We start from the raw sequence: 59,642 nt of genomic DNA, 5'->3' as shown, positions 1-59,642 counted from the left end.
CCCATCAAACCCACTCATCTAACACCCCGCTCTCTCTGGACCCAACCTGTGGAAACAGCAAGTTTCCTAGGGCTACCGTTAGATGAGCTAGACGAATACGACCGGTAATCTACAATGCACTGACAGGCTTTAGTATTAGTGCTACAACAACAAAAAATTGTTTAGTGATTTGCATATAAACAGTATTAAAGCAGGAAGTTTGCCAATTTTTCAACCAATTGATCATTTCCGTGTATCAAAAAAATAATATTAGCCAGGAGAGATGTGAAATATCTATCATTTCCAAAAAATAGCGCAATTTCAAAAATTTCCTAAACAAATTTCAATTGAAGTAGTAGTAGTATAATAGCCGGTTCCCTTGACTTTCGTTTTGTTACTGGAACGACCCCCATTGAAATCCGGCCAGGTACTGTCACTTCATTCGAAGTTATGGGAGAACAGCTTTTTATTCACACATCGACACCTATTTCGCTCCGAATCCATCCTAACTGCGGTAAAGTTACATTGATGGCAATCGGCAATTCCTCGAAAACTGAACATTAAACCGAATTTGTATGCACTCGTTTTATACACTTGCAGTTACAACATCTAAAAGCAACGATCTAACACTTTATAAATAAAAATCAAAGGTGTCTTGTGAATCCTTAAAAAACGTAAACTCCCTTTATTTGTATCATTTGCAACGATCACCACTTTAATAACAACACAATGCAATATGCATTGGTAAGAACTGTTCGTAGTATCCCTTTTCCATGTTGCATTTACTTAAGTGGAATAAACCTGGAGCTGTGGGTGGCACCAATACCGGGCCTACCGTGCTTGACGGGTTTGTATGTCAGTGAGAACTCTCCCAAATAGTGGCCAATCATTTCAGGCTTAATTTCAACCTAAAATAATATACAAAGTCAATATGTGGTTATATTTTTTGAAAGCATTATCTTAATTACCTGTGTGAAATCTTTGCCGTTGTATACACCAATAATGGAACCGGTCATTTCGGGAACAATGATCATGTTTCTCAAGTGAGTTTTCACAATATCTGGCTTCTCATTTGGGGGAGCTTCTTTCTTGGCTTTGCGCAACTTCTTAATCAAAGCCATTGGTTTACGCTTCAGACCACGATGGAAACGCCTGCGTGCTCGGCTGTGCATCAATTCAACCAACTGGTTGCTATAAGAGATATTAGGGTTTAGAACAATTCCATACAATTCAATCAAAAATAACTTACTTGGGCATGTCCAACAGCTGGTCGAGGTCCACACCACGGTATGTGAACTTTTTGAAGGTACGCTTCTTCTTAAGAGTTTCATCGACCTGCATATAAGGAAACACAATATCAATATTTTGTAGAACAATTTTTACATTGTGGATTGATCATTTAAAATGAAACACTAACGAAGTATATGTCATTAACACATCCAAAATTAAATTTACTCTCACATTTTGTAGAAATTAACACAATTTCTACACGGATGATAAGTATTTTTTAAGATTTTTAGCAAGAAAATTACCTCAGCCATCTTGACTTTTCTGATATACAGAACGGAAAGAAAAAAAGAAGGGAAAGTGCTGCCAAACCCAAAAATATTTTAATTTGTGAATGCAAGTTGGCACGACTGGTATGTGTTATTCCGAATTGACAATTATTCACAATAACTTGACCTGGTACCTGAATTCGCCTTGTTTTCACGCTACCTGGCTTTCAATACCCAACGCGCACACTTGCAAATTGGCATCAAACTTGAATACAATTTTTATTTGCATTTTAGCAGCTTTAACAACTAAGAACACTTTTGACATGCCAGCGAATTAAGTGGTAAGCAACAGCACAAAATAAACTAGTCGAACTGGTATGAGCGGTTTGAGGTAAACGTGTGGTTTAAGGCCCTGCATTTGATTACCATCACTTAACTAAGTTGCTTAAACCACTTAGATCTTTTTAAGAAGGTGACTAGTCCCACCAGTGAGACATTTTGCAAATTTCCCAGGCCGTCAATGAAATAATAGCCAAGATATTTGGCGCTCTCCAGACTGACCGGAAACCTAACAAAGTCTGGTGTTGTGTTGTTGGGTAAACAGGAACAACCTCCTGCATTCCTTATCACATCTTGAATTGATGTGCACTGAGGTCAGTGCCTTGATCGCTGCTTGTCTATTAACAAAAGTTATAAGGTTTGCCGGAGGTAAGTCCATTAGGTTGAATTTTTTACCCCGTCCCACTTGGATCAGGCGCAGATCAGAGAGACGCTCATTATCAGACAGACGCTTCTGGATTTACGGGTGTTGATGATCTGCCTTGAAATTGCTCAGAAAGTAAAGCAAAACTTCTGGTTTCAAAACACAGTAGGACTTGTACCTGTCTTTGGCTGACATCTCCAAACTGGCCTCTCCAACATGGGTGACCCTTCTGCAGTACCGATGCAGTCCGTTGGCCTAGCGCAAACTACCCGACGAAAAGACACGATCCCAGAGGTTCCATATATGATAGAACTCAGAGTGGACACATAGTCTCTCCCAGGTACTGTCCGGACGATAAGCGATCCCCTAATTGGTGCCCTAAGCATATTCCGATCAAAGGTCGGACGGGGTTCTACGCCCTACTGCTTCGGATTGCCCTAGGCATCCCTCCTAGGGACCCCCGCACACGTTGGAGGAGAGAGTTTTCTCTTCAGCTGTTCATGATAATATACCAACCCGAAAGCCGGCTCAGCAGTCGTCTTCGATTCGTTGGAGTGCGTTGTGCGTGGCGAAAAGGCAGTGTGGTCAGCACTATCAGTCCTGGTCCTACCCTTCCTCGAGACTGAAGTTAATTCCGATTAAAATTGTAGTATGGCGGACGGTTGTTAAGCGGATTAGTGGACAGATATTATTGGATAGTTTTGTCAGTAAAAGATAGATCGCAGGACACAAATGCGGGTATTAGCTGCCCTGATACTTAGAAATAATTATTTATTTAAAAAATCTTAAATTACCATTTCTCAAACTGCTCCGAAATATTAAAACGATTAATTTAATTTCGAACGGGTTAGTGCAAACTAGCATTGCATTCACTCCTTCTTGTTCTTCTCTTTAAAAGTTGCATTATTTATCATTCACAATAGATATTAACTGTCGTTTTTCGGCAAAGTTGCCCTCGAAAACTCCCCTAATCCGCTTAAATTATGAGAATTAAGTGTAGGGCGGCCGCCGTACCGAAATATTAGGTGCGTGACTACTATTCGGAATTCACAGAGAGAACGTTGGTTCAAATCTCGGTGAAACATTAACATTAAATTAAGAAAAACATTTTTCTAATAGCGGACGCCCCTCGGCAGGCAATGGCAAACCTCCGAGTGTATTTCTGCCATGAAAAAGCTCCTCATAAAATTATCTGCCGTTCGGAGTCGGCTTGAAACTGTAGGTCCCTCCATTTGTGGAACAACATCAATACGCACACCACAAATTGGAGGAGGAGCTCGGGGAAACACCTAAAAAGGGTGTACGCGCCAAACCGACTTCGAACGGCAGATATTTTTTATGAGGATGATGAAAAATGGGTCCTTTACAATAATCCTGTTCGCAAACGCCAAAGTTTAGATAAAGATGAAACATCAGAACCGACCCCTAGAGATGGCCTTCACCCCAAGAATATTCTCCTGTCTATTTGGTGGGATATGGCCGGTATTGTTTATTGTGAACTTCTGGAACCAAACCAGACGATAACTGCTGATTATTATTCCCGTCAGCTATCAAACCTGAATGAGGCACTTAACCAAAATCGACCATCTTTAGTGAATGGACACAAAGTTTTGTTTCACCACGACAACGCAAGACCTCATACCGCAAGGCAAACAATAGGCAAGCTAAATGAGCGAGGATGGGACCTAATGCCGCATCCACCAAACTCTCCTGATATTGGACCTTGTGATTATCACCTTTTCCGTGGACTTCAATCCCATATGAGTAGCAAGAATTACTCCTCAAAATAATCTATAAAAAGGGATATCGAAGCGTATTTTGGCTCCAAGGACAAACAATTTTTTGAGCAGGGAATTAAAAATTTGTCTAAACGTTGGGAAGACATTGTAAATAATGGAGGAAAATATATTATTGATTAATAAATACTTTAAACATCTTTTTTCTAATTTTAAAACCACCTCTAAAAAACGCACGAACTTATGGACTGACCTGATACTTTAAATTTCTGAAGTCAGTAACTAAAATAAAGCGATTTCAACAACTTTACGACTAGAGACAACAGTTTTTGCATGAACTGTATCTATTTTTATTTCATTGCTTTTTACAATTCCAAAAATAAAGGAAGTTTTCTTACATATATTTTACAACATGAAATATGGTGAATGCCTCACTAGAGTGGCGAATCCTATAGTAGCGGATCTTCAATATCAAGCTTGAAAAAATTAGTTTTAACATTTGCGCCTTGTCATTTCATTAACATTAACTGGCGCGACTTTGCACAAAAAAATGTAAATGCTACAAACAAGCTATGTGGTGAGCTGGTGAGAACGAGTATTGGAAGCAATGGCACCTATTATGAGTTGGATTGGATCTTCGATATTCGCTGGTTGTCGAAGATTGAAAATCGAATGTCAATTTAGTATTATGAGCGGTGCAACCCTGGGTATATTCAATAACGCATTATAATGCGCAACGTATTTTTGCAGTGTTGGCAATGCGTTCAGAAATGCAAATATGGCAGTACTGCAAATGCATCGCGCTCCAAAACACCATTTTTGTATCAAACGTCGCGCATTATTTGCAGGAAAAATTTTAATACTGCCAATCTATCAATTGCAACACTTGTCACATTGGCAGTGCTGCCAGCGCTGCAATTACTGCGCATTTATAATGCGTTTCTGAATATACCCCCTGTCGAAATTCTCGTTATATACCAAGGCGAATTTATTATAGGTGACAGCAACCACATATAAGTAAAACCCTACATGTATTTGTTGTTGCCTTTGGTACAAGCATCAAGTCAAAATACAATACAATACGAATGTAAACATACCAATACATACAAACAAAGCATATCATTTTGACGTAAGCCATATCTACGGCGAAAAATTCAGCTGGGTGAATGCTGTCACCTATAATAAATCCACCTTGTTGTATACCGAATTTAGAGTCGAATACAGGCCCCTATTATGAGTTGGTTGTCGAAGATCGAATGTCAATTTGGTATTATCAGCGGTGCAACCCTGTCGAAATTCTCGTTGTACTATATACCGAATTTAGAGTCGAATGCAATTTTGCTTTCGATTGTGTAGCGTATTGTGGGAAAAATTGTTAAAATGTAAGTTGTTTGCGTTTAATTATTGTTTTATAGTAACAAAATAATAAACATATACTAATTTTGTTAATTTTATGCAGGTCGAAAGTCGTACCAAATAGCAACTAGAAAGACTGGTTGCATTAATGGAAGAGAACCCACAATTCGCAAAAGGGAGTTGCACTAAAGTTCAAGCAGCAAAAAAAATGATGGGAGTTTATAACGGAGCTGAATTGCTTGGGACCACCAGTTTGAACTGTAGCAAAATGGATTAAGGTTAATAATGGTTTTTTTGCGATGTTTGTAGAAATACATTTTTATTCTCACTTGGCAGGTATGGGCTGACATGAAGTCAAAAGCGAAGAAAAAAATGTCGCAAAACAAAGCTGAACTCCGAGCAACACTTAGGGGCCCTAACAAACTTCAGGGATTTTCAAATAGCGAAGAAAAGTATAATCGGTTTACTGCATCTTGATGCCTGCATAAATCCGCCTGGGGTGGAATTTGGCCTGGATACAAGTAGCAGTGACCAGTTCACAGTTTTGTGCCCGTCAAATCCCAGCCTAGAACTTCTGGTCCAAAACTCTGAGGAAAGTGAAGCGGAATTAAATTTAAAGCTTCACGAGGAATCAGCAGGAAAAACGAGGACAAATAAAAAGTCTCAAAAGGCAGAGAGATTGAGGTTAATGGAGTTGCAGACTGATGGCCAAGAACGATTCAATGAAGAAATAATTTCTACCTTGCAATGTGCTGCAGAAACAGCGGAATATACTGTTACACTAATCTTTCATCGTCCGATGAATCGTCGAACCACAACTCCGTTGTACTAATTTTCACAAAAAGTACTTTTTTTAACTTTTAAAAATGTTGTAAACAAAGAATTTCAATACAATCACTTTTATTTTGATTTGCTGTATCAGCTGAGAAAAAATTATCTATTATAAATGCGTCGAGCTATCGAAATTTACAATAGTCCTGTTCTTCCGCGAATGAGCACCATAATACCAAATGAAAATTCGTTCGATCGTGTTGATCGAACTACTGTCGAAGATCGAATGTTGCTCATAATAAGGGTCAATAATGGAAGAAAACGAATCGAAATAGAGAAAGTTTTATGTATTATGTATATTTTTAATTAATTTTGAGTTCGATGCATTTTCTAGCTTATTTAGAAAGTAAATAAACGTACAAATAATATCTAAACATTAATTTAAATTTGTATACATATATATTATAATACTTTATACAACCAAGACAATTCATTGGTTCACAGCCTTTGATTCGTTGTACAAGTAAAAACTTGGAATTTTTTCTGTTGCTTTTTCAACGGTTGAGGGATCATTTACGTTTCATTAAAGCGATCGATCTGCTGCTTTTAATTGGGATTTTTTATTACTAAAAAGTGGACGAGAGAAGAGTTCTTCGAATCGCCTCACCATAATAAAAAAAAAGCATTTTCAACTATTCGCCTTGCTCCCGATGTTATATAATATAAGTGAAAATACTTTGACCTGGTTTTAGCAAGTTAATTTGCATTATAAATCTATCGTCTTCCACCAACACAGATGGTAAGTTAACTTTACGAACTGGTTTTGGCCCATTTATTTGTCATAATAAAGAATTAAAATGCCACAGTCTGAAGTGCGTTCATTATATCCGACGTCAACTTATAATAAAATATATATTTTTATATATGTAAATGATGTGTTGATGGCATCTTAGGCACGGTGCAAAACGAAAACGTTTTGCATTTGATACAATATATGTATGAATATATATCGAGATACTGAGCATTGTGTTTGGATCAATGCGAAAAAAAGCTGAGAGGCTTTTGCGGTTATCACCAATAGACAAATAGCGAAGGGTATAAGCCAAACACTGGCACACCGGGCTAGCTTTTCGAAAATGGGTGTCGGGGTTTTTAATTTCCAAAGCAACAAAAATAAATGACTTAATTCATTACATCAAGCACGATAGTATGACCGTGTTGTAGCGATTATCGTCGCAGTTGTATTTTGGCCGATATGCACCGAGAAAAATTGCCACAACCTGCGATGATACATAATTTAGACCGCTCATAAAATGATTGTGGGAAGTTATCAGTTGTGTACAGATCTACAATGACAAAACCGGCGCAGATTGTGCTATTTGCGACGATAGTGGGATCTAAGCTTTTTTTGCGGAGGACTGCAGAAGTAATAGGACTTTATTGAAGTATGCGCACCATAGCACACATTCCTCTTGCGTATCAGCTGAGAGAAGCTGTCGTACAATGGTATTGCCGTCATTTGGCACAATAGTAAGCGACTCCACATCAGTTTCTTTCACGGGTCGCACAAACTCAAGCAACATAGTGTTGCGACGCGCACATATATCACGAGGCGCAATGGTTACTCTTCGCGTACGACAGGCGTACAGATCAAGCGAGCCGATAGGCGCTTTCTTACTCTCATCATCGGGATACTTCCAATAATTAAGTATGCTCCCATTTAAATAACACCAACGACGATGCCACGCACCAAATCCAGAAATTTCTTCGAACATGGTGAGAAAGCCGCGATGCTCTACCAAAAAAGCTAATTGACAGTTGGCTTTCATGTGTAGCATACCTTCCAATGGACTAAAGCCGAGAACCTGTGCGAAGGCAATACAAACAAAAAAATTATTGTTGAAATAAAAGATTATAAATGTGTAAATCTAGAAATCATACCTGGGTTAGTGTCCAAGACGTGCGATGTATCTCGTGTAGGGAAAAAGTGATACAACCATACTGCACCAAAGCAGGAGTACGAACGGCGTTCGGCCCAGCTGGACTTTGAACGAGTGGCATAACTAAATGATTTTCGCTGCCCTTCTTTTTAGGTGTTTTGATAGCGGACTTTTTATTTCGATTTATATGATATTTCACCTCGTGAGGTAGGACTTCACGTTGGGCGGTCATCCCGTAGATCTCGAGAGTAATCTAAATGTAAGGCATAACAAACAACAATTGTTTAGGAAATAAAAGGAAAAGCAACAAATCGACAAATTAATTAAAATATCGGGGAACATAAAATAAAATAATACCTAAGAGCATTTCGAAATTTCTATATTTAAAAAAAAATTTACCTACAATTTTAAGTTTTTCAATTTTCGAAAAATTACTACTCTGAACAACCCTAACGAATAAATTCGAAAATATCGAATTGCCACTTTGGGCTGTGGGGCAACTTTCGGTTTAGCTGTATTAAACATCTGAGTTCGCCAACCGCTTTAGCGGCTTATTCTTGTCTTGTCTTGTGCAGCATGCATTTTTTTTATATATCAGGACCTAAACCTATCGTAAAACTTTTTTTTTAAGTTGCGGTTTAAAGTAGCTTATTCTTTTTTTGCAATACTGAAATTTTTTTTTAATTTTTCATACTCTGCTGCCGAAGGGAGGAACTTAAATACTTTGGCAAAAAAGGGCATCTAAGGACATGGCTTTGGGCTATAATGAATATCATACCTTAAAATCGGCGTGCACGTTATCCATTTGCAATATATCTGGGAATTTCACTGCTAGCAGACCGGGGAGTGTAGGCATCGTTTTCGTCGCCAAAACATTTTCATCGCATTTAAGTAAACAAACCAAATGATGACCAGCGATGGTATCGCCAGCCAGTTTGCGTATGTAATCTTCACGCAGTGGTATGGTTATCTCCTTAACAGTGAGACGGCCCTTGTCGCGCAACGCACCTAATGGCCTCAAGCACTTCTCTACGCGCAGGCGTTGTACTTCGGCTAAATAGGCTTCACGGCGATGTGCTATAACATAAATTTTTGTTGTAAAAAGTGGCTACTAAACGCTATTTTAACTTACTTGCTACAAGCAAATGTCGCTCGCCCTCGACCGATTCTGTCGAACCGGAAAATTCTATAGTGGCCGCGCACAAGTTCAGTGCTTGGCTGGCTTGTGCAATTATCGTCTGCTGTTTGCCGACTTCATCTAGAAGCTTTTTAATCTTTTCCTGCACTAAATAGCTATCTTCTGACTCAGTTTCTTCGGATGGATTGCCATCAACCACGTACGTTTCATTATGTGTGATGTTTTGGTCGTGCAGCTTTTGCTGCTTGGAATAGTCGATTTGCATAGCTTCACACGCAGCGCTGGCGATTTCGGAGCGTAATACCTTCCGCTCATGCGACACCGTACGCACTGGAGTCGAGTTGGCACTCTTAAAATGAAATTAAGAAATTTTATATTAGTACCTAAAATTGTATATATTAGAAGATCCATCATAAAGTTGAGTGATAATTTTTTTGTACATCGCAGAAATTATTCGTATTATAATAAAATGTTGTTGTTGTTGTTGTAACAGTTTACTAAGCCCTGTTAAGCCGCACAGTCACGTCACCGGTTGCCGTTGACAATCTCATCTGTCGAGTGAGAGAGGTCTTAGATGAATGCGTTTAAGAGGGGTACGTGAATAAGTGGTTAGTGTTATTGTTGTTGTAGCAATTCATCAAGCCCTGCCGGTACGGCGTGGTCACCGGGGATCAACACCCATTTCATCGAACGATGGACTCAAGAAGTATGCTGTTTCAACAGGTCCAAAGCAAAAGGGGTTGTTAGGTGAACGGGTAAAGGGGCATGGGGGCAAATGAATAGGTAGCTAGTGTCCTGTATGGTACCTTTACATGTCGGGCATATGTATGTTGATTATGTCAAAGGCTATTCTGAATGAGTACGAGTTTAACCAACTTCAGCATTCGGGAAAGTAACCCGCGTTTCCCTGCTCGTTTTCTAATAGTTTTATCAGCCAATGCACTTTTGTCGTTGAGGTGAAAGAACACTTAAAAATTTGGTTGGTGTGTCTAAGAAAATTTTCATTTTAGCTGGGGTGCAAAAAATGCGAGTAGAATGGAATAGAATTAAAAGGTTTGCACTTTGACCTAAATGCCTTTTGTATCTTCTATTCGTCACAATAGCACATCAAAGCACAGTTCCCTCATTAAAGCTAAGATGGAACTTGGTAGGCTTACCATATATGCTTTTCTTCTGATCGTACCCGGCTATGATGTCTACTTTGTTTTTTTTTCCATTAGCATCGCATTCGAGAAGATGCATTGGAGTTTCTGGGGGTAGGTGGCCTGTGAGTGTACTACTGGACATTCATTCTCAGGTAGGTTGTTGTTGTTGTTGTATCAGTATCTTCGCCCTGTCAGTGTAGTGTAATTACCGGTCGTCTTCGTCTAGCTCATCTAACGGTAGGCCCAGGAAACTAGCTGTTTCGACGGGTTGGGTCCAGAGGGAGAGAGGTGTTAGATGAGTGGGTTTGATGGGGCATGTGAGAAGGTGGTTAGTGTTGTTGTTGTTGTTGTTGTAGCAGCATAAACATTCCCCATACTTACATACGGGGAGTGCTGCTGAATTGACAGTCCTTGGCCGGATATAAATCCGGGTCGTTTCGGTAACGTAGAACCGACTGTCGTGGTTAGTGTCGTGCGGGATGCCTTCACATGCTGGACATATGTTTAGTATGTCGGGGTCGATTCTGGATAAGTAGGAATTCAACCTGCTAAAGTATCCAGAACGTAATTGTGCCAAGGTTACGCGGGACTCTCGGGGAAGCTGGAGCTCTTCGTCTGCAATAGGTGGTGGTTGGACTCCGATAACGGCATTCGTAAGTCGGGAGCTTAAGAAGGTGGTAAGGGTCTCCCGATGAATGTCGTCTGTACACTCTCTCAGGTAGGCTTCTTAGCTGCTTAAATCTCTTATGGCTATACACTGCCAATAAGTGCGCAAGCTCGGCGTAGCCCATAGCGAGGTGCTAACTCATATCTCGTAGCTTGAACTCTTCTTAGCTTTATCTATGTTGGTCCAAGGCAAGAAAGGGCTAGGGTCAGCCTTCGAGTAAAGGCGGAATAAAATCAACTACTATTTCAAACATTTAAAATCATAAATTATTATATATATTCACATTGTCGCCCTGTTGCCGTCTGTAAAAGCTGATAGTGTGCACCAAAGTGACCGTATTGTCGTCATTCCCACGAGTAACACTCAGCACAGGTTTCCCAGGTTGCGAATTGCAAGTAGCTGCTTTTGAACTCGATGCCGACTCATCATTTTCCTCTGATATAGTTTGATAGCTGGTGTATTTTTTTGGTGTTTTGCAAAAAAAGAAGCTATTGCAGGATGTTGTGGCTTTACTCTGAAACATTCATAAAAATATGTAAGTAATAAATATTCAATATATCCATATTTGTATTTCATATTTACTTCTCTCGACACGTCATCAGCGCTTTCCTTCGTCGTACTATCATCATCGCCGCACTCTTCTAAAGCCTCATCCAAGAAGTCATCAACCCCTCCTGACGCTTCAGAGGAATATACTGAGCTATCAGTGCAGCCATAAAATTCTTTCTTATCAGCATTGCGTACCTCCTGCATATTTCAATTTATTAAGCAAATGCATAACAACAGATCGAAAATAGATTAATAATTAAAAATGCAAGCAGCGGCCAGATCACGCGCTATATTAAGCACACCGATTTAATATTTGTTGCCGTACCCACCTTTACTGGTTTCGGTTGCTGGTCTTGTTGCTGTTGGCGGTGATTCTTTTGTACCACCTGCTTTATCACACGATCCAAATTACCATTGCAAATGGTTATACTGCTGCCGTCTGCTTCCTCTGAATCCATATAACTACAAGTAATAATATATGAGATGAAAAGGAAGAAATGCATGATTTCAATTTAACTATAAATTTATTTGATTAAGTAGAAAATGAATTTAAATTTAAATTTAAGCAGTCTTAAATGAGATTTTCACTAAATTATGTAAAGCTAAGCATTCAATTGGAGTAGTTTTCCACGTCCTGAGTGGTTAAAAAATGTTTTGTAGTGAATGAGTGTTTGTTGGTTATTCAATGCATAGCAGGCAAAGCAAGCAAGTATAACAACGGTCCGCCCACCTTTCATCGTCAATATTACTATGTTGTTGTTGTTGATGCTGTTCAACAAAATCACTATCAGGACGGTCAGTTTCAGCAGTTACTGCAAGCATGCGTGTGTGCTCCTCTGCGACACTGTGCACGTGTATAGTCGCCGTCGTGCAATCATTGTCCCGATCTGAATCAGATTCCAAATCTGATAGTGCGGGATACATTTGATTTCGCAGAGATGCAGCTGTTACAGATTTACGCGAACGCTTGCTTTCATCATCATCAAGAATATCGCTAGCTGAAAAGCGAAAGAGAAAACATGTTCCAATTTAACATTTTAACAAACTTTGATGCTAACTTTTAAGCTTTAAGAAACAAACTACGTCATGCAAATAAAAAACTTTTTTACACACGTGAATGACGTTTTTTTGTCCCGTCCAATATGATTTTGGGTTTTGGTGGAGGCGGTGGTGGTGTGTGTGGATGTCTTGGCGCCGATGTTATATGTTTTGTGCTAGATACCACGTTAGACTGCGTTTGCAGAGTTTCCGACTGTACACTTTGCTCCTCATTTTCGTCGCGTACTTCTTTTTGTTTGTTGAAACGATATGCACGAACTTGCACATCTTCTTGTCGTTGTTTTTGTACTTCGGTTTTAAGTTTGCTTTCAGCCATTGTTGACGTACTCGCTACAAGTGCCGCCACTTTTTCTCGCAATGGATTTTCGCCATTTGGCTTTCTGGGTAATAAAGATGATGAGCTGACATTGTTGCACGCGAGGGCCGCAGTAGCTACTGCAAAAACAAATGAAATTTATGTTTCGATCATGAACTCAAATCAAACTGTTTATATCTCACCTTTTGTACCTAATTCTTTGCCCAATGCAGCTTCTCCCTGTCGAATTTTACTTATACTTGGTGCCATACCGAGAGCAGCTTTTGGCATAAGTGCGCCCCCTTTGTTTCTTTCGAATAATTGCATACGCTCCTTTAGCGACAATTCTGTTGGATCTTTCTGTTGACGATATAATTGCTGAGTGTTACTTGTTTTCTGCTCAAAAGCAGCCGCTCGTCCGGATACTAAGCCAGCCTTAACATTTATCATCTTAAGAGGATGGGCTGCACTACTTTTTTCTTCTACAGCCTTCGAAAATCTACTAGCCAAATTCACTACTTGGGGTTTATTTTCATCAACTTTCAACTCATTATCTAGCTCCTCCATCGCCTGTTTTTCATCCACTTCTGTGTATTCGTATGCAGGTTTTAGGATTGATGACTCACGTCGTTCAAACCCTTGTGCTTCCAATGAATTCATCACTTGGAGATCACATGTCAATTGTTTGGTATTGGTTGACTTTAGTTGTTCTATATCATCAATTGACTGTTTGTCGGCTCCTTCACTTGACACCGGAGACAGTTGCGTGGGAACTTTAACTTTGGTAAGCGTTTCACCTAGAGTGTTCCTACTTGGCAAGGCTGGCTTTTTTGGCGGTATACCGGAAACTTTTCTACTTGGTAAAGCTGGTTTGGGAGGTGGTACTGCACTGACAGGACGTGGGTCGTGATGAGAAACATCATCCTCCCATTGATTGATGGAGCAAGCCAGTTCAGCTAATTTACCGTAACGTTGTTTAACTTTTTTTTCACTGTTTTCGAAAACTTCTTTAATAGGTGAATCCGCACAGAACTGCTCCTCTGTTCGATGTATTGGCGATGAAAGGTCGTGGGGATTCGCATAAAGAGCTCCAAGGCGTTGCAACCGGCTACGTGAGGAATCGCGTATTTTAGCAGTAGGTTCCTCCGTTACTAATTTGAGGCGACTTTGTTCACGGTCAATATCTTTTTCTTCAACATGAATTTGTACCTAGGAAAGGTAAATTGGAATGAATTGGTATTATTTACAACTCCGGAACGTAGTCTCGCTGTAATTTCAATCTTACTTCAACATTTGTATCTGCCAAAATTGACGGTGGACTCTAGATTACACACGTAAACTAGGAAGTGCAGTATATAGCAATACCAGACATTATCTGCCAATGTTTATTTTCATCGCGCGTTTTTTGTTTACTTTCTTGTTATAGAAATATTGCAATATTTATTTATAATATTTAGCAAAATGTCAGGAATACTGAATGAATAATTAGTGATACAAAATATCACTTTTACGGACATACGTTCTTAATAACTTTTGAACAGTTTAAAAGAGTTTCGCTCCGTTTCTGGAATATTAATATGGGAACCAAAACGCTTTGATTGTAACCCATACCGACTACTTTTAATGAGTTTCGGCCTCCGAGCCGCAAACTATTTAATTACCCTTTATATTTGTATGTACCATAAATCAACAATTTCATTCGCAATTTACGAATTGCAAAACTCCTAACTCCAGCCGAATTAACAATAGCTCAAAATAATGGCTGAAGGAGAGTGCTGCCAGACGCAAACAAAACAAATTTAATGCGAGTTAAATCAAAGTAATATATCTACATATAGGAACAGAATTTAGAAGTTTAAAAAAAGGGGGCAATCGGATATACAAAAATGAGGTTAGCATTTCGACCTCACGTCTGTTGTTGTTGTAACTTCTTTAAATTCGACCGACAGTATTTTGAGCCTTCTAGTCATCACAGTAAATCATCCACACGCAGCTCTCTCAATAAACCCAAAATGTAGCGGGGATGTCTGACCCTCTTCTAGCTATAGTAGCACATTCGAGAAGTTATGCCGAAATTTAACACTAAACCTACCGGTACTTTATGTATTCCTATTCCTACCAATGTGGGTCAAATGACCCGTCTTTAAAATATTATATATATTATTAAGATCACATATATTTCTCGGTAAAACAATTAGCAAAAAAAATACATTCGATGTATTTTTTAATAAAAGTCGTGAAGGCAAACGACGATTTAATAATGTTATTTCTAAGAACTTCTGACAAGAAGTTTAAAATGGGTCATTTGACCCGTCCATGGTAGGTTTAGTGTTAAGTGGATTGGTCGCATAAACGACACGAGGAGTTAGTGGATCTTATGACAAAGTAGCTGCTTCATCTGCAATGACCTGTGAGAATGTCCCTGGGCATTCTCAGCCAGTACAGTCCTTAATAAGGACTTCGGCTGGCGTAGCCCTATAGTTTGGTGACAAATTACGTCTCGTATCCTAAGCTCCTCCTTGATGGTATGTTGTCCCATGAAAAAAGTCTCTCTACCCAATATATAAGCTACTTAGTTCCCAGATGTACCCCTATGTCCTGCGACCCATGAGCCGGTCACAATCCATTCCTAGCAACCAGAGGATAAGGGCTCACAATCTCTTAAATATATATATATGGTGTTTATATATATATATTGAAATACAATATTAATTTTAATATAAATAAATATATCTTTATGCTTACACTTCCAGTGAAAATTTGTAAAGAAAATCGCGGCGCTTTTTTTTTATATAAACCAATATTTTACCATAAATAAATGGATATCCCGACAAAATACCGACAGTTCAAATATTAATATCTAAAGAAAATTTGGAATTAAAAAGTCCCTTATTTCGGACCCATTCAAGAGGCAACAACAAGAGTATTTTACAACTGCTGATACAAGGAAAAATCAAAGAGGATATGGTAATTGGCAGGAAACAAATAACTTGGCTTGACAGCATCAAATAGTCGACAGGCCTTAAGTCAATTGGCGAAAAGAACGAATTTAATATCATTTATAGTATGAACTGGCAACTGTATGGCTAAGATCAACATACGTTTGTATGTAATCGCAAACATTCAGTATGTATACGCAGAACAAGAAGAAGATTACCTTCAATTGTGTGTTTATATTGCTGGCTGTTCAGGTATTTGACAGCACTTCTTGTTGAAATAACCAAAAGGATAAATGTTGGTAAATAGTTGAAATCAAATAACGTAAAAACTGTTTATAGGGAGCAAAACGCATCGATTGATACCCATACCGACTGTTTCTTATTAATTTTGGCGTAAACTAGATAGCAATCTCTCTTCACATTCCTATTCTTACCTGTGTAAAAGGATCCATTTTGTTTTTTGAACTTTAACTTATGCACTTTGTTCTGTATGTTAACAATTATATTTTTACTCACTTAAAAAACATTATTTTACTATTATTTATGAATATTTATAACGCTCACTATTATACAATTCTCTTTTACAAAAGTAGGGACGAATTTCTCAAACAATGTGATCGGTGTTTATGAATAAGGATGAATTATTTCCATCGCGGCTTATGAGAATTCACGTTGACAGAATGCGCTAAAGGCTTTTTGAATTTTACAATTCAGCTCTATTCAGCAATAAGCTCGTGGAGATAGGTTTCATTTCCAAGCAAACGCATGATTGCTTGGCAACTAATGCCCTAAACAGAAGTGCAGCGGTCAGCGGTAACTGGATCACGGATGGTGAACAGCTAACACTGACATTTTGTGGTTAGAATAAAACTGATTATGTAGTGAAATCTTTTCGTTTGCTATATTTGTGAGTGCATAGCAAAATGAACAATATTGAAAAACTGGTGTAAATAATCACAATTACGAACTCAATGAACACATTATACACTACATCAGGCTCCTGTTTCTTCATATTTAATTTCATCTTATCCAAATAAATAAAATAAAAACGCAAAACCTCCAAATCGGCTATTTTGCTTGTCTCTGCCGCATTCAAAATATTTATGAAGCTGGCTTACGACGAAATTTGTAAATAAGAAAAACTTTGCTGCCGTGACGCCATGAAGAACCGTCGTCAATGTGTTTATACTATTATTTTGGCTTATTTTTTTTTTTCTTTTTTAGTTTGTTTACTTTCTGTACCGACGTCGTAGTCTATCTATTATTCTGGGGTTTGTCGTTTTTTCTTTCTTTTTCTGTTTTTTTTTTTTTTTTTTTGAATATGAATGCATTGTAAAGGGTCTTTCAAAGTACCTGCCTAGATGATGCTTTAAAATAAAATACAAGAAGTAAAAATTTAGATTCTTCAGGTTTCACTATTTTGACGTGATAACGTCTTATAATTCGATTTAGCCGGCTGCACGCACGAAAAAATGTGTCGTTACCTTGCTCATTAGTGTTACCTTTCTCATTTGTCGTTACCTTGCTCATTGCCGTTACCTTGCTCATTTGTCGTTACCTTGCTCATTGCCGTTACCTTGAATGAACTGCAAGCGAAAGCGCGCAACGAACGACAAAGCAAACAAAGCAAAAGAACGGCAACGTTCGACATCTTGCTCTCTCCTATTTAAGTGAGCGTATATATGTATGTATATGCGCATATGTACATATATAAATTCACGTATTTGTATTTGCATATGCCTTCTTATTGATTATTATTAATTTGATTTACTTCAAGAATTTAAAATAAAACCAAGTTTGTTTATAATACCTGTTGTTTTAATGTTATTATTATTAATTTTTTTATTATATATGAAGGAAAAAATGTATGGTAATATTTACCATATACCTTATAAGATATGTTGTATACTAATATAAGTATATAAACATGCATATACATATACAATTTCGCGCAATTTTCAAAAAGAACAAATCTATATGTAAAGATGCATACAAATCATATGGACATATCAAAATACGAATCTATTCCGTACGCAAGCAAATGTAAGCTAATGTGCTTGAACTGCAAGCGAGAGCGCGGAACGAACGACAAAGAGCACAATCGGCCCCCGCGTTCGGCAACGTTCGACATCTGGCTCTGTCCTACTTGAGTGAGCATATATATGTATGTATATGCGCATATGTAGGTATATAAATTCACATACTTGCATTTGCATATGCCTTCTTCCTGTGTGCATGGTAACGAAACAATTCTCTGCTGAGAATAAACGATGATAGGAAAAATAGGAAATGAAAGGGAGTGTTTCAAGTGTCATGTGTCTTGAGAAAGTCAAATCCATGATGATGCCTCTTAGTGTGTTGACTTATTAACGTCTGATGCACAATCGAAATTGAAGATATCTTTCATGAATTTGATAAATGTTTCGTCATTTTTCACGTTTGTGTAAATGTAACTTGACCTATTCCATTGCAATTCCATTTACCTCTTCCTCTATATCCATACAAAATATCTATCAAACAAATAAAATTAAAATTTTGTTTTGAAAATTGCAACCATTCCATCAATATTTTCTTATGACGTTGCCACGTTAAAATATCGTCAGTAAACCGACTTTACAGACAACCTCTTTTTTTATTCAAATTACGGCTTTTAACAGTTATATGTGAAAAATTACATCATTTAAATGGTTATCAAGAGTACGTTTACAGGTAAAATCCGCGAAAAGTCGATCGATGAACGCCTAATTTTCGAGAACGTGAAGATAATGATGTTGAAAGTTGTTCAGCAACACTTTGCATTACAGCGGCAATAATCTCAGAACGTCCAATTTTTTGTCCTTGCTCTATCGACGACAGAACCAGTTTCTTGAAATTTGTTCATCAACCTTTTAATTTTCGACTCACTTCAACGATTATTTTAACCAAAAAATCACGAATTTTGCGATATGCTCTTAAAGATTGACAATTTTCATAATAAGTTTCAATCATTTTAACGCGTTTTTGTACCGTGTAAGATTGTACATCTGTCTACTTAACAAATGTCAAAGTTACATAAAAAAAGTACCGTCTAGGAATTATTTACTACTGACTTCTCGCTTTGTCCTTTTGATTCAAAATATTTTTGCATTCATATTCTTAAAATTTCACTAGTATAAGTCGCATAAATTTAATTGTATGATTTTATTACTCTACAATTTAATTTACACTCTCAGGTTAAATTTAACCGATGTTCCGCTGGCCGTCGAATGTTCTCGAATGCACTCAACTTCTTACGCAACTAAATTAAAGGCATTTCGGTAATTAAAAGCCTTTTTTATGTTATTAGCCTTCGGAGTGATATAAGCAATTTTGGTTTAATGCATCAATTCACGACTTTTTTCAAGTTAAGCAAATACTTTCATACGACTTACTTAAAGATTTCTAACTTTTTGTCTTCAAGTTGCAGTTGATCAAATCTTGTCCTTAACAAGGTTTGTGAGTGTAAGGATCTTGGAGTAATTTATGAAGAAAAATTCTTAATAAGCATATTTTTTCTTTTTATCTCTCTCTATCTCTTAGCTTCACAGTCAGTGGTGGACCATAACTTCATCAACCATCCTCCTCAAATTCAGTCTCTCTCTTGCCTCATTTCTCCAATTACGAACGTTCATCGCTTTTAAGTCTGCTTGTACGTCATCAATCCATCTCTTTCTTGGTCGGCCTCTCTTTCTTCCTCCAAACGGGCGCAAAGTAGACGCTTATAACTAAACTTAAGGGGTTATACGCAGTTATGACTTTCAAAAAAATCGATTTTTTTATTGCATTTTTGTAATGTACATATATTCAAAAGTATACGCACGAAATTTGAAGTAGATCTAAGCAATACTTTCGGAGTTATACCTAAATATGTAGAGATGCCTGGGCACGTTTTAAGGTAGGTATTGAAACTTTAAACGTGTTTTTTTCAAAACGGCATTTTTCAAGTCGGTGTACACCATATCTCGAAAACGGCTTGTTTGATCGGTCAACCGTTTTAACTCAATCTTTAAAGATACATTTTCTAGTAATTAATCGTTCCTTTTGTAAATCTGATACTTATTTTCCATTTTATAATCAATTTACGGCCAAATTTTAACGTAAAAATCGAAATCATTTCTTTTAAAAGCTGCCATTTTGTGAAAATTCACTATTTTGATTAGCCGAACGATAAATTACTAGATAATCTAATATATTAACAAAATTTGTTTGGTTTTTTGATTTCAGATAATCCAATCCTGAGTTACGATGTACACCGTAAATCGTCTTTTTTTAAAGGAGGTTCCAGAAATCGCCTGCAGCGCGCTCTATAATCAACATTTTCATAAATAAAAAATTTTGTTACGTTCTTGAAGGATGCTTTTATAACCGCCAAAAATTTTCAAATTAAAATATTCTGAAGTTTCTTCAGGATAAATCCTTGACAACCCGTCTTTTATTTGCTTCATAACTGCTTAAGGGGTTATAAGCCTAATAACACAGGCCGACAAAATTTAACCAACATTCAGACCCAGAAACCAGACTATATATTTCCGAAGGTTTATGATGCGCTGAATCCAAATCTGGCCTCAGAATTGCTCTATTAGTTTGATTTTTCGAGATATCCTAACCTAAAAGTGCAAAAAACCCCATTTTTGCCCATATTTGAGGTTATGTAGCCTTGCAGATGTTTTCTGTCACCAAAATTAAAGGATGGCATCTTTAAATACAATCCTTCTTTTTTCAAATGGCGTTTTGTTTGCTCAAATATCATTTTTTTTCGCAGAGATATCGCATTTTGAAATTTTCATGTTTCGAAATTTTCCTACACCTGAAAATCGATTAAGATAACATAGACATGATATATTCGATTACTAATTTTCTTCAATTGAGTCTTATTTTTCTTAAAATTTTGTCTCACACCATAAGTGTGCTGACTCACCACATCCCTACACTATCTAACCTTTGGGTACCGAGTCACACACAGCCCTAACCCCTAGAAACCACCCCTATCATACCGCGAGCAGGCTAACCCACATAACCGCAAGCAGGCTTTCCCACAAACTCCAAATTTACATACTATTAATCCATATATTTCAGGCCCTCAAACCCAAGAAAATTAGTAAGCGACTATATCATGTCTATGTTATCTTAATCGATTTTCAGGTGTAGGAAAATTTCGAAACATGAAAATTTCAAAATGCGATATCTCTGCGAAAAAAAATGATATTTGAGCAAACAAAACGCCATTTGAAAAAAGAAGGATTGTATTTAAAGATGTCATCCTTTAATTTTGGTGAAAGAAAACATCTGCAAGGCTACATAACCTCAAATATGGGCAAAAATGGGGTTTTTTGCACTTTTAGGTTAGGATATCTCGAAAACTCAAACTAATAAATTAATTTTAGTTATCAATCCGAATTTTGCATGGACAGAGAAGCAGATATTAGTTTAAATTATTTCGGATACTTTTCCTTGTAGACTAGTGTAATAAATTGTTAAATCTTAATAAAATTTAACTGCTGACCTGCGAAAATACAACGAGCACTGTCGCTCAGAATAGCGATTCGCTCATTCCGGAGCTTTCTTTCTGAATTGATCTCTGTACATAAACAATTGGCTTACACTTCCGCTTGGAACATCCTGCAAAGCAACTGAGAAACAAATCTGCTAGTAGAATTATAATATACAGGGTGCTTTATTACCAGTCGGTAATTGGCAGAAACTGTTTAAGGTTGCATTATGGGGGTAATTTCGTGATAGAGATCTAAAAGTTGGGGTCCAACTAGAACGCACTAGAAATTACAACCATTTTCATTGTTATCTTGCCTCACTGTGAATGTATGTAGGATTCCGAGTTCAACAGTTATTTATTTCGCAACTTATCGGTCTCTTTAATTCCACAGTTCACAACTTATCATTTATTTATTATACAAACAGTTTACAAACTTATTATTTCTTTAACATACAACGGTTCACAAACTTATTATTTCTTTAGTGCGCGCGCCACTCGCTTGATGGCGGTTCAGCTTACAATGAATATTCTGTCCTGTCGTTCGTATCGTCAACGTCTTCGTTGGGTATGTTCGCGGTACGGTCATTTCGGTCTTTTGTTTCGTTCCCTTGTTATCCGTATTAGTCCGGTCGCACACTGTGCGCTCTGTCTCCTATTGCGTCTATTCGTCGTGTCCGTCATTTCCTACATTCGGCCATCCTGCGCGCTCATTCGGCCCGAATGAGGGATCCCATCTTTTCATGAACTCAGCCACTGTCGTGGTTCGACCTGGGCCTTCGTGATCGCCAATCTTTTCCACAGTGTATCGCCCACGTCTCATCTTCTTCACGATTTTATATGGACCCAGATATTTCGGCTTCAACTTTAGTCCCACTCCATACTGCGTTCGCTTAATGGCTACTAGCTCGTCGATGGCATATTCGGGTTCTGTTCTTCGGTTTGCGTTGTAAGTCCGTCGATTTTCTTCTTGAATAATGACGATGTTCTCCCGGGCTTGACGACGCGCTTCTTCTCTCTCTGCATCCATCTCGTCGATAGCCTCGTTCTCCAGTAATTCTTGCAATTGCGGAATGCCCACGACTCGCATCTCTAGACCTGTCAATATCTTAAACGGCGATGATTTAGTGCTGCGCGCTGGGGTGCTGTTAAGGAATCGTTGAACGCGATTCACCTGTGTATACCATTTTCCAGGATTCTCCAGACACAGCTTTGCTATCATTGGCACCACCACTCGATGTATTCGCTCGACCTGTCCATTCCCGCGTGGCACTCCGGTTGCTATCAGCAGATGTTCGATTTGCTCGCTCTCGCAGTAGCTCTTAAAATGGTTCGAGGTAAAAGCGGAACCTCTGTCCGTGATTATTCGCTTTGGGTTCCCGAAAACTGCGGACTGCCTCTGCAATCGGTCGACGACGGCCTCTGCGTCTGTGTTCCTTGTTGGATAGAGCCAAACAAACTTCGAGAAAGCGTCTATTACTACTAAAATATAATTATATGCCTTTTTAGTAGGTTCCATCGGACCCACATGGTCGATATGAAATGTTCCTAGCGGCTTGTCTTCTTTATTTATCGGGTTCAAGTAGCCCTCCTTTTTCCCAGTCTTGGAATTGGTCACTAAACACTCTACACAACCTTTTACTACTTGGGCAACCTTACTATTGAGTTGTGGTATATAGTATGACCTCTCCACCGCATCTTGCGTCCTCTTAACTGAGAAATGACCTTGCCTATGCGCCACTTTGATGATCTCTTCTTCCATTGCCGACGGTACGACTATGAGCTCCTTCAGTGGGTCTTTATACAAAACGTCGTGTTTTAAATAGAAATCTTCGTAGTCGTCCCTTTCCAGTACCCTACGAGCAGCCCGTATCCAGCCATCCTGTTGTTGTGCCTGCTTTAACCGGTGCCGCAATGAATCTTCTAAAATTAAGCATGAGATCCTGCTCAGAGCGTCAACATGTCGCATCTTCGTGCCGCTACGGTGCTCAATTTCGTAGTTGAAATCCTGTAGAAACATCGCCCAACGTGAAACTCTACCCTTCTTTTCAGGAACTGACACTTGTTCCACTTGACTTGCAGGCCACTTGCTTCTGACCTTTTCAACACCAACCTCAGCTTCTTGATCCCTTCTAGTTCATCCTTCGAGGGAATTATCAGGTCATCCATATAAGCTATCACCGTTCCATTTTGAATCAGATCTTTCAATACCGCAAAGACGAACCTTGAGAAAACTGCGGGGGAATTAGATATTCCAAACGGCACGTATCGGAACTCATATTGACCAGTATGAGTGACGAAAGAGGTATACTTCCTTGAACTTACTTCTACTGGGACATGGAAAAATCCGTTCGCAAGATCCAATGTTGAAAAAACATTAGCTCCTAGCAATTGTTCGATAACATCGTCAATCATCGGCATTGGGAAGTTGTCACGCACGATTTTATCGTTTAATCGACGATAGTCACAACAAAGACGTTTGCTGCCATCTTTCTTGCCGACAAGCACAACTGGCGACGCGTAGTTTGAATTACTGACCTGAATAATGCCTTCCGCTAGCCAATCCGCTACTTGATCATCCACTATCTTCCGGTCTGTATAAGACATACGTCTTGGTCGCTCGTATACTGGATTGTCGTCGGTGAGCAAAATTTTCATCTCCACCGGTGAAATCCTTTCCTTCACAGGCTTGTAGGCCATTATTAAATTCTCCACTGTTTCTGCTTCTGCTTTACCCAGATGCAAGAGATCCGTCCCGTGATGTACGTCTTCCTCCATTTCCTCTATTAGACAAAGATTTCCGAACTCTTCTCTCAACTCTACAATGTTGCTTGCTGGCTCTCGTTCGACAGGCTCCTCTACTACCGCATTACACTCAGGTACCACCCTGTTCTGCGGGTGCACATACTTGACGCTCCCAGCGCCGCTCTGATTGTGATCATCTTCACCTCGCATCTCTGCATGCCTACGTGGACGCTCATCCACCAATGGTTGCGTGTTAGGGCCCTCTCTCAGCTTCCTAGCCGCATCCTTCATACCTGCGTAAAACGCATCTAAATCTTCAGCGATCGAATCACCACTACTTGCACTTGCGCAATTACCAGCCACTGCCTTGCGCACCGCTGCACCGTCATCTGGACTTTCTTCGACTCGCCCTCCTCCCATCACCCCACTGTACTGCTATTGCGTTATCTTCAAATTCTTCTATCCATTGTTCAAATGTAGGCTGTCCTGATCCGTTAAACTTCGTCAGTGAATCTTCAATATCACGAAGGGTAAATGTTGGACGTTCAGCCGTTGGTCTACGCGTATCACGCCTATTTGCTACATCATCATAGTCCGATTCTTCGCCGTCGCTAGCATTCAGGCCGAAATGTACGAATAATCTGTCTCGTAATGTCGCTTTACGTCCGCTTGTGTCCAACCCCAACCCTTCCAACTGTTCCCTCAACCCGTCTACCGTCAATGCTAAAATTTGGTCTCGGTCCATGTCTTACAGAGTTTATTTAATTATTTAGTAATAATAATAATGAACAATTTGGTGTAATAAAATGTAAATAGGAAAATTCGGTTATTAAAAAAAATGTTCGCATGAGTTTGCAACACTAGCGAATCTTCAATTCAGAATTATTTTAAAATTAATTTGCTTAGCGCTTACCAATTCCAAAAAAAATAACGTTCAATAATATAAAATAACGTTCAATATTAGCGGTACCCTTTCCTCCGTTATCGCGTACGCTGCTCTGGCCTCGCCGCTGCTCTGCCAACGTCGGTCACTTGCGCAGTCGCTCTCTGCTACTCCGATCCGTTACCGCTGCTACTCTGGTCTCGCTGCTACTGCCAACGTCGGTCACTTACACAGTCGCTCTCTGCTGCTCCGATCCGTTACCGCTGCTACTCTGGTCTCGCTGCTACTGCAATCGATCCCGTTAACGCACTTGTTAAATTCACTGTGGCCGAAATCTCACTTCTGACACCACTTGTAGGATTCCGAGTTCAACAGTTATTTATTTCGCAACTTATCGGTCTCTTTAATTCCACAGTTCACAACTTATCATTTATTTATTATACAAACAGTTTACAAACTTATTATTTCTTTAACATACAATGGTTCACAAACTTATTATTTCTTTAGTGCGCGCGCCACTCGCTTGATGGCGGTTCAGCTTACAATGAATATTCTGTCCTGTCGTTCGTATCGTCAACGTCTTCGTTGGGTATGTTCGCGGTACGGTCATTTCGGTCTTTTGTTTCGTTCCCTTGTTATCCGTATTAGTCCGGTCGCACACTGTGCGCTCTGTCTCCTATTGCGTCTATTCGTCGTGTCCGTCATTTCCTACATGTATATCTAAAAACAAAAAACTATATATTCTGATATATCAATTTACTCCCGGCAGTTGGTTCTACGTTACCAGAACAACACGGATTTGTACCCGAACAAGGCCTATCACTCCTCCCATACATGTATGAGGAATGTTTATGCTGATACAACAACAACCTAGAAACGCTCGAGTCTCTGTTGCCATTGCAACGCCCCACATATTGGACCGAGTCATCAAAAATTAGGAAGATCGGTTGATGCATTACCAGTGAAGCCGAAACGGCCATTCGATACTTAATGGCATGAATGTAGCTTCAAAATAAATCCAGACTCAATACTTTATTTGTCCTTTACAGCTTCTTCTTTGTCAAGATAACCTAGAAGCTGTCAGCAGTTGTTTTTGTTGTTGTAGCAGCATAAACATTCCCCGTACTTACATACGGGAGTGCCAGTCCTTGGCCGGATATAAATCCGGGTCGTTTCGGTAACGTAGAACCGACTGTCGTGGAAACGTACTGTCAGCAGTATTTTACCTATGTGTAATGAAATGATAACTAATTGGTTACAAAAAAGATTCCTTAACTTAGAATAAATTATAAATAAACATTTTTTTAATAGATAATCAGTCCAGCACAAAGTAACTTTAGTAAATAAGTTTTTCAATTAAACTAAAATAACCTTTTTGAAGTGAAACTTCTTAGGCGTCGATGGACGAGCGAGAATGGCGTTTTGGGCATTTTCGTTCCGCGAGGGAGAAAGAAGATATAACGTAGAGGAAAAGGAAAGAGAGAACTATACCTTATATAAATCTTAGATACACTTTAGGCTATTTTTCCTGAGTTGTTCCTTGTGGTTGCTAATTTTTAGTGAAAAATAACACTGCCTACTTTTTGGCGCTTGTTTGTTGGTGCAAACTTGAAGGAAATATATTTTTGGTGCCTTTGTTGTTGTTGTTGTTTTAACAGCATAGGTAGCCCTGTCTGTGTAAGCATATCATCGGTCGTCTTCGTCTAGCTCATCTAGGGGAAGGCCCAGGAAACATGCTGTTTCGACAGGTTGGGTCCAGAGGAGAGGGGGGTTAGATGAGTCGGTTTGAGGGGGCATGTGAAGAGGTGGTTAGTGTCGTGCGGGGTACCTTCACATGCTGGACATGTGTTTGGTATGTCGGGGTCGATTCTGGATATGTAGGAGTTTAACCTGTTACAGTATCCAGAACGTAATTGTGCCAGTGTTACACGGGTCTCACGGGAAGCTGGAGATCTTCATCTGCGATAGATGGTGGTTGGACTCCGATTACGGCATTCACAGGACGGGAGTTCATGAAGGTGGTAACGGTCTCCCGGTGAATGTCGTTTATTGACTGTCTACATACTGTCCGGTCCAGTAGGTTTCGGTCAGTTTTGTCCTGGATTTCGTCAGCGTAGTCTAAGAGGTGTCTCCTGACGTGCCTGGGAGGCGGCTCAGGCTCAAGCAGGTGTATGCAGGGATGAAACCTGCGGTAACATCCCAGCAGGAACTGCTTGCTGAGCAGTTTGTTGTGCTCCGCTACTGAGAGCATTTGTGCCTCGTTGTGAAGATGTTGGATGGGAGACATCAGGAGGCACCCGGTCGCTGTCCGAATGGCGGTATTTTGGCATGTCTGTAGCTTTGTCCACTGCGAATCACTAGTTCCAGGCGACCAGACAGGCGCAGCATAGTTTAGAACCGGCCGGCCAATTGCCTTAAATGTCGAAAGCAACAGTTCTTTGTCTTTGCCCCAAGTGCTGCCGGCCAGCGATTTGAGGACCTTGTTGCGATTTTGGACTTTTGTGGCAATTGCGGTTGTGTGCGCAGAGAAGGAGAGCAAGCTGTCAAAGGTTACACCCAAAATTTTGGGGTTATTTACCGTCGGAATTGGTGTGTCGTCGACTTTTACCTTAAGGGACAGCTTGACCTCCTTTGTCCAGGTGGTGAAAAGGGTCGCCGTGGACTTGGTGGGGGATAGTTGGAGATTCCTCACAGTGAAAAAGTGAGAAAGGTCGGTGAGGTAGTTGTTCACTTTGGAACACAGGCCATCGATATCATTGCCCGACGCCATTATCATGCAGTCGTCAGCGTATGAGATCAGGGAAACTCCCGCTGGTGGTTGGGGGAGCTTCGAGATGTAGAAGTTAAAAAGCAAGGGAGAAAGGACACCACCCTGCGGTACACCTTGCTTAATCTTCCTCTGCGTTGATATTTGATCTCGAAAAATCACTGACGAGTGCCGACCGCTCAGGTAGTTCGCGGACCACCTCATCAGCCCTGGCGGGAGTGTCGACTGATAAATGTCATCTAGTAGTGTGGACTGTATCGAAAGCCTTCTTTAGGTCCAACGCTACTAGGACAGTCCTCTCGCAGGGGCGGTTTTGGTTAAGCCCGCGATTTATCTGGGCGTTTATGGCGGTGAGTGCAGTGGTGGTGCTGTGCACTCGACGGAATCCGTGCAGATGTGGGGCTGGGGCCAAGTGTGTCGTGTAGTCGTGTAGAGTGGGAGTAGGAGGGCTTCAAGTGTCTTCACTACTGGGGAAAGGAGAGTTATCGGCCGATAAGACTCCCCTTGGTTGGCGGGTTTCCCAGGTTTCAGTAGTGGGACCACTCTCCCTGCTTTCCACTTGTCAGGGATGATGAGAGTGGCCAGGGACAAATTGAAGACCCTTGTGAGGAATCCTACTCCCAGGGGTCCCAGATGCTTCAGCGTCAGCGCGTTTAATCCGCCAGGGCCAATGGCTTTCGATGATTTCGACTTGTTGATGGCCCCCTGAACCTCATCACCGGAGAAAGTAAGTGGCGCACTGTCGTTCGTCAGTTTGTGCAGCCTTCTGGTAACACGGCGTTTGGTTCTGTCGCCCGGAGGATGCAATATGAAAAGCCGGCTAAAGTAGCTCGCGCATCTCTTCGGGTCCGACTAAGTGCAACCGTTGAAGGTGATAGCCACCTTGTCGTTGTGCTGCGTCGGGTTCGACAGGGACCTAACGGTGGACCAGAGCTTACTCACCCCAGAGGTGAGGTTACAGGTCTTCAGGTGCTCAACCCATTTGGTCCGCTTATGTTGATTTACCAGTTGCCGGATCTCCAAATTGAGATCCCTTATGCGGGGATCCCCGGGATCGGCCTGGCGTAGGTGGTCACGCTCGTTTGCTAAACTGGCTGCTTCGGCTGGGAAATGAGGACGAATGTCCTTATAACTTCCAGCTGGAATGAAGCGAGTCGCAGCAGCTGTGAGCACCTTGCGGAATGCGCGTTCGCCCACTCGCACATCAGTGGGGATGGGAAGAGCGGCGAAGGTGTCCTCGGTGAATTCCGTGAAGCCGGCCCAATTAGCTTTTTTAAAGTTAAAATAAGACCGGTGATTCGCGGAAACGAAGTCGGCAGGTCTCTCAATCGAGACGATAATGGGCAAGTGGTCTGATACAAGCGATAGCATAGGTCGCCACGTTATGCTATTTATCAGACCCGCGCTAGCTATTGTTAGGTCAGGTGAGCTGCTGCAATTGCCCACTACCCTGGTGGGGGCGTCGTCGTTTACAGTGCTGAATGTCGAGTCGTCTATCTGCTCTGCCAGTTGCTGTCCCCTACGATCATTTGGCAGGCTTGAATGCCAAAGGTCGTGATGCGCATTGAAGTCACCTACAACCAATCGGTTTTCACCTCTGATGAGCGCACCTATATCAGGGTGATATCCTGCCGGGCAGCAGGTGACAGGGGATATATATATGTTAAATATTTCGAGCTCGGAATCGCCTGGCCGGACAGCTATGCCTTGACATTCTAAGGTGCTGTCCCTGCGGTCGATTCCTTCATCGATGAGACGATACTGCACTGTGTGGTGGACTATAAACGCTAGGCCACCACCATTGTCTCGCTCGCGATCGTGTCTGTGCACGTTATAGCCATCCCTGGTGATCAGAGATGACCTAGCATGCAACTTTGTTTCTTGGACCGCAGCTATTTTAATACTGTGCCGGCTCATAAAGTCAAGGCCGGAACATCTCGGAAAATGGCACTAGCCATTGCAGGAATTGCATTGGACTGATACCAGATTCCGAGGTATTACGGGGGACCAGGAGCTGCTGGTTTGTCCCCGCACTGGGGTTGGAGCTGGAAGGGAGGGGAGGGGTTGAAGGGGAGTTGTGGTGCTCCGATAGGCTCCTCACGGTGGAGGTGTGGGTTGTGGTGGCGGTTGGTAGTGCCGGCCTATCAGGAGGTGTAGTAGCCGTGGAGGCATCAGACGCCTGCTGGCGGGAGCAACACGTGGCCACATACCGTGTGGACCACTCCCTGTGCGACTTAAGGCCTGAACAGGTCTTAAGGTGGCTCCACCCGTTGCACTTATTACACCTAACCGAGGTGGAGTTCGTAGAATACTTCTGGCCCAGGGTTGGATTCGACTCCAGCCCTGAGGAGAAGCATTTGGAGCAGGGTTGCTGCGAGAGTTTGCTCCTGTGACGTAAGGGGTGGGGTGATATGCAATACACTAGACAGGGCTAGTATACTGGGGCGGCAGCCCTTGGTCGGGAAAAATCCGAGTCATTCCGGTAACGTAGAACCGGCTGCCATGGGAATGGCCTTTTGGTGCCTACTTTTTGGCGCTTGTTTGTTGGTGCAAACTTGAAGGAAATATATTTTTGGTGCCTTCTTTTTGGCGTTATATTTCCTTGGTGCTTACTGTTTGGGGCGTTTTTTGTTCCCAATGTTTTTGAGTGCCTAATTTTTGGCGCTTATTTTCGTTTCCTGGCTAGTGCTTGTGCGTACTATTCCGGCGTCGGATTATTGGGATTGCCTTGCGGTAATTTGTGCCGTTGCTGCGGTCCTGGAATCGCTGCGTTTGTGCAGGTGATAAACGATCGGAGTAGTGCGCCTTGTTGCCACGGTTTGTGTCCGGCGTTTACCTACACCGGTCGACCCTTCTCCGTTTTTTGTAAATTTTGTCTATTTGTATTCTCTGTAAATGTTTTGAATTTATTTAGATATATATTCTTTCTCTCTCTCTCTCTCATTCTCTCGGGTCTCTCCCTCTTTCTTTGCCTGCCTTGAAAGTTTCACTTCTGTTATGTGTACTACGCTACACGCACTTGTTTTTATATATATTTTTCATCATTTGGTAAAATCATTTCAATGTTTAATTGTTGGACTTTATTAATCAATTATTTTTATTCTTACATTTAAATTGCCAAAATTTATAACTTAAAAGTAGTTAACTTCAAAACATACGAACATTCTATTCATTATGTAGTTTTATTTTTATTGTAAATGCCTATATTTTTAAAAAATTAGAACTGAACCAAACTTAAATGCTGTATCAAAAAAAAAAAAAAAATAATAATAATAATAATAACGACAATAACTCTAAATTCAGCGCGAATGTACAGCTTAATTCAGGAACGTCGGTTTCACCGAACATTATAATGGCAATTCAGCTTGAGCTTTGCAGATCTTTCTTCATATAAATCAACATCACAAGTAAGACTTGGAAAATACTAAAAATATAAACAGTAATTTAGATATATTGCTACACACTCTGACTACCGGGAGCAGTCTTTGTTCAGAATGGTTTAGTTGTTAACACATTCATTTTTCCTTTGATTTGGTTTTCTCCAGCACTTCAACTTTCTTCACTAATTCATCTATATTTAAATCGTCTGGAATATTGAATCCATTCTAAAATAGTACAAGTATGAAAATAACAATCAACAACCATCTTAAGACATTTCGATGCTTACCTGTTTTTCTTTTAAAGTGTGTATTTTCCCCTCTATGATAATTTTGTTCCGCTGCATTTCGGATTCAGAAATCAGGCGTTTATTAACCGAAGTTGTGAATCTAGAAAGAGATTAATAAATGTATTTCAATAAAATTTATCAACACAAACTAAGTTACTTCTCAAGTAAAGCGCATTCCGCAATTTCCTTTTGTAGCTGCTTCTCCTGTTCGTCAATTTCTGCTTGCATTTTTGCGATAGTAAGATTATTTTCTAAATGCTCTTTGAGTTTGTTATAATAAAACTCTTTTAAGTAGCTCAGTTGAAGATCATGTAGTTGTGTGACTTGCTGCAACTCCACACACTCTTCTATCATAGCGCCAACATCATCAGGCAAATCACAAAGTTCAAGTCCTAGTAAGCGCAGTTGGTGTTCATAGTGTTCTCCTGTGATCCAAGCCAGACATTAACTTTTGTGTTGAGCTATAACATTTGTCAAACTTACTCAGTTTTTGCAGCGACTGCACTTCATCTTGCAATTGAAAATTCTCTGCAGAATGTGTAAGTTAAATTTTAAATTAATTAATATCATTTAATATTTACCCATTTTATTCAATAATTTCCTTGCTTTTCGTTTACTTTTCAATTAAACGCCAAAATATTTCCGATCGAGTTTGGCAGCACTTATAAGATCTATGTGATGTGCTACCAAATTAAAAAAATTATTTTCGAAACGAAAATATCGGCTGTTAAATATGAAATGTAATAGCCAAGGCACATTGAGTAAAAGAATGATAGAATACACAAAATTGAGAAATCAAAATGTGCACTTATTAATTCACAAACAAATAGCTTAGCACAAAAATTTTTTTTTTTCGTTTTTGTAAGTTGGCGACACCCAAATGTCAAATTCGACAATAACAAAGCAGATGGTGATACCTTAGAGCTCTCTCATCATGTATTGAGCAGGTAGCAGGAGTAGAGCAAAAACAGCAAAGGAGTATATTTTGTTTTTGCTTTTGGTCCTTCATGTTGCAAACGCATTACCCTACGAAACAATTATCAAACGGCAAATTTGAATTGTTAACTATCCTTTGTAAGCGGATCTTGCCGGTTAAATAGCCATAGAAGGAACTGTTGTTTATTTCTTTTGTATTTATTAGCAAAAGCTTACTACGTACGAAACAAAAAAAATCAGCTGATAATAGTCACATAACTTTACAAAAACAATGATAGAAGAATAAGCATTTCTCCACATTTACAAAAACAGTGATAGAAAAATAAGCATTTCTCCACTTTTATTAAAGCACGTTCACTTATGCAGTAATTAACAATAAGTCCACAAAATTAGGTTATCTGCAAAATTGACAATCATCTATCAATACTGTTATGAAAGGTTTTTCTTCGTAGAATTTGCTTTGGTGGAACATTTTGGAGATTTTGGTTTGTTTAATTATTATTAACGATATAAAGAAAACAAGTAGAAGGATTATCTAATTTAACTGCGCAATTGGCTGCTAGCAATATACAGTTGAAAGAAATCCTGCTAATAATAACAGTTGAAGGAAATCCGATGCGACGTTTACTGAGGTTGCAATAAATTATGCCAGCAATACGCATTCGAAATACGATATTACATTTTATAATAAGTAATAGGAGGACAAATCGTTTATGAACACACGCTTTTTTCTGTAAAATGAATCCATAATTAATAATATTTAACAAAGATTTTATTAGAATTATGTTTACAGACCTCTTTTCATTGCCGGCATCCATTTCATTTTGTTTTTATTTTGATGTTTCTCCATACATTCGTAATAATAATTATCGATAACACAAAAAACACAGGGTTGTGTGTCAAAAAGTATTGTTATTGTGTAGGATTATTTTATAATCTCAGATTTTGGGAGAGATTTTTTGTATGGGAAATGGCGCTTTTTAATTACGGATTTTGAGTTAAACGCGAAAAAGTATATGATCTATTTATACATATGTGAACGTATTATTAGGTAGCGGAAAAACTAAAGCACGAAGTACATCAGTCAAACGGCTTGTGAAATATACCAACAATTATATAAAATAAGGAAATTCCAATAAACAATAGCACAAAGTAACTGAACATGAATTTATTACTTGTAGTAGTTCCAAAACTAAATGTGGAACTCAAAAGATTCAATAAAGCTGTGCTTTGACAGAATAGTTAAAAGTGATTGTATGACTAATGGCAATGTATTCACAAATAGATCGAGACAGATAGGATAGTCTAGAGGGAGTATAAATAAAAAAATAAATTCACAAATAGATCGAGAAATGGGAGCATTAGATGAATACTCAGTTATCCCCAACGATCGTAAGTAAGTATGAAGATAACGTTGAAAGCATTAAATCTTATTCGTTTTAACAAATACAGGCAGCCAATTGCACCATTGATGATTTCGTAAGTGAAAGAAAGGCTTAGGATAGGCGATCGGCGATTCTGAATAGATTTAAGATTTATGAGCAATAGATGAGAGGGATATGACGGTAAGGGTTCACCGAAATTAACATTAGTCAAACATGAGCACTTCAAAGGCTAGTTCAAAGGGCCTTTAATTACCGAAAATTCCTTTAAAATATCTACGTAAAATGAGACTTTTGCTAAAGAAAAGTCATAACCATTGTTTGAAGGCGTCACTTTTCTGTAGTGCATGGGAAGTGAAAAAGTGGGTATGCACATTGTTTGCCAAGCTGATTGACTAGAGTATTTCGCGCTTAAGTTATAAGCAGTCTTCTGCTTCATGCACGGCAAGGTATATTCCAATTGGCACTACTTATCACAGCGGCATCTATGTCTAAGAACAATAATCGTGTAGGTAATTACCATTTGCTTTTGGCGCGTATTCAACACACAGCTGTTAGGTAAACAATTTTTGGTGTTTACTAAACAATTGCTTGAGGAGTTGGTTTCCAAGCTATTTTTTGTTTTTATAGAAATGAATGAGGATTTAATTAAAATTAGGCGTTTTCTGAAGGAACGCTTGCAACGCGACTATACAACATTGCATGGCCATGAAATGGAGCGTGAAAACGTTCGCCAGTTGCTACTACGTACTGCGGAGTTGGGTGAATCAAATTCGCTCTTGCTTATTGGCCCGAGAGGATCTGGTAAAACTACAGTGAGTCTATAGTTGTAAAAAAAAAAATATGTATGAATGAACTACAAGTTAATGTGTAATTTTTGTAGTTAATTAATGCAGTGCTTGCCGACCTTGTGCCTTCCGCCGATTTTCAACAAAATACGATTTTGGTGCACTTAAATGGTAATCTCCATACGGACGACAAATTGGCACTTAAATCCATCACCGTGCAGATGCAACTAGAAAACGCTGCAAATGGTAAAGCATTCGGCTCATTCGCAGAAAATTTAGCTTTTCTTTTGGCATGTCTAAAGTCGGGCAATAAACGGTCGAAAAGTGTTATCTTCATACTAGAGGAGTTCGATCTATTCTGCTCTCATCATAACCAAACCTTATTATACAATTTGTTCGACGTATCACAGTCGGCACAAGCACCGATATGTGTGCTAGGGGCAACATGCCGACTGGATGTCATAGAATTGTTGGAAAAGCGAGTGAAGTCTCGATTTTCGCACAGGTAAAAAACGAACTTTAATCTTTTTTTTATAAAGTGAAATAATTGTTTTCTCTTTCAGACAAATTTTTCTCTTTCCTACTGCTAATACTTTTGAAACATACTTGGACCGTTTCGAAACGTTGCTAAGCATACCCCATGAGAAAGAACTGAAACAGGCAGCGGAACGGGTGTCTCAGTTAAAATTGCTTAATTCAGATGAGCTTACTATTCATCGCAATCACTTCAATCCTGCCAAGTACAAATTTAACAAAAAATATATTGAATCCTGGAATAACAGCATAGCGGTTTTGATAGATGACAACAAATCAGCAGTAGTGGCTGCGTTGCAGACATTTTTCGAAATTGATAAAAGCGAATCATTTTTAAAAGTTCTATTATTTCGTTTGGTAGCACAATTAGATCCGAATTCTCAACCACGAATAACCGCAGAACAGGTGTGTGAAATTATTGCAACCTACACCGTTGATCCGAGGGTAGAATTACTCTGTGGCCTCTCCGTTCTTGAACTATGTCTCGTGATTGCTATTAAACATCATTCCGAAATCTACGACCGTGACCCTTTCAATTTTGAAATTATTTTTGCTCGCTTTGCGAAGTTTGCTAAGGTTTCAACAACTATGCAGGGCATAGAACGCGCCGTTTCGTTGAAGGCATTTGAACGTCTACGCCATATGGAGATGATTTTGCCGATTTCTAGCGTAGTGGGCAAGGTACAAAAAGATTTCGAAATGCATCGCCTAGCATTAACTTATGGGCAAATAAACGATGCCGTACAAAAGTATCAAGCACTGCCCACTGAAGTTGCTCAGTGGGCGCAGAGTTCAATAATTTGATGCGGACCAAATTAATATTATAATTAAGTTATTTTTTAATTCTATTAAAATAAATTGGTTAATTTATTCTTATTCTGATTTTCTATTCCGCTGAGTGTTTACGACCAACACTGGACTTGCTGCATTCGTAACAACAACCGGAGCAATTGACAGGGAGAATGTGGTTGTATTTTGGTAACTTATAATCGTCGAGTTTGAGACCTTTTCTGTAAAACAATCATAAATGTTTTATTTTTTATTTGAATAAGCTTACATGATAATAAAATTATTAGGTAAACTGTAGCAAAGGCTTTCGGCTGGCTGGTGATGTGAGTTTGGTCAGATACAACGGAGTAGATCGGCGTACTTTAGAAATTTATATTTTTTTTATATTATCTTCAGGCGCGTCTTTTAAAAGTAGGAGACGATCCATGCCGTCGAGGTGGTAATGCCTTTGGGAAGCAAGTTATGGGCAGGATACCAGTAGATGATGCGCACTGGCAAGCTTGGCAGAAGGAGCAAGTGTTGGTTATGCTACCCTGTAATAAGTGTGCGCTTGTGATTGGGTGTGCCCAATACAAAGACGTGTGTATGGGGCAATGTGGTTGGTGGGTACCAATGATGGATAGGCAGGTTTTATTCGATTTGGGTCAATGCCCTAATAATGGTGTCTTTAATTCGTCCATTCACGTAGTAACTTTGTTCGCCTCTGTCGATGAATAAGTCTGTTTGTGTCGCTGGATACGATGACTTCGAATATGATTGATGGAACACTTTTTATCTGATTTGGATGATCAAATAATTGATTTTGATGACGCTGTTAGGGTCATAGACTTGTTAATATATGGTGTACACTTTCTTCTGACGTTGGCTGTATAAGCAAAAAAGTACGCGGACGAAATTTAACAAAATCACTTTTTTAGATCTGCACAAATTCGGTGAATGAATTTGAAGAGTTTAATCGGCGTTCCTAAAATACAGCTAACGGTATATTTCCAGATGTTGGAATTAAACAAATTACAACCTATTAAATATTTTGTGGGGTGACTCACACCCCAGAGTGTCTACCGAGGTTTATAAAGTTATTTAGACGACTATAAATTTTGTTGTTGTTGTAGCAGCATAAACATTCCCCACACATTCACGGGTAATGCTGCGGAGTAACAGTCCTTGGTCGGATATAAAGCCGAATCGATCCGATAACGCAGACCTACTGTTTTGGGAACGACCAAAAGTTTCGTAGCTGGTATCGTTATTTTGATTTATGTAGTAATTAATTGCTGCATAAAATGTTGTTAATAAATAAAACAAATAGGGCGGTTTATTTTAAATTTGTGTTGCTATTTATTCCTATTCAAAAATTATGAAAAGAAATATCAATAAAAAAAGTGCGTGTAGCGTAGTACACATAACAGAAGTGAAACTTTCAAGGCAGACAAAGAAAGAGGGAGAGACCCGAGAGAGAATGAGAGAGAGAGAGAGAGAATGAGAGAAAGAATATATATCTAAATAAATTCACAACATTTGTAGAGAATACAAATAGACGAAATTTACAAAAAACGGAGAAGGGTCGACCGGTGTAGGTAAACGCCGGACACAAACCGTGGCAACAACGCGCACTACTCCGATCGTTTATCACCCGCACAAACGCAGCGATTCCAGGATCGCAGCAACGGCACAAATTATCGCAAGGCAATACCAATAAATCCGACGCCAGAATGGATAGCACCGCCGAAATAGTACGCACAAGCACTAGCCAGGAAACGAAAATAAGCGCCAAAAAGTAGGCACCAAAAATATTGGGACCAAAAAACGCCCCAAACAGTAGGCACCAAGGAAATATAACTCCAACGAGTAGGCACTAAAAATATATTTCCTACAAGTTTGCACAACAAACAAACGCCAAAAAGTAGGCTGTGTTATTTCTCACTAGAAATTAGCAACCAAGGACAAACTCAGGAAAAATAGCCTAAAGTGCCTTTTCCTCTACGTTATATCTTTTTTCTCTCTCGCGGAACGAAAATGCATGGCCTTGAAATTTTACTCTCCATTCTCGCTCGTCCATCGACAAAGAAGTTTCACTTCAAAAAATTAGATCGTGGCCAAGTCGCATTCATCAAAGCTGGTGGCACTAGACCAACAACAATGTTTTATACATTTGATTGTCACGTCAGGGTTTTGGAAAATTAGAAAACAACAAATTAATTTGTCTTGTTTCATTCTGTGTTGACAGCCACATGGACTCGGCGAAAGAAAAAAAAAACAAATCAGCTGATTTATCGATACCACCTTTAATAGATTCGTCTTGATCGTGATTTTTTGAAATTCCAAGATTTTTAATGTTTAAATTAAGGCGAATCTATTGGTTGTGTTGGTAAATCAGCAATAAGATTTACAATCTTCGCTCTTTGGTAATACAATAAAACCATAATAAAAATAATATTTCTCACTAAACTGTTTTCGGATTTGTCTTTTTTACTGATATACGATGCCAGTTATAAATTAATCAAAATTCTTTCATTAAATGTAAGTATAAATAGGTCTACATACAATTTCAGGGACGATTACCCCACTGTGCGATGTTGAGAATTTTCTTGGACATGTTCAGAAGTCTTTTAAACCGCTAAAAATCAACGCAATTTTTGAGCCACTTCAAACTTACACTTTACTAAAACTGAATGGGCTAAAAACTGCATACCCAAAAGTTTTGTAAAAAATGTTCCTCAAAATTTAAAGGATTGAACGTTTTTTTAATTGTTAAATTTTTGTGCATTTTATATAAAGCTTAAAACATTGATTTATGATTAAATTTTCTTTATATTTTCTCATACAATGAACTATATTTTTATAAAAAAATTACGAAAACATTGTGCATAAAAATATTGCGAATATTTTAAAAATATGCCTTGATATGTGCGCACAAGTTAAGTTATTAAAAGAAAGATAAATATTTTTTTTTGTTTTTATCGCGATTCCTCCTCAGCAATCAGCCAAATCTCTAAAAACCTATTTTTCGTAAAAAGTGTAGAAATTTACAGTTTTTGCGTGAGGGTAGCTTGATAGTACAGTTCTAGAGCCTAACCTATTCGGTCCGTATTTGAAATGGGGTCTTAAAGTAAAAAATACCATCTGCGCATGTATTATATAAGTTAAATACAGAATATGAAATTCAGTAAAAAAATGACATTGCAAATTGGGTCAACTAAGACTTCTCTACCACCCGCATTTTCCAGCAAACCGATCGATAATGCAAATTCCCTTACAATTTCGGGACCAGCATAGTTTTGTTGCTTAAAAAGAGCGAGATAAGTTTATTCAGACTGAGTATATATTAGGCTACCACAGCGAGCAGCAGCATAGTGCAGTATCGAGCTCACTAGAATGCTTAGCTGGAGTACACGAAAATAGTAAAATAGTTTTCCAACCAGTGTTTTTTCGGTAATTTCGCTTCGCAAAATGCATTCAACTTTGTTGCTAACATTCGGTGTGCTGCTCGTGCTAACTAATCACACAAACCATTGCCAGGGTAATGAAAGTCCGGGATTCTTTCTGAAGATCACTAAAAATGTACCGCGCTTAGGCCGACGTTCGGATAGTTATTTCTTAAAGAATATGAAGGCAATACCGCGCATCGGCCGCCGTGATGATGAGGTAAACGTTTTTAATGAAAATTCCTTATTTATTGCATACTAAATAATTATTTCCTCTTTAAATAATTCAAGACTCTCAGCGCCACCATTTCGCCCTCGCTCTCAAAGCGTTTGGTTCTCAATGCAGCTGCAGCGGCTGCTGCCGCCGAACGTGAGTACAGTTTGGTGCAGCCCGTTACTTCGAACACACTCATCGAACTTTTGAATAAGAATGCAATTGCAACGGATAAAATAAAATTTGTCCATTGGAAGGATTTCGATCATGCGCTGCAAATGGACACCGAATTGTATGGCAAACTTATTTCGTTGGGTCGTAAGCCTGATCAGCGTCTCAAGGAGGATCTGAATGTGGATATGACGAGCGGAATTACGCCACTATTGTCCAATTCCAATAATAACGATTATATATTTTACAACAGAGATGCCGAAGAGATGTATGCACCCAAGTATGGCGGCGATTTTATGCGTTACAATCAGTTGAAGTAGAATAACTGAGGCTAATTGATTGCATTGGAACTTTGTATTTATGTGAACATAAAAAATGTTAATTATTTTTAGTTCGTCCGGCGCGAGCATATCTAGTCGAAGTTAGCATTTTAAATGCTGTAGTAATAAAATTAATAAATAATAGCCTTTATGCACTATAAATATTTTGCTGTATTATTGATTTTGTATTTAATGATTTGTGTATACAGGCTGGTTGAAAAGTATTGAAACTGATACATATTAAGTAGTAGGGGAGTTAAAGCAAGTCGCATTCATTAAAGGTGGTGGCACTAGGCCAACAACAATTCTGTGAAGTTTGATTGTCACGTCAAAGTATAGGAAAATTATATACCAACAAATTAATTCGCCTTGTTTCATACTGAGCTGACAGCCGCAGGGACACGGCGAAGAAAAAGAGCCGGTTGATTAACCTTGGAATCAAAATCATGCCATTTAACACGCCTCTTTCATTTGAACACGCAGAAAATTGTATTTCGATCTGTCAATTAATTCTTCCTTAAAATTTTTGTTTTGGTACTACTGACACAACCTTGTATGAATTCGCCTTGTGGTAATACATTTTTTTAACAGTGGGAAGAGCCAAATATCTGGTAATGCTAAAATTCTTTGTTTTACAAAGTTTATTGTATATATTTTATATGTAACCAATTTCAGACCGCTGGCGCAGCTGATGCGAAAAAAGAAAATCAGTAATGGATCTCAAACGTAAAAGTGTGATTACCTTATATTTGGCTGGAAAATCACTACCAGCGATTGTTCGTGAGCTCGTTAACCTTAAAGTAAATAAAGTTTTTGTTTATCGCACTATTACTCATTACAATGATACTGGTAGCATCACATCAAAAGACTTCAAAGTATCATACTAAACATATGTCCGGCATGTGAAGGCACTAACCATGTTTTCACATTCACATCAAACCCACTCATCTAACATCCCTACCGTAAGATGAGCTAGACGAAGACGACCGGGGATTCACTACACTGACAGGGCAAAGTTACTGCTACAACAACAACAACTTCAAAGTATCGTGAAATGGTTCAAAAAGTGAAGAAGCGACTTGAGCGAAATCTCCGATGAATTGTCAGTGAAATGGCGAAAGAACTGAAAATATCTGAGCTTAGCATACGCCGCATACTGAAAAATGATCTCAAAGTCATGCCTTACAAGATCCAAAAGGCACGTGATCTCACACCAAAGCAGCAACAAGTCAGACTTGAGAGAGCGAAGGAGTTGCTTCGCTTGGCCGAACATTATGTTTTCTGACGAAAGCTTTTGTCAAATTGAGCAATTCGTAAACTCCCAAAACGATAAGGTTTATTTGACCAACCGTTCAGACGAGAATTTGAGTCATCGATTGGCCACCAGGAGGCAGCACCTGCCACAGGTAATGGTTTGGGCCACTGTAATAACAGATAGGCGCTCTCTAATCGTTTTCATCGAGCCTGGCGTCAAGGTAAATATTATCGGAGAAGTATTCTAGGGGCTGCTCTGAAGCCAGATAAATATTTCGGTAGCAGACCATGCACGTTTCAATAGTACTCGGCACCGTTTCACAAAGCTCGAGTGAACGAAGAATGGCTAAAAACTACGTTCCATAGCGTCCACACAATGACTCTCAAATTCACCAGACACGAATCCGATGGACTATTTTCTTTGGCCATTTAATTTTGTATTATTTTCACAAATTTTTTACTTTGAATTGAATAAAAGTAATTTTCCAAACTAAATTTATAGCCTTTTCAATTGGTTACACTTCGAGTGCCGGACCCTGTACTTATATATTCAGAATATGAGCCAAATTGGACCACAAATATGATTTTCAGGTATATCACCTTGATCAAAAAGTTCCCAGAATATATTCAGAAAATTCAAAATAAAAGTTTATTCCTCAAACGTGATATTATCGCCTTCAAAGAACTCCCCATCAACTACAACGCACTTATACCAGTGCTTGATCCAGCTCTCGAAATATTTCTGCAACTCTATTTTCGGTATAGCCATCAGAGCCGTCTTCGATTTTTCCATTACTTCCTTTCACCTTTTTTGGCGAATTGATTCACGTAAACTTCCACCATCGAACTCATAAGCCCACGTTTCGTTTCCCGTTACGATGTATTTGATAAATCTTGTAATCCAAGTATTTGGCGATATTAACGCGGCGCGAATCCAGTTCATTTGGTCACCTCTCTGATGGTTCATTTGCGGTTGATTGATCAAATTTTCTTCCACTTTCTTGATGTTTTCATCCGTTTTCGACGGCACTACGTTGGTCATCCATGATGGACTCACTAACTCTTCTGAAGCATTCATGCCACTCGCAAACGGCAGTTTTCTTTAGAGTATCGTTGCCGAAACACTTTCCCAACATTTCTAAGGTTTTCGAACTATTGAATCCATTTTTAATACTCGTATAATAGAAATTCGTTGTTGCAAACTCAAATACAAAACCGTAGGATTACTCAATACGGCGTAACTTTTGCAAATGTTAAGCAGAGGCGGTACAATTATGGTAGAAAGGTTAATCACAGTTGTGGCAACCTAACAAAAAACACAGAATCCAAATCAGTTGAATTAGAGCGTCACCTGGCGGTTGTCCCGGGAACTTTTTGATCAAGGTGGTAAATTTCGCGAACGGTTTGTGTTTTAGGTGGTTGGCCGAGCTTCTCTTTTGACAATTTTTTTTCGTTAAGGTCTGGATAATTTTCGTCCATATAAAAGGTTTCCGAAAATGTGCTTTACATGGAACAAGGTTCTCAACATCGTATATAAAAACAATTGTTTAAAATTACTAAAATTGCATGAACTATAAAACTGCGTACTTTGAAGCTTTCTAAAGATTCTGATTAAAATGGTGAAAGTTTTGTTTTTGATTTTTTTTATTTGATATATTTTTTTTGAATTTGTACAAGGTTTGGAGTTTTAAATTATATGTTTTTTGTTGCACTACCATGGCATTCTTTCCTTTATCTCCCATTGGGCATAGGGCCTCAATAACACATTTTCACCTGGTCTTGTTTTTGGCTAGCAATTTCAATGCGTTCCACAATTTCCCGCATTCATCTACTTTTTTTGTAGCGATCTTCTCCATGTAGTCTTAGTCGGCCCCTCTTGCGGCTTCCTTAGAGGTTCCACTCAAGAGCTTGTCGACAGACTTTCATTCCATCTTTCACAATTTTATTTGGCTCTCCTAGGCTTCAAGTTGCACTTTTGACGTGATAACGTCTTATAATTCGATTTAACAGGCTGCACGCACGAAAAAATGTGTCGTTACCTTGCTCATTAGTGTTACCTTGCTCATTTGTCGTTACCTTGCTCATTGCCGTTACCTTGCTCATTTGTCGTTACCTTGCTCATTGTCGTTACCTTGAATGAACTGCAAGCGAAAGCGCGGAACGAACGACAAAGCAAACAAAGCAAACGAAAGGCAACGTTCGACATCTTGCTCTCTCCTATTTAAGTGAGCGTATATATGTATGTATATGCGCATATGTATATATATAAATTCACGTATTTGTATTTGCATATGCCTTCTTATTGATTATTATTAATTTGATTTACTTGAAGAATTTAAAATAAAATCAAGTTTGTTAATAATACCTGTTGTTTTAATGTTATTATTATTAATTTTTTTATTATATATGAAGGAAAAAATGTATGGTAATATTTACCATATACCTTATAAGATATGTTGTATACTAATATATGTATATAAACATGCATATACATATACAATTTCGCGCAATTTTCAAAAAGAACAAATCTATATGTAAAGATGCATACAAATCATATGGACATATCAAATATACGAATCTATTCCGTAGGCAAGCAAATGTAAGCTAATGTGCTTGAACTGCAAGCGAGAGCGCGGAACGAACGACAAAGAGCACAATCGGCCCCCGCGTTCGGCAACGTTCGACATCTGGCTCTGTCCTACTTGAGTGAGCATATATATTATATGTATGTATATGCGCATATGTAGGTATATAAATTCACATACAGTGCACTCGCGATAACTCGAACTAATTAAAACAGGCGCTGTTCGATTTATCGAATTTGTTCGACTTATCAATTGAGTGTGCTATGTTAAAAAAACAGTCATCGATATCGATTTTTCGATCGATTGTTGAAAATGGAAGCCAGTAGAAAATTTCTGTAGTATAGTTTCGTTATACGAATTACATTTTGGTCCATTGGCTGGATCAATGGTGTCACATTCGGCGGCATAAACATAGTTAAAATTAAACCATCCTCGGACTTTAATTCCATTTCGTTGGGATGTGATGGGGCATTATCAATTAGAAGAAGAGCCTTCTCAGGTAGTCCCCATCTTTCAAATTTTTTCTTACCTAAATATTAAAGTCATTTAACTTGGTTAAAAAAATTGTTTTAATGAATTTGGATTTTACCTGCGGCACGAACGAATTATGAAACCAGTCTTTGAAAATCGCCGAAGTCATCCAGGCTGATTTGGAATTTTTGTACTCCACCGGACAGTTAAAATTTTTGAAAACACGAGGATTTCTTGCTTTGTCAATAACGAGAAGTTTAAGCTTATGGTTGTAGCGTTAGTGCAAGCCATAAATTGCCTTATCTTTCTTTTTTATAAGACTTATGGTGGACTTGGCTACCCCATATTCCTTCGCTAGAGAAGTAACACTACGTCCACGTTTAATTTTGTTAAGGACTTCAGCCCTCTCTTTTAATGTTAAACACTTCAACCTTTTACGATCCATTACTCACGTGCACTGATATCCTACAAATGACAAATTTAAAGCAATTTGGTCAATGCAAGATGTTGTTCCCAGAAAACTAACGGGATATTAACGCCGAAATATTCATATGGACAATACACTAGTATACATATAATTTATATACATATACTTTTACATATGTATCTATGTACAAAATGTACATGTTTGAAAAGAATGTGTGTACAAATAAATTTGTTTTTTTGTTCGAGTTATAGCGCTTTTTTATTGTTCGAGTTACAAAGAAGTCAATAGGAGAAAAAATGTGTTCGAGTTAGCACGTCGTTCGACTTAGCGGCTATTCGAGTTACCGCGAGTGCACTGTACTTGTATTTGCATATGCCTTCTTCCTGTGTGCATGGTAATGAACCATTTCTCTGTTGAGAATAGGACGATGATAGAAAAAGTAGGAAATGAAAGGGAGTGTTTCGAGTGTAAAGTGTCTTGAAAAGGGCAAATCGATGATGGTGCCTCTTAGTGTTGTTGACTTATCAACGTCCGATGCACAATCGAAATTGAAGATATCTTTCATGAATTTGATAAATGTTTCGTCATTTTTCACGTTTGTGTAAATGTAACTTGACCTATTCCACTGCAATTCCATTTATCTCCTCCTCTATATCCATACAAAATATCTATCAAACAAATAAAATTAAAATTTTGTTTTGAAAATTGCAACCATTCCATCAATATTTTCTTATGACGTTGTCACGTTAAACTATCGTCAGTAAACCGACTTTACAGGCAACCTCTTTTACGTAACTTATGGGTGATGATGACGCTTGGCCACCCCACCTTGAAAATGCACCGGAGACATCTGTTTAAAAACTTTGAATTTTTCTGGTTAAATGGTCGGTTACAAGCCAGGTCTCTCATCCATAGAGCAGTACTGAGATAGCATTTGATTTGTTGCTTTATTTATTCCGCACTATTCTCAGCAGATATTACACTGCCTAGGTAGGTAAAATCAGCGACTAATTTCATTGCCATAAAGCATAAAATTGTTGTTGTTGTTGTTGTTGTTGTATCAGCAAAAACATTCCCCATACATGCTGGAGTGACAGTGCTTGGCCGGATATATAGTAAACCCTGGTGGTTCCGGCAACGTAGAACCGACTGTCGGGAGAGCGAGCATAAAATTGTTGTTATTTTTGGTGTTCATTTAATTGATTTCGCGTTCGAAAGCACTATACTTTCATCAAAAAAAGAATTAAATACAAATAAATTTGTTAAAACTTGGAAATCGCACCGCTCCTATTATTTTGAGGTGTAAATGCACTCAGAAGTTCCTACGCCTCTTTTCGAAAATACTTTCTCTATCACTTTGATGTCTTATATGCTAAGTAGTGATAGAACCGACAACCTGCTAAAATTCTCCTCAATCTATGCAATTGACTTACAAATTCCTTTGGATACACCATTTTACCTTGCAGTCACAGCAAACTGCTTACGATCGCATACATAGTTCCAAATTTGTAGCTAACGGCTCGGCATTCAAAAAAACAAGATAAATAGAAAATGTGGAGTTATGCCTAATATAAACTATTTTATACTCGTGTGACTCAGCAAACGTCAGAGCTCAACCGCTAAGCCAATCAAACGAAAGCAAATATAATACATATAAAAAGCCTAGTACCTCAAAGCGATTGCAAAAAAAGAAAACAACAAAAATGAATAAATAACGAAAGACTCAAGAAAGAAACACGCCGGGTATAAAATTATGCACATAACTACTAGCAGTGCACTGCACAGCGGTAGACTTTGACATTTACCCAGTGACATATCAGTACAAATAACAAATCAGCCAATCATATAAGTATAATATAACTTTTCATCTAGTTTAAATTGCGCATAATTATGGATCTAATTAATTAGTGTATAAATTAAAATTAATTATAATATTTATGTAGCTTTGTTTCAAGAAGAATGTCATAAAAACTGCAAGCAACACATGCACGTAAGCACACATACACTTTTACATTCTTACATCCATACACATGCACATGAATATATTCATACAAATGTTGCGTTTTTGGCGAGTCATGGCAGTAGCTTACCTCTACAGCAGGTTTACAGGCATTCAACTGCCATTTGTCAGTACGAAAGAAAGGGGTATCCACTACCACAACCAACTTATGCTAATACACAGTGACATTGCACATTTTAATTGCACACATTTGCTGCGCATTTAGCAGCAGCCGTACTAAGTATGCATTTGCTACTTAGTAGCAACCGACGTAGTTCGAGTGCCATTGCAGTAGGAAATGGCAATGCCAGTAACGAACAATGTTCACAGCATTCCAATGTAATTAACAAGTCTTCCATGCCTGCACTGACAGTAGTTGAGTGCGCCTGCTGGTGGTTAGCATTAGAAGTTGTTGTTGTTGAAAAAGGTGAGAAGTAATAGAAAAGTTTGTTGTGCTGCAGTGCTGTTCTGATGAGCGGTGCTGTCAAAATGCGCTGGCGTGCGGTGTCATGTTAATTCCATTTTTATCACATCATGAATTGTTCATTTATCATTTCACTGCAGATCTGCAGATAAGCGCAATTTTTCTTACTCTCTTCACACCACAAACAAATACATATATGTATGTATGTATATATGTATAAGTATATTAAAAACCAAGTGTTTTTGTGTGCAGTACCTGCTTGTCTGTTTTCTTGCTTGTCACTTTATTTGTGTCATTATTTGTTGTTGAGTTGTTTACTTATTGAATGAAGTTGCTCAAATGCTCATAGTTCTTAGTTGGTGATTTATGACTCTGATACGTGCAGTTCTCACGAGCAATTAGCACAGTTTAGTTCTGATTATGGCGCATTTGATTGCCTTTGGTAAGCAGTTCTTTGTGCTTTATGTCTCTATTCAGTGTGAACATAATGAAATTGTTATTGACACTCCCTAGAAAACTTGCTATAGGCGAGAAACTTTCCTATCTCCTCCGAGTGTACAAGTCAAGTGAAATTAAGTCAAGGCCAACATTTTGCATTAAGTGACTTTGTATTCAGGTGAATATTGTATATTAGATCATGGAGCCCATATCTTCGGAATCGTGCGATTTGTTAAAATGAAATACTAAAAGCGGTGGTCGAGAAAGAGTAGTAATAACTCACGGTTGAGAGAATATAGAATTTCTGTGAGTATGACATAAACAGTTGTAGAGCTGACGTAGTTGTAAAGTTTTAACATCTTTTTTTTTGGAAATTGGATAGTATAATAAATAATAATTGAAAGCTTGGTCTGTGCTTAGACACAGACGTTGGAACAGCCTGGCGTTATGTGGATTTTCATCCCGCCATTAGATAAAAGAAAAAAAAAGGTTTTCCAAAATGCAGCATTAACATAAAATGGAAACAACAAGGAAAATTTTAAGGAGGGAATCTTTGTCGATGACTTGGATTTTACCAAATATTTGACAGCTTGGACTTATTTACGAATGGTAAAGCTAGGTTTCTTGGCGATGAGAAATGCACAAAGTGCAAAGGTATAATTATTGTTTCTTAGATATAAAATCAGTGTTATCTTTTGCAGGGTAAAATTGACATGCAAGACATGAAGCATCTGAGTTTCTTCCCTGAGAATTTTGGAGTTTACGTGATGAATATAGTGAAAGAAAGCAAATTAAATAAGAAAATTTAGATTTAAAAAATTAAACATTTTTTACACTAACCGGAATAATTTTTGCATTTATGTACCAGGTGCGCATCTAAGTTCTCGCTGTTTTTTTTATGAAAATACACCTTTATTCTGAAAAAATGGTTACAAGTGAATCATTGAAAGTATTGCCCATCGCTGGCTACCACTTTTCCCCATCTTTCTGGTAGATCTCGTATACCGGCGCGGTATAACTGTTCATCCTTTGAGGCTATCCACGGATCAAGCCATTTTTTGATGTCTTCAAATGAAAGGAACTGCTGGTCAGCTAGACGATGTGCCATCGGTCGGAACAGGTGATAATCGGACGGCGCAATATCTGGAGAATATGGCAGGTGGGGTAAGATTTCCATTTCAGTGTTTCCAGGTAGGTTTTAACGGATTTGGCAACGTGAGGCCGAGCGTTGTCATGCGCTAGAATCACTTTTTCATACATCTCCGCGTATTGCGGCCGCTTCTCGTGCAGTGCTCGGCTCAATCGCATCAATTGAAGTCGATACCGATCCCCAGTGATGGTTTCGCTTGGCTCTAGCAGTTCATAGTAAATAACACCAAGTTGGCCCCACCAAATACATAGCATAACCTTCGCAGCGTGAATATTCGGCCGAGGTGACGACGTAGAAGCATGACCGGGCAGCCCCTATGACTTTCTTTTCTTTGGATTGCTATAGGGAATCCATTGCTCATCAGCCGTCACGATGCGATAAAGAAAACCCTTCCTCTTTTGCCGCTGGAGCAGTTGTTCACTGGCGAAAAAACGATGTTGAGAGAATTTAATTAAAAACAAATTATAAAGAGGTTTAAACGCTTTATTTAAGAAATATTACAAACGTTGTCAAAAATAGCTGCAGCAGCATGTCCGTTCACGAAAAGTTAAAGAAGAGATCGAAAAATGAGGGTGCGCAAAATATGTGAAGAAGCGAAATGTCAAAGTAACGGGGTTGCCATATTAGCATTTTATTAGCATGACCAACTTTGCATTCAGTCGTAACAACGATGTTCAACATCCCTTGGTTTTAACTCATAAGGAACCCAAGCCCCTATTTCTGAATCATTTCCAAAGCATGCAATTGCTTGGAAATGGATTGGCGGGTAACTCCTAATACTGAAGCAAGCTCTTCTTGTCTTTGACACGGATCCTCATTGGGCAATGCCTCCAATTCAGCGTCTTCGAAGGTTTTTGGCCTTCCTTCACGCGGACGGTCGTCAACATTAAAATCACCGTCTTTGAAGCGACAGAACCAATCTCGGCACGTTGTTTCACTTAACACATTGACTGCCAAGGCACTTTCAGCAAATAAGATGCTCTGGGGCCACAGCATTTTTTTTTTTAAATCTCATCAGAGACATCAAAATCGGAATTTAGGGTAGTGCTGGTAATATTTTCTGCTTAGAAACAGGCAGTTTTTAAGTAATTAGTATGTCACACACATATGTTCAACGTGGCGCCTACCGACTTTTTTTTAACTCAGGGCCATGGCGGACATATATGCACGACAAAAACATTGGCTAAACATCAAAATACATCGTCGTCATACAAGCTCTACTTCGTTTTGCAAAAACAAAACAATTGGGAGTATGTTGTTTTTGCAAACAAACACCAAACAACGTTATATGACGACAATGTATTTTGATATTTGAATCCGTTATTTTTGCAAACAGAAACAAGTCAAAGCTTATTACATGCTCAGTAAACAAGAAGACTTGATCGGGTTATATTGGTTGATAATATTTGTGTTACGGAATGTCGAAATGAAAATTTTTATCAGATACTGAGTTAGAAAAAATACTCGCAATTCCAGAAAGTGAAGAAGATGAAGATTATAGCTCTGATGACTCTGTAAAGGATCCTGTGTATAATCCTACTGCATACTCTTCGGAAAGTGAAGAAGATGAGGAAGTCATAAATAATATAGAATAAGTTCTTGCAAGCCTAGCACTAGAAGAGAATAGGAAAGAAAGCGGTAAAGAAGAAGAAAATCGGGTCGCATGTAAACCCCAAATTATAAATGCTGTCTGGTCTGAATACGAAGGTCGTCATAAAACATTTACTTTTTCGTGAAAATCAGGCCTACAAGTAGATGTCCCACAAAGTGTCACCCCATTAGATGTTTTTCGTTTGTTTATTGACGATGAAATAATCAACCTCATCGTATTAGAAACAAATAGATACGCTGAATGCCGGGGAACCGTTTTGAGTTAATACTAGCAAATATACACTTCGCCAACAATTAAACCATTCCAAAAGGGGATAGGACTGGAAAAGTTCAACCACTTATAGATATGTTGCAAAAAAAAAATACCAAGAAACTTTATACCCAGCTGAGGATTTTGTAATTGATGAGACTCTTGTGCCTTGGAGGGGTCGCTTAGTATTTCGACAGTATATTCCAAACAAAGCCCATAAGTCTGGCATAAAATTATTCAAGCTGTGTTCTACAGAAGGATATACATGGGCACGTAAGATTTACTCAGGAAAGTCAGAGGTTTACGCAAGACAAATAAAACTAAGTGCAAGTAATACAAAATTACGTCGAACATGTACTTTATGTTATTCCAGAATAAAACAAATGTAAGGAAGGGAGATCGCCAAAAAGAAGGCTAAAAGAGTATACACGTATTGCCCAGATTGTCCCCAAGAGCCATTCATGTGTTTAGAATTTTTTGGGAACCACCACAAACAAGTTTTTGTTACTGCAATAAAATGATTTTAATTTTTTTTTTCAAAACCAATTATTTCCAATCTTTTTTTTGAGCTGCGCCGAAGCCACTATAACAGAAATTTCATGGGAAGCCATATATTTTATTATTGCAATAAAATCATATTTATCGTCAATCGTTGCTGTGTGACATGGCGAGAGAGAATAATAGTCGTGTCGGACATATGTGTCCGACGTGGCGTAAACCGCATAGTACAGTGTCACACATATATGGCCGACGTGGCAGTCAATGTGTTAAAGTAGCATCTCCATAAACTTTTTGTAGCTCTCGATACGCTTCAGCCACCGTTTTTTTTCGAATGAAAGAAGAAAATCAACACTTCCCGCAAATGACGATTATTCGGCACAAAATCAGACATTTTCACAAAACCAAAAGTATGTGATACCAAAACAAAATCACTAATGTGACGAGGCAGTTTGTTTATCATATGTCTAAGCTTGGTTTATGACGTTAAGGTTATGTTAGAATCGACTAGCACGCACTGCTGGCGGCATTTCTTGATAGACAGCGAGAACTTAGTGGCGCACATAATATTTGTGAGGTTTTGAAGTTTATTTTATATTTTGTAAATAAAAAAGAATACAATTTTAAATAAATTTGTGTTATTTATAAAATAAAAAAAATTGTAGTATTTATAAAATTTTAAACAAATTTGTATTATCCCTCTTTGAATTTTGAAGTGATCATATCTGGATCTGGATATCAAATTTCATATCTGAATTTTTGCTGCCCTTTAAATGATATTCAAAAATCAGTTTTGAGTTGCCCACTTATCAAACTTTACTATACTCGTACTTAGGTATGGCCAATGCAAAAATTAGTATTTCTATTCTCATGTGAGTTATTTTTATATCTATTATATAATCTTTTCATTAATATCTAAATTTTTTTCTAGATACATATGCTAGATTTAACAAATGAATGAAAAATTAAATTTGGAAAGTCGTTTTCTTATATATTTCTTACAATTACTATGAACATTTTTTTATTTTTGTAAATATAATATCTTGAAAACGTGAAAAATGAAGATTAACGAAAGATGGAAAATTTAATTTTCTTTGAATCGATAATATCAGCTATTTAGATCGCCTAACGGGTCATACTAATAAGTAATGATACAGCATGCGCTAACATAAATCTCCTGAAATCAAGATCTTTCTCACATAGGTGCAAATTTATAAATCGATCATTCGACCCGTGTTGACCTACGGCGCAGAAACTTGGAGAATGAATCTTGCAGACTAGGAACGCCTAAAGATGGCGAGTACTGAATCAGGCACTATAAGGAGCTGTCAAGTCTCTGCACTGGCAGGGATATTGCAAGTTTTATCAAGTCGCAACGCATCAGACGGGTGGATGACGGTAGGCCACAAAAACTTCTGCTGCGCTACAATGTTTTATTCTCAAGACCCCGTGGCCGTCCGAAAACAACTTGGCTGTATAACGTCACCGAGGACCGAGGAAAAAATTAGACGCCAAAACTGGAAATATCTAGCGCTGGATCATATTGAATGGAGGAGGATTGCTGAGGCAGTTGAAGTCCACACCGTGCTGATGATGATGAACGGATCACACAGCTATTAAAAATGTGTACGGTCCAACTTTTTACCTTTAAGGGGAAACGCCACTGTGAAAATTCAAACAAATCGATTTTTTTTGCATAAATTGTTAGTATAACTACTCAAGAAATTGTGGTAAAAATTTTAAAGTGAAATTCGCTTTATTCCCGATTCTATGTGTACTTAAGCCCGTCGGATCGGCCCCGTAGCGCTTACGATACGAGGCTTATTTCAGACGCGTATTTCTCGAAACGACTTTTTTTGATACGGTGGCAACGATCTCGAAGACTAATGAACCGATTTTAATTATCTTTTTTTTTTAATTTTTGTTATCGCATTAGATATCGTTGTAAGTAGCCGATTTTCAAAATTTTGAAAATAACTATTTTTTGGGCTTGTTGAAAATAAAAAAAATGGGGGAAAACACACATCGAAATTCAAATCACCACCATTTTGTCAAAAAAAAAACGGCTACGTAGAAGGATAGCCACTATTGTGTAGATTAATAAAATTTTTGGTTTTTTGGTTTTGATTATTCATTGTTGTATCGCTGCCACCAGATGACGTCATTTTTTTTTATCTCGTTACGTTTATATACATAAATTTGTCAATTTTCAATATTTTTTAATACAAATTTACAGCAACATAGTTTAATACATATATAATAAATTGCCTTTTGTCCGATCCTCGAATAATCATTCTTACTTACGAAAAAAAATTTCCAAAAATCGACTATTTTTTTATCTCCACAGTGGCGTTCCCCCTTAATCCAAAACCTTTACTTGGCGACACCTCGAAAACTAAATGACTGAGAAAAAAAAATTATGTGGATTTTCGGACTCGGCGACCGAATTTCCATGGAAATTTGGTAGTTATTTGTAAATGCTGCATTGGTGAAGCGAGAGCAAATGGCATACCTGGAGTCAAACTGTTGGTCTTTTGATAAACACAAACGGTAGACATGACCTCACCGAAAGTGCACCGGCTACTCTCATTTCTCATTGACCCGCTCTCTCTCTCTCCCTTAGCTTTACAGTCTGTGGTGGACCGTAGCTTTATCAACAATCCTACTCCTCCAATTCAGTCTCTCTCTTGCCTTATTTCTCCAATTACGAACGTTCATCGCTTTTAAGTCTGCTTCTTCGTCATCAGGCCATCTCTTTCTTGGTCGGCCTCTCTTTTTTCCTCCAATTGGGCGGAAAATAAACACCATTTTTTGCATTCTTTCGGTAATTTCTCGCTTTGGAAAGCGATGACGTGTGTCAAGCGACCAATTCAACATAACCCGCCAATAAAACAGCAAAATGGTATTCACATTTGGGCTAAAAGCGATGCAGAAAAAGCTGACGTATTTGCCAACCACCTGCAGAAAATCTTTCAACCGCACCGAAAAACAATAAATTTCACTCCGCCATCAACTGTACAAGAGTTCGTTAAAATGAAGCATTTCACTATATATGAAGTTGCTACCGAAATTTCCAATTTAAAATTAAGGAAGAGTCCAGGGTTCGACTTAATAACCGCCGAAGTTTTGAGAAATATATCAACTAAGGCGCTAATGAAATTGACTTTTATAATGAATGCATGCCTAGATTGGAAATATATACCATTTCAATGGAAAGTATCCGAAATAGTAATGATACCTAAACCAGGCAAAAATCCGAATGAAGTGACATCTTACCGGCCAATCGCTCTGCTTCCAGTAATGGGTAAACTATTCGAAAAGCTGTTCTCCAAACGCTTAAAATCTATAATTGCATGTAGAAACATCATACCCTCACATCAGTTTGGCTTCCGGGAAAAACACTCTACCGTCGAACAAATACACAGGATAACACATACAATAGAAGACGCGCTAGAGAGTAATAAAGTCTGCTCAGCAATATTCCTTGACGTTGCCCAGGCATTTGATTAAGTATGGCTCGAAGGACCACTTTGTAAATTAAAAGTCATTCTTCCGTTGCAGTTCACTGACATTTTGGAATCGTATATAACAAATAGGTACTTTAGAGTAAAGCAAAAGCAGTCATATTCGGAAATAAAACAAATATTGGCCGGAGTACCACAAGTCAGCATACTCGGCCCAGTACTGTACCTACTCTATACCAGACCTGCCAGTACCGAAAATGTGCAAAGTAGTTACATTCGCTGACGATACATGCATCTTAGCTGTTGGATCAACTGAAAACGAATCCATCCAGAAACTGCAGAAGTCCATTGACGAAGTAGTCACATGGACTGAAAATTGGAACATAAAGCTAAATGAAACCAAATCAGTTCACGTGGATTTTACTAATAAAAAAATTATCTACAAACCAGTTCATATTTTGTCAGCAATAGTGCCAAATGCTAATAGTGCAAAGTATCTAGGCATGACTTTAGATGTAAAGCTCAAGTGGAAAGAGCACGTGAAAATCAAAGCTGCTGAGCTGAATCTAAAGACGCAAAAACTCCAATGGCTAATTGGCAGAAACTCTGAGCTATCAACTCAAAATAAACTCCTCATTTACAACCAAGTGCTAAAGCCGGTGTGGACCTATGGTCTCCAATTATGGGGATGAACTGCAAAGACCAACATCGACATTATACAGTGTCTCCAAAATAGAGTAATCAGGGGAATCGTTAAAGCTCCCTGGTATGTGCGTAATGAAGATCTGCACAAGGATTTAAATTTATAAACCGTCTCAGACACAGCCAATCTCTGTGCAGTTAAGCATGCTGAAAAGTTAAAAAAACACATTAACGCAGAAGCTTCCGTACTAAGCGATGAAGCAACTGTAAAAAGAAGATTAAAAAGAAAAAAACCTCAAGACTTAGTTGTCAATATTGTTTAAGCTACACTTAAAATTGTGAAATGAAAATTACTTATTAGTTTTATACTAGGTGTAATCTTTATGGAATGTAAATAAAAATTTATAACATTTCAATAAAAAAAAAAAAAAAAATCTTTCGTTGGACATTCTTATGATGTGGCCAATCCATCTAATCCGCTGCGCATTAATAAAACGTATTACATTTTCACCACCAATAAGGTTTTCAATTTCGTTGTTGCAACGGATGCGATACGTGCTGCTTTCAAGCCGAATAGGACCGTTGGTGGCATAATTTTATGCAAAGATATTTCCCATCATGAATATTACACATACCTTCTTAATTGAATTATAAATACAATTTCGCCAAAAATCTTGACCACTTGCGCGAAGCCACCTAGCAGTTCAGCATGCAACCCAAACGTGTAGGAGTAAACTTGAAAACAAATTACTGAAATCCATTCAGTAGTTTTCAGCTATTTACATAAAGGCATGTATGTATGGTCCCTTAACCAACAGTAGCTACAAGCCGCATGATAATTATAATTAACATCGGCTCACATTAATAGTATTAAAAATTCAACTTAAACCCACCGACACCAAAGCATCCACACCATTTTCGACAGTTGATTCGCATTGCTTTTTAAAAATTAAAAATGTGTCCAAAATTACCTGTACTAAAACTCAAAGTGCTGTTAAAGCGTAATTAGGTGTAAACATTAGTATGTAAAAATAGAGGCATGCAAGGGGCACGCGATTTTAGTAGACATCTGTTGATCAGCGAAATAATAATTTGGTACTTCTGTTGTACAACAAATTCTTTATTTATTCTGCTGAGTCATAAATATGTAATTTTTCATAGTCGATTGCATTGTCGATTTAATGTTTTTGCAGGAGTTGAAATGTTCGTAAACTGTGAAAAGTGTGCCAGTCGAAGGCGACGATGTCACGCTGTGCTTCTCATAAATTCCAAGTTCTTTTCCAACTGCGTCTGCTCGTATACCTACTTGGGCGATTACCTCTCGACGCTTGCTGTCAATATTTTGATGCATTGAAATTTTCAAGTGTTTGCGTTGCTGTGATTTTAATCCTTTTTCTACTCGGAGGGGCGTTTATATGCACGCTGTGCGTTTTCATGGAAAATCAAGGTGTGGGAAACGGTATTCCAAATGAGTGCCGTGATATTGAAAATGGCAATGCAATAACTCCGAAATTATGGTTGTAATAGTGTTAGGAAAATTATTTTCAAGTGACTAAAACTGTTTGGACAATAGGAGTTGAAGTGACAAGAAATGGAATAAAATTAAGGTTGGCAAAAAAGTGGCAAAGTGCGTGAAAAACTTTTATATTTGATTTTCGGTAAATGTTTTTTAGGATTCTTTCTATTTATATACTCGTATTTAAAGAATTTAAAGATCTCTGCTTTATCTTTAAGGGGACATATACCTGTAAATGGCCACATTTTCCCTAATTTTCATTAAAAATAAAATGAAGAAGTCAATATATTTTTTTTCAAAATTGGCAAACAGTTTATTTATACATTAAAATAATATTACATATTTTCTTTTTATTTTAATCATTTAAAATGGCGGATGTACACTCAATTCTTCCAGTAAAGTCGCAGCGGGCTTCTCAATCGGCGGGCATTGTAGCATAGGCGTCATTGATCTGAATACAAAAAACCAACAATTTTTTTGTTTATTGATGTCATAATTTATATATGAATTAAACAAAAATGAAAAAAATATCGCGGAATAAAATGCTTCAAAAAAATGCATTTTGGGGCGAATTTTCCTGCTATTTTTGCGTCGAAAAAATTATTTTTTCGAAAAATTTTCGAAAACTTGTAAACTTGCATAAAAAGTAATATCATAAAAAAGATTGGTGCAAAATTCCAGGGAGATCGGTCAATAACTTTTCGAGTTATCGTGTACGCCAATATAGTTTTGACAAAAACGCGTCTAAAGTTTGAATACATGAAAATTCAATGATTTTTGTGACTTACCGATTAATCAGCAATTCTAGCGCCATATAATTGTCCTTCTGAAGCCTCGTAGAACTCATTCTGTTAGTTGCAGTTGACGTGCTTTACGAGTTTCTTTCGTGGCTAATGAGCTGAGCCGATTTTCTTGAATTACCGTCTCTTCATCCAGTTTTTCGGCGTAAGAATTACATTGTCGGCCAATTATTATATTTGAGGAGTTCATTGTTTCTAAAATCGATGTATATCCTTCATTGAATAATCCAGCAGCAATATATGAGACCATTTCAATAATTTTTGACCCCGAATGTAGGTGTTTTGGAGCGAGATGCCAAACGGTAGAGTTGAAACTCTCATTTGCGTTTTGCGTGTGACCACCCAAAACATCTTTCTTGCAATTCATCTCGTGATAAATCTAAAAATACTGGCTCTACGCGCTGCTGAATATCTGGAGGTAGTGGTGCTGGGGGATTAAAATTTTCTCCAGAGGCTTTAGCTTTTTGCCATTTGCACCAGCTGTCAGGACCAGGAGGACACTAATCATGGCTTGGCTTGTCATCCGTGGAGCACAAATGATAATAGGTGGTCATTAGAGCCTTTTCATATTCTCGACGCTGTCAACATTTCTACGAATAGCTAACCCGTAGTATACTGATAATTTGTTGATGAGAGCTTGAGTGAGTTTGCCTCTTCCTCCGAGTTTTCTATCTTTTGTGACTTTTGGAAGGCGGGTACCCATTCTCTTTTGCACGTGGAAAATAGACTCACACTTTTCACTACCGGAAAATCGTCTCCATACGGATTTACATCGAGAATACCTTTAAATGTTTTTGAATCTCCATCTCCTATATAATTACCGTATTTCACGCCATACAATTCTTCTGATCTCAAAAACATTTCTTTGATTGATTCGACTTCCATTCCACCCGCAGAGCCCTGGTGATTCCCTTGGCATTCTGGCACGTGTTCTTCATACCATGCATTATACTCTTCAGTACCTTGTCTATTTTTCCAGAAGTTACACCTTGCACAGAAGCTAGACTTCACCACTAGATCGACAACTTTACCACTGTAGTATCCAATGAGCGTTGTGACACCGTATAAAGATTTAAATAACCAGTAGTAGAAATTAGTGCTCGCACTAACCCAGTTGTGATTGGCCATCATTTGTTTGATTTGGAGCTCGAAGCCCGCTGTGGAGATGAGAATATCAAATAGTAGAAAAAGTATGTATTTTCTAACATTGGTTACCTCTGAACAACTTTCTAGTATATTTTTGCCATAAAAAAACTTTTTATAAAAATTATTTGTTTTTCGGATGTAACATAAAACTGCCAGTTCTTTGGAGAACAACTGATAGGCCCATTCCTCTTTTTATTATTTATTAATGATTTGCTTAAACAATTCAGAACTGCAGATTGCAGTATATTATATTTGTAGATGTTGTGAAGCTATTTTTGGAGCTTCACAATACCACTGCTTGATACCACATTCAACTCCAGTCTTATCTGAATAATTCCATTGATGTGCACCTGAATGCTACTAAATTGGACTTGGACCACTGTTGCATAATCTGTAATTCGCATTATCAACTATAAAACAAACTAAAAAAATTGAAAAAGTGCAAATAATTTTTACAAAAAAAGTTTTGCCTACCTTATTATGGTTGAATGCTCTCTCAAACTCAAATACGGGCAGGCGCGAATTACTCGGCTTGCAGAGTTTGGAGATAGAAGTACATATTTTTAATTTCATTTATGCATACTCTTTCAAATTCTAATATTAACTGTTCGCAAATCGCTGATCCAGTTAAGCCCCCATATATTTTATTAACTAAATTTGTACCAAAAACTTACAAAATTTTTCTAATTTTGCAGGAAAAGCAAATGAATTTGCCATTCAGTGTCGTAAAAACCTACCATTTTCTATTATAGGTATGCACTTTTTGGTGTGTGAACCTGCACACAAACTTAACAGCCCAGAACGCGCTTGATATTCTGATAAAAAGAGTCAAAAAACTCTTTTTATTAAATAAAACTAAAAAAGGTGAAGATTTTTGTGAAAATATCAATGCAGCCGCTTCAAAATTTTCACGGGACTGTTTCCGCTTCTCCCCAAAGCCGTCAATCACGATTGGCAAAAAATAAGTGGGCCCAGAACCTGTTTGGAAGAATTTGTATCACAAAACTTAGAGTTCGATACTAAATAAAATGAATAGCAACAGTTTAAATGTATAAAATAAATTATAG

At 38.3% G+C, this 59,642-nt stretch overlaps 5 protein-coding genes and 2 long non-coding RNA genes across 9 annotated transcripts; 4 read left to right on the top strand and 3 right to left on the bottom strand.

The window, feature by feature from the left end:
* Positions 1 to 632: 632 nt before the first annotated feature.
* On the bottom strand, positions 633 to 1,617 carry LOC128866178 (uncharacterized). The gene is made up of 4 exons (XM_054106706.1): positions 1,512 to 1,617; positions 1,229 to 1,314; positions 948 to 1,170; positions 633 to 887 (listed from the first exon to the last, which is right to left on the bottom strand). The coding sequence occupies exons 1-4, from the start codon at positions 1,518 to 1,520 to the stop codon at positions 762 to 764; spliced, it is 444 nt and encodes a 147-aa protein (XP_053962681.1). The 5' UTR covers positions 1,521 to 1,617; the 3' UTR covers positions 633 to 761.
* Positions 1,618 to 5,166: 3,549 nt separating this feature from the next.
* Positions 5,167 to 6,380, top strand: LOC128866182 (uncharacterized). The gene is made up of 3 exons (XR_008454921.1): positions 5,167 to 5,296; positions 5,374 to 5,548; positions 5,607 to 6,380. It is a non-coding gene; the product is annotated as an uncharacterized LOC128866182 (long non-coding RNA).
* On the bottom strand, positions 6,374 to 16,485 carry LOC128866180 (anillin-like). 2 transcript variants are annotated; one of them, XM_054106709.1, is made up of 11 exons: positions 16,208 to 16,485; positions 13,038 to 14,043; positions 12,594 to 12,971; positions 12,211 to 12,478; positions 11,810 to 11,942; positions 11,514 to 11,678; positions 11,215 to 11,445; positions 9,114 to 9,468; positions 8,760 to 9,058; positions 7,983 to 8,234; positions 6,374 to 7,906 (listed from the first exon to the last, which is right to left on the bottom strand). In XM_054106709.1, the coding sequence occupies exons 1-11, from the start codon at positions 16,223 to 16,225 to the stop codon at positions 7,439 to 7,441; spliced, it is 3,573 nt and encodes a 1,190-aa protein (XP_053962684.1). In that variant the 5' UTR covers positions 16,226 to 16,485; the 3' UTR covers positions 6,374 to 7,438. The 2 variants fall into 2 exon arrangements, with proteins under 2 accessions (XP_053962684.1, XP_053962683.1); XM_054106708.1 differs by having other exon boundaries at positions 12,594 to 12,974; positions 16,208 to 16,484.
* Positions 16,486 to 30,757: 14,272 nt separating this feature from the next.
* Positions 30,758 to 32,026, bottom strand: LOC128867708 (uncharacterized). Its single transcript, XM_054109158.1, has 5 exons — positions 31,923 to 32,026; positions 31,825 to 31,869; positions 31,499 to 31,766; positions 31,342 to 31,441; positions 30,758 to 31,279 (listed from the first exon to the last, which is right to left on the bottom strand). Exons 1-5 carry the CDS (start codon positions 31,924 to 31,926, stop codon positions 31,190 to 31,192), a joined length of 507 nt encoding a protein of 168 aa, XP_053965133.1. The 5' UTR covers positions 31,927 to 32,026; the 3' UTR covers positions 30,758 to 31,189.
* Positions 32,027 to 34,157: 2,131 nt separating this feature from the next.
* Positions 34,158 to 35,857, top strand: LOC128867706 (origin recognition complex subunit 4). Of its 2 annotated transcripts, XM_054109157.1 has the most exons (4): positions 34,158 to 34,217; positions 34,290 to 34,474; positions 34,543 to 34,952; positions 35,011 to 35,857. In XM_054109157.1, exons 2-4 carry the CDS (start codon positions 34,292 to 34,294, stop codon positions 35,783 to 35,785), a joined length of 1,368 nt encoding a protein of 455 aa, XP_053965132.1. In that variant the 5' UTR covers positions 34,158 to 34,217; positions 34,290 to 34,291; the 3' UTR covers positions 35,786 to 35,857. The 2 variants fall into 2 exon arrangements, with proteins under 2 accessions (XP_053965132.1, XP_053965131.1); XM_054109156.1 differs by having other exon boundaries at positions 34,177 to 34,474.
* A 3,200-nt stretch (positions 35,858 to 39,057) lies between these two features.
* LOC128868055 (uncharacterized) lies at positions 39,058 to 40,050 on the top strand. The gene is made up of 2 exons (XM_054109784.1): positions 39,058 to 39,415; positions 39,487 to 40,050. Exons 1-2 carry the CDS (start codon positions 39,221 to 39,223, stop codon positions 39,898 to 39,900), a joined length of 609 nt encoding a protein of 202 aa, XP_053965759.1. The 5' UTR covers positions 39,058 to 39,220; the 3' UTR covers positions 39,901 to 40,050.
* Positions 40,051 to 47,213: 7,163 nt separating this feature from the next.
* On the top strand, positions 47,214 to 48,497 carry LOC128867528 (uncharacterized). The gene is made up of 4 exons (XR_008454992.1): positions 47,214 to 47,502; positions 47,574 to 47,804; positions 47,881 to 48,107; positions 48,200 to 48,497. It is a non-coding gene; the product is annotated as an uncharacterized LOC128867528 (long non-coding RNA).
* Positions 48,498 to 59,642: the final 11,145 nt, after the last annotated feature.

The sequence above is a fragment of the Anastrepha ludens genome, chromosome 6, assembly GCF_028408465.1.
Source record: "Anastrepha ludens isolate Willacy chromosome 6, idAnaLude1.1, whole genome shotgun sequence".
Classification (NCBI taxonomy): domain Eukaryota; kingdom Metazoa; phylum Arthropoda; class Insecta; order Diptera; family Tephritidae; genus Anastrepha; species Anastrepha ludens.
This window is presented reverse-complemented; position numbering and strand designations above follow the sequence as displayed.

What these genes read in the sequence shown, in the direction of transcription:
- LOC128866178 (XM_054106706.1), bottom strand. An exon ending in CAGCTGTTGGACATGCCCAA is followed by an intron (nt 1,171 to 1,228) that starts GTAAGTTATTTT and finishes TATCTCTTATAG; the next exon opens with CAACCAGTTGGTTGAATTGA. An exon ending in ACGGCAAAGATTTCACACAG is followed by an intron (nt 888 to 947) that starts GTAATTAAGATA and finishes ATATTATTTTAG; the next exon opens with GTTGAAATTAAGCCTGAAAT.
- LOC128867708 (XM_054109158.1), bottom strand. An exon ending in GCAGTCGCTGCAAAAACTGA is followed by an intron (nt 31,767 to 31,824) that starts GTAAGTTTGACA and finishes CTTGGATCACAG; the next exon opens with GAGAACACTATGAACACCAA. An exon ending in GAATGCGCTTTACTTGAGAA is followed by an intron (nt 31,442 to 31,498) that starts GTAACTTAGTTT and finishes ATCTCTTTCTAG; the next exon opens with ATTCACAACTTCGGTTAATA.
- LOC128866180 (XM_054106708.1), bottom strand. An exon ending in GCGACATTTGCTTGTAGCAA is followed by an intron (nt 9,059 to 9,113) that starts GTAAGTTAAAAT and finishes TTTATGTTATAG; the next exon opens with CACATCGCCGTGAAGCCTAT. An exon ending in ACGTGCACGCCGATTTTAAG is followed by an intron (nt 8,235 to 8,759) that starts GTATGATATTCA and finishes CCTTACATTTAG; the next exon opens with ATTACTCTCGAGATCTACGG.
- LOC128868055 (XM_054109784.1), top strand. Translation starts at nt 39,221, where the DNA reads ATGCATTCAACTTTGTTGCTAACATTCGGTGTGCTGCTCGTGCTAACT. An exon ending in TCGGCCGCCGTGATGATGAG is followed by an intron (nt 39,416 to 39,486) that starts GTAAACGTTTTT and finishes AAATAATTCAAG; the next exon opens with ACTCTCAGCGCCACCATTTC.
- LOC128867706 (XM_054109157.1), top strand. Translation starts at nt 34,292, where the DNA reads ATGAATGAGGATTTAATTAAAATTAGGCGTTTTCTGAAGGAACGCTTG. An exon ending in GAGGATCTGGTAAAACTACA is followed by an intron (nt 34,475 to 34,542) that starts GTGAGTCTATAG and finishes TAATTTTTGTAG; the next exon opens with TTAATTAATGCAGTGCTTGC. An exon ending in AAGTCTCGATTTTCGCACAG is followed by an intron (nt 34,953 to 35,010) that starts GTAAAAAACGAA and finishes TTTCTCTTTCAG; the next exon opens with ACAAATTTTTCTCTTTCCTA.